The 72,089-nt window shown below is 40.0% G+C and overlaps 2 protein-coding genes and 1 pseudogene across 2 annotated transcripts in view; all 3 read left to right on the top strand.

The window, feature by feature from the left end:
* The first annotated feature begins 18,616 nt into the window (after positions 1-18,616).
* LOC115681833 (uncharacterized) lies at positions 18,617-30,791 on the top strand. Its single transcript, XM_030605911.2, has 12 exons — positions 18,617-18,977; positions 19,321-19,863; positions 20,308-21,510; positions 21,652-21,979; positions 22,163-22,418; positions 22,500-22,716; positions 22,830-23,182; positions 23,334-23,876; positions 24,634-25,825; positions 26,276-26,629; positions 27,076-27,313; positions 27,896-30,791. Exons 1-12 carry the CDS (start codon positions 18,822-18,824, stop codon positions 30,646-30,648), a joined length of 8,136 nt encoding a protein of 2,711 aa, XP_030461771.1. The 5' UTR covers positions 18,617-18,821; the 3' UTR covers positions 30,649-30,791.
* Positions 30,792-34,517: 3,726 nt separating this feature from the next.
* Positions 34,518-35,858, top strand: LOC115681824 (uncharacterized; annotated as a pseudogene).
* A 28,239-nt stretch (positions 35,859-64,097) lies between these two features.
* LOC115681834 (uncharacterized) overlaps positions 64,098-72,089 on the top strand; it is a 14,885-nt gene continuing 6,893 nt past the window's right edge. The window contains exons 1-9 of the mRNA XM_056308595.1: positions 64,098-64,604; positions 64,958-65,500; positions 65,934-67,136; positions 67,278-67,605; positions 67,791-68,043; positions 68,126-68,342; positions 68,451-68,803; positions 68,954-69,487; positions 70,816-72,007. Of these exons, the coding sequence (XP_056164570.1) occupies positions 64,482-64,604; positions 64,958-65,500; positions 65,934-67,136; positions 67,278-67,605; positions 67,791-68,043; positions 68,126-68,342; positions 68,451-68,803; positions 68,954-69,487; positions 70,816-72,007 (4,746 nt within the window). The 5' untranslated portion in view covers positions 64,098-64,481. The remainder of the gene's footprint in view (positions 64,605-64,957; positions 65,501-65,933; positions 67,137-67,277; positions 67,606-67,790; positions 68,044-68,125; positions 68,343-68,450; positions 68,804-68,953; positions 69,488-70,815; positions 72,008-72,089) is intronic.

Here is a 72,089-nt window from a genome sequence, read left to right as displayed (position 1 = left end):
AACTTTACTCGCTACTTGGAAATCTATTCTTGAGGATGTGAGCAAATTAGACTTGAATGCTACATGCGTGATTGTTGATCGATTGACCAAGGCTGCGCACTTTTCGTCATATCAATTTGGCCTTTCACTAAAAGATATGGCAAGGTGATATGTCAATGAGATAGTAAAGCTTCATGGAGTTTTAGCAAGTGTCAATTTTGATAGGGATCCAGATTCGTGTTTAATTCTGGAAGAATTTATAAGAAGCGTTGGGTATTAAACTCAACTTCGGTACAACTTTTCACCCACTGATAAATGGATAGTCAGAAAGATTGATTTAGACGCTAAAGGACAGGTTGAGATCTTGCGTCATTGACTTTGGTGGTTCTTGGGATGAACCTAGAGAAGGTAGATCTTGAGATTTTTGGGCCTTGCAAGAAGGTCATGGTGTCTAAAGATGACACAATTATCCTTGATGGTATTGGTGGCAAGAAGTCCATAGAGAAGACAAGTGAACAAATTAGGTTCACTAGAGATATTGACAAAACTATTTGGTGTTGTGGCTATTTTTGAAGATTGGAAAGGTTCGTGAAGCAAATGTACGCGAGACGAAGGATAGGGTTGCATATGCCTTGAATGCCGCAAAGGCAGCTATAGAAGAGTGTATAGCATCAGGTGGAGGTGTTGCTTTTCTTTATGCATCAAAGAGTTGGACAAATTGCAAACTGCCAACTTTCATAAAAAATGCCAAGACATTATTTGATTCGATGCCAAAGAAGGAAATAGTTTTTGGGAGTGCGATAATATTTGGAGATGCTCAACATGACTATTTCTCGGATACTTTGGAGTTGTTTCAAGAGATGCGGCTTACATGAATGCAACCTGATGAAACCATTTTGGTGAGCGTCGTCTCAGCTTGTACTCACTTGGCTGCCCTTGATCAAGGAAAATGGGTTCATGCGTACATAAGGAAAAATTGTCTCAAAGATAATGTTATTCTGAGTACGACCCTGATAAACATCTAATTGAAGTATAATTGTGTTGAAAATGCATAGAATGTTTTCTAGTTAATGGAGGACAAAGGTGTCTCCATGTGGAAAGCTGTGATTCTTGGGTTGTCAATGAATGGCTTGATAGAGAGGATAGGAAGAAAGCTTGGTAAGCTTTAGCCAGACCATGATGGTTTCCACATGTTATTGTCAAACTTGTATACTTCCAAAGGGAATTGGGAGGTCTTGAGATTAGAGGAATTATGGAGCAACATGGAGTGATGAAAATACCTGGTTGTAGCATGATCGAAGCAAGCGGAGTGATTCATGAATTCCTAGCAGGTGACAAAACGTAATCTCAACAAGAAGAAATTGAGAACATATGTGAAGATCTAATGGCAAAATCACATAGGGAGGCTTCTTGGGAATTTTTTTAGGAGGAGGAAACACGCAAATATCCTTATCTGTTTGTTGATTGAGGTAAGTGCAAATTTCGAGGACGAAATTTCTTTTAAGGAGGGTAGAATGCAATATTTGGATTTAAAAAAAAAGAAGAAAGCAAAGCAAAAAAGGTTGAAAAGTCAATAAAGAAGCTACAGTGGACTTCAGTTTTTAAAAGGGGACCGAGAGCTAGCGGGAGAGAGGAAAAGAAGGAAAGGAAAGAAAGAGGAAAGAAGAGGAAGAAAGGGAAAGAGAAAGAAGAGGGGTTTCGCACGTAGTCGCCACGGGCGCCTCATCAAGCTGATTCAACTTCGATTCGCAATGTTCGGTAAGTGCTCACGCCTCTCGTTTGTCCAATCCGAAAAGTTTTCTAGGTTAAGGCTTATATTTCGGAATTATGTGTTATTCGAGCGGCGAAGTCCGATTTTTGAGTTGTTGAGATATGAATATATATAGAATTGGTAGTTTAGAGTGTTACGGGGCTGTGGGATTTTACGGAACTCGATTTGGACTTACGGTTTGCCGGATACGAATTTTTGAAGTTGCGCGCGCACGGTGAACAGTGCGCGACCAGCGGCTTTTAGGCCGATTTTATTCAGTTTTCAGCTCAGTTTTGGGATGGCCAAGCTTAGGTTCTTGTAGTGCTCTGAATGGGCTTTTTATTGACTATAAGCTCGCTTGAAACGGGGTTCAGTGGAGGAAGTTATGGCGGGATCAAATTTCGTGTTCAATCTCCGTGTTGCGGACGGCTTTGAGTAATCGCTTTGGGTGAGCGATTTGTGAGCGCGTTTGAGTCATTTTGGTTAGTGTCTAAGCTTGGTTTAGTCGAGTCGTTAAGGAAAATCGTGTTGTACTTGGTGTTGACGTCGATTCTCGTTTAATTGATAGGATTACGAGATCGTCGGTGAGTTTAGCCACGTTGTTTGGTTATGGGGCATTTCCAGGTAAGTGGTGCTATCTCTTCTATGAATTTCTAAACTCATATCTTGAAAGCAAAGGAGACTCAATATATAATGAATTGTGAACGAAGAATTTGTTACATAAAAGTATGGATCAAGCATTTACTACTTTTTAGTATTTGAGAATGAATTGAGAATTGTTTTTGGAAATGTATTGTGAAAGGATACATATGTGTATCGTGTTATGAACTAGTTTATGAAATGAGTTCGGAAATGATTCAAGAAATGCTCTACGAAATGTATTTCTGGCGGATGAGCCGTGTTGTGAAATGTATTCTGGATTGGATTTCTGATATTGGATGATGATTGTTTGATGCCCCATTGAGGGGTTTTGGGGTATGCATAACGTGTTTAGGATATCCTTTTGGGCCGAACCACCAGTTTTGTAGGTGGAGACCTTGCCAAGGGGGAATCTTGATAGCCTTGTCACAAAACTTTGTGTCGTGACCATGGTTTGATATTGAACAATAGATTTGTTGATGGAATGGACCATCGATGTGTGATGTGATTTGAAATTAGTCAATGGAATTGACCATTGACGTGGTTTTTAATAGAGATTGATCAATGGACTTGACCGTTGATGTTTATGATGATTTAAATGAGTATTTTCTGGATTGTATAAAGCTTTGATAAAATGAAACAGCTAGTATTTGATTTGATATGTATATTAAAGAGTTGAATTATGAGTTTTCTAGTATAGCTTTATGTATACATGCATAGTGATTGCTCGATCTACTTAGAAGAGATACGCACTGCTTACTGAGCTATGGTTGCTCACCTCTCTCTTTCCCCAATCTTTTCAAGTTCTTTGGTTAGTAGCTAATAAAGCGAGAGCGGTGTCGTGGGGACTTTTGCGTGGTTTGAGGCTGCGTCCTTCGGGTAAAAGGACGGCTGTGTCATTCCCCATCCTAGTAGGTTTCGGGGTGTGACAAGTAGTGTTTCACAACATTTGCAAGGAGCCTTCATTTGCCAAGTTGCATCGAGAATTGAGTGAAGTACCAAATGAATCACCGATTTCGATATGATTTTGGTGAATATGTGATTTCTTCCATCAATGTTGTTCACGTGAGAATTATTATCAGTTGGAAAGTTCAATGAGCTAGCACACTGTTGATATGAGTTGGTAGAAAACTCTCCTTGTTGCATATACGACAATAAAAAGTCTCTGTTTGATGTTGTAGTGTCCTAATCTGGCATCTCGGCTTTATCACTTTGACTGCTAAACATTGACCTGGGCACAAGATGTGAACATATGGTATCATCAAAGACGATGTGTCATGATATATAAACTCGACCAGTTAGAGGATATAAACATCGATATCCCTTATAACGATCACTGTAGCCAAGAAACACACATGGTAATGACCAAGCATCTAGCTTATTCTTTGTGCAGTCCCTAAGATAAGGAAAGCACCTACAACCACAAGCTCGCAAAAAGTTATTATCTAGTTTTCAGAGAAATAAGAGTTTATAAGGTGAATTCAAGCCTAATGGCCTTGTAGGAAGTCGATTCAAGAGAAAAACCGTCGTTTGAAAGCTTTTGACCCAATACCTTTTAGGAATTCCGCTTTGATGAAGCATAGTCAAGCCAAGTTCACAAATGTGCCTATGTTTTCGCTTGGCAACTCCATTCTGTTCTAGAGTATCAGGGCAAGATACTTGATAAACAATGTCAATTTTCTGCAAATGAATTACGAAATCTGTTTCGTTGAACTTTCCACCTCCATCAAATTGAAAGATTTTGATATGCCCTCCAAATTGTCTTTCCAAATATTTCTCAAAATTGAGAAAGCATGCATAAAAGTCAGATTTTTGTCATAATGGAAACATCATAGTATAGCATGTATAATCAACCACAAAGCAAACATAGTACTGAAACCTTTGAACTAAGATTATTGGTGCTTTCCCCTAAAAATCATAATGTATATTTTCAACAGGCTTAGCAGTACTAGAATTGGCTCAATCTCAACTGATGAGGGTTACATTCTTTTTTACATAGTATTGCAGTTCTTAATTGTGAAGATTTTGAGTTATACCTTACTTCGGCAGTCCGAATATAAGTCTATGAAAAGCCACACGAATTACCGACGCATGAGAGGAACAATCAAAATTGGGTCTCGAGGGCAAAAGAAAAGCACCAACAGAAAAAAAAAAAAAGCAGAGGTCTTTTCAATGAAAATTGATGGTGTATTTTTTTACTTTATGAAAATACGTTCACGATGTTGTCTATGTGCTAATCTCTATTTCGCGAGGATTAGCATTTCCATATAACCTGCGGCCAGGTAATATGATCAAATTCCAACCATGTATCTACATCACTCCAAATGTTAGTCGCAATAACTTCATCTTGACATGAAATTTCCACTTGTTTTTTATACTAAGAGATGGACCTTCGACCAAAAGAAAAAAAAAAACTAAGAAGTGGACAATAAGCGCCACTAGACATTCGACCTAGCGGCTGAGGAGTGAAGTTAGATTAAACTATGGCTTCATCTAATTGCTCAAGTTATCAAACAGTTGATAGTGGTATCATAAAATTTTACCAGCGCATGTTTGTAACACGATTTTGTATTTTAGCTATTCTCTCATAATTAATTTCAGCTCACATCATCGTAAGTTATGTGGCATATTCTATGTATTCACTGTTCGGAGTGTACTCATAATCGTTGGGTTCATCATCATAACAAAGGAAATAATGTAAGGCACATTGAGAATGGCATAGGTTCAAATAAGGCCAATCTTTATAAAGTTTCAACTAAAAAACCAATCAGGTGGTTAGTCGAGCGGTTCAAGACTTGATTTGCAAATTGAAGGTCGTAGATTTAATTTCCCATTTTATTTTCGATTTTAGGATAACTTGATTAGTATGCGAACGACAAGCCTGATCTTAGATGTATTGGCAGTTTTGGGCTTCACCACTTGTACCTAGTGGAGTTGCGGTGATGGTCTTGTGAGATTGGTCTTAATCATGTCTAAACCATTTTTCTAGGAAAAGGTAAAAAAAAATGCAGAATATGCAATTGAAGTGACATAATACTAAAGAAAAAAAAGATTTGGCACAATCGATTTGAACAATATTTGGTGGCGAACGCATTACATGTCCTGCAAAACAAGTTTAGTTACTGTTGATACCTGTTGACGATGGGTTATGACTAGGGGTGTCAGAACTGAACCAGAAAATTGAATCGAAACCGAAATCGAACTGAAATTTCGTGCATTTTCGGTTCGGTTCGGTTCAGTTAGGTTTTTAGTTCGAATAATGAAATAATAACCCTTTGCTTTGCCGGTTCGATTTTTTTTTTTTTCAGTTCGGTTTTTTTTAAAATTTTTTTTAAACAAATAAGAAGTAAAAACGGAAAAAGAAAAAAAAATTAAATTTTTTTAAATAAAATAAAATAAAAAAATATAATATTAAAACCGGGTCGGTCACCAGCCTGTCGCGACCAACCTCCGTTTTTTTTATCAACATGCAAAAAAAAGGGAGGTCTCGCCTGGTACACGCTAAGTCTAGGTTCGAGACTTAACGACTTAACTCGGGCTCTCCCGAGCCCATACCATATCGCGACTTAGGGTTTATGTTTTTAACCTGCAAATGGTTTATATCAAGGAATCGTCACTAATCAATTTGGGGTGGGTCGATTAGAAACCCAAATAAGGTGATGGGAGAATCACCCTCTTCCTACGAAGCAGAGATTAAATGAGTTCGGGGACTTGGTTACACTAGTTGGATAACTAATGCCCTTTCGGTACCTTTTTACCCTATTTATATCTGAAAACATTTGTCAGGCAATTTGGACTGATTTTAGGACCTTTCTCCTAACATGATAGTTGATCAAACGAATGCATATTCATAAACAATTAGTAATCAAAATAGATATGCAGCCTAAGGTTCTAGCCCTAACTAAGGCGAACAACATTCAAAACACAACAATTTTTTTTTGCAATTATAGTCTAATTAAAAACATGCATAATGATAACATAACAATAAAAATATCATACAAAATACTACCGTATTACCCTATAGGTTTATCTAATTTAAACATGGCAATTTATGCAATTATTTTAATAAAAAACAACATGCATAATAATACAACAATAATTTAAAACACTTAGGTATATCATATAATTTAGAAAAACATTAAACAATACTATATCTAAATTATATCCTAATTTTTAAAAGAAAAAAGAAAAAGAGAAAAAAATAGAAATTTTTTTTAATTTTTTTTAAAAAATTATATAAAATTATATTTTAATAAAATAATAATATAATATTAAAAACGGGTCCGGTTAGCGGATCCGGGTCGATCGGATCCGACCCGGGTCAACGGATCAGACCCATCGAGTTGACCCGGGTCGGGTCTACGATCCGGATCGGGTCAAAACCGACTCGGTCAATGGACTCGACCAGCTCGTTGACCCGAGTTGGGGTCAACCCGAGTCATTGACCCGGGTCCCGAACCGGGTCTGGGACCGTTCTCACGTGCTTGTGTACGGGAGAACGCCGGCAGGGCGAGATCCGGCGATTAGCTGGTTGTTTCGCCCGGTCACCGACCTCGACTGCCTCGGAATTTGGGGCCGAAGTGGCCTTCCTTTCCAGTCGACCAGGACGACCGATCACGGTGGCCGCCGATGGAGCTTCGGTCAGAGCTCTTCGAGCTCAAATGATGGCCGGAGCTCAACCGGCGGACCCAGATCGGTTTTTGGTCGCCTCTGAACTCCCACCATCGCAATAAAATTTGGTCGCCTCTGAACTCCCACCATCGCCATAAAACTACCTATGAGGACTGTAGCCCACCGGACGTTCACCTGTTCGCCGGCGAAGCCCAGAAACAAATCGGCCTCATTGAGGCATTTCCTCGAACAGTTGGTGTGCACAGATAAAAACAACAGATTTCGACCTGTTTCGAGGTTCCGAACGACTCCGACGGCCACGGCTAGCTCCCGACGGCGACTATGGGTCTAAAGGAGGATCGGTATGGGCCGGGATTCATGCCTAACGGTCGGCACGAATCCCGGCCGACCGGTGCATAAAAATAGAGTAAAAACAGGGCTGAGATTGCTCACCGGTTGGCGGTGCGTCTGGGGGAGGTCTTCGACTTATCTAGGGGCACCGGCAAGACGGGCTGCTTATCCTTTCGTCCCTGCAAATCACCCAATCTCTCTTTCTCTCTCTCGGTTCGTCTCTCTCCTTGTTTTTCTCTCAAAACCGGCCCCCCCTCTCTCTCTCCTCTCGCTGGCCTATATAGCCGACGACGACGATGCCACTCTCTGCTCCATTAAATGCTCTGCACCGGCCTCAGCTCCTACCATGACTTTAGTGGCCAATTTGCGTGGTGGAGCGGGTATTCCGTGCTTCTCCAGTGGCGGTCGAGACAGAGGAGAACAGAAGAGAGAGAGGGGAGGCCAAACCGGGGGACGTGGAGAAGAAGGAGCTAGCCGGGCTAGGCCCAGCTCGCGCAGAAGGGGAAGAAGAAGAAAGAAAAGCGGGCCAAGCCCGCACGGGGGAAAAAGAAAAGGGCTAGGTCGACCCGGCCCCGACTCGGCCCAAACCGAAACTTTAAAATATTAATATTTTTATTTTGAAAAAAAAGAAAAAATTTTGAAATTTTTGTTTAAAAATTATAATTAGTGCAATTACCATTATCATGTTTAATATCTAGATGCAATGCAATTGGATGAATTGTTTTTGTAATTTTTAGGAACTAAAAATTTAATTCCTAATTTTTGTATGATTAACTTTGGGCAATTTAAAAATAGGTGTCAACAGCTGCCCCTCTTTGAAGGTGAGCTCGAAGAGATTGAGCTCGCAGAAGTTACGTTCAAAGATAAAAGACACCTAAATTTGGCCCATGCATGTTCCGTGAATGCTATTTTTTTGCGAGACCGTGAGTCCCATTTTTTATGATACGATAAGATAATGCGTGCTAAAGCAAATAAAAACATACTTGGGGCTACTTACCTTGCTAAAGGGTAGAGTAATTCTAGATAGTTGGTATCATGTGTCGAGGACTCGAACCTGTCTTCGGTCGCCTCGACTGGATTTCATTTGTCTAGGACCCGAACCTTTCTTCGGTCGCCTTGACTGGAAAAATCGCTTGCCTAGGATATGAACTTATCTTCAATCGCCTTGACTGGATTTCGTTTGTCTCGGACCCGAACCTATCTTCGGTCGCTTTGACTGATGGTACCCTTTGAACATTGGACTGACCCCTCTGTTTACCATGTACCTACGATTGTTATGGTACCCTTTGAACATTGGACTGACCCCTCTGTTTACCATGTACCTACGATTGTTATGGTACCCTTTGAACATTGGACTGACCCCTCTGTTTACCAACTGAACATTGGACTGGCCCCTCTGTTCACCATGTACTTACGATTGTTATGGTACCCCTTCTGAGCATAGGATTAACCCCCTCTGTTCACATCAAGTCTTTTCAAGTACCCCTTATAAGATGCTGGTACTATGGCAAAGCAAAATCCAGTCAAGACGACCGAAGAAAGGTAGACAAACGAAATCCAGTCGAGGAGACCGAAGATAAGTTCGGGCCCTAGGCAAGCGATTTCCCCAGTCAAGGCGACCGAAGAAAGGTTCGGGTCCTTGACAAACGAAATCCAGTCGAGGCGACCGAAGAGAGGTTCGGGTCCTATACAAACAATTTCCCTCGTCAAGGCAATCGAAGATAGGTTCGAGTCCTAGACGAATGAAATTCAGTCGAGGCGATCGAAGATAGGTTCGAGTCCTCAACACATGATACCAACTATCAGGAATTACTTTACCCTTCGGCAAGGTAAGCAGCCCCAGGTATATTTTTATTTGCTTTAGCACGCATCATCTTATCGCATCATAAAAATGGGACTCATGGTCTCGCCAAAAATAACATTCATTGAGCATGCATGGGCCAAATTTAGGTGTCATTTTATCTTTGAACGTAATCTCTGCGAGCTCAACATCTGTGAACTCACCTTCAAAGAGGGGCAGCTGTTGACACCTATTTTAATTTGACCAAAATTAACTGCACAAAATTTAGGAGTTAATTTTCTTTAATTTCTAAAAGAAAAAAATATTTCTATTTAAATTCATTGCATATAGAAATTAAGCACATTTGTATTAATAGGGTCTATTAGAACATTTTAAAAAAAATTCAAAATTTTAAAAAAAAATTCCCGAGTTGGGCCGGGTCCACCCGGCCCTTTTCCTTTTTTCTTTTTTTCTCCCTCGCGCTGGCCTAGCCCGCCTTTCTTTTTTTCTTTTTCCCCGCGCGGCCTGGGCCTGGCCCGACCTAGCTCCCTTCTCTTCCTCTCTTCCCCCACGCCGACCTGTCTCTTTCTCTCCCCTGTTCGCCCCTACATCTGGCTGCAGAGCGATGAACGGCGGAGCAGCCTCTCGCTGTCTCCATCAGGTCAGAAGTTCGCCAAGGAAGCACGCCAATGGGACTGGCCATTAAGGCCAGTCCCGTCCTCCTCGAAAACCCGGCCATCTGTCCTCCTTCTTCCTCTGTTCTTCCTCACAGAACCGCCCCCCCTACACAAGCCTAAACGGCTGCGAAAGTCACGGGACAGAATAGGCCGGTGCAGGCCGTCGTCAACATGCGTAATGGAGCAGGGGGGCCCGTCATCGTCGGCTATATAAACCGGAGAGAGAGAGAGAGAGAGGCCGGGTCGGCCATTAGAGAAAAAACAGAGATGGAGAATAGGGAGAGACAGAGAGAGAAAAGAGAGAGAAAGAGTGAGTCTAGAGCGTACAGAGGTCACGCTAGAGCAGGAAGGAGAACCAACAGCGTCGCCGTCGCCCCCCAACCAGCCGGAAGCCCCCCAGACGCGCCGTCGACCGGTGAGCTTCCCCCGGGTCCCGATTGCCTTGTTTTTGTACGCGATTTGGCCGGGACTCGCGACGGCCATTTCGCGCGAATCTCGGCCCATACTGTCGCCCCCCACCGTTCATACGTCGTCGCCGAAGGTAAGCCAGGTCACTGGAGTTGGCCGGAGCGCCGAGAGAAGTCGGAGACTCCTGTTTTTGTCAATGCACTCCAACTGTTCGATGAAATGCCCAATAAGGGCTTGTTTTGTTTGAGTTCCGATTGGCAGTGCCGAGGCTGGCCGGAGAGTTGGTTGACCCTAGGAAAGCTCCGGGATGGCCACTAGAGGCCGAGTGAGGTCAAAGTATGACTTGGGTCTGTCAGCCAAGCTCTGACCGACGTTTGGGCTCAAACGAGCCCCGGTCGGAGCTCGGCTGGCGACTCCCCCTGCCGGCCATCCGTCGACCCGTCGCCCCTAGTCTCTTCGGCCTCGAGGGCGATGAGGCGAGCAAGGCGGGGCGAAACAGCCGACCGGCAAATCGCCGGATTCTGCCGGCCGATGGCCTCCCGATCTTAAAGGCTCGGAATTTAGCCTGAACCGGCCGGCAGCCCAACCGGACCGGTTCGCTCGCCCAGTAGGGCCGGTTCGACCCGATCGAACCGGCCCTATTTCGTCTTTATTCATCGGACCGGATCTTGATCGGGTTCGATCCGGTCCATACCCGGGTCGCCCCTGACTCTGGTCGGATCTGAAGATCCGACCCCAGTCAATGCTATGGGTCGGGTCCGTTGACTCGGGTCGGATCCAATCGACCCGGATCCGCTGACCCGACCCGGTTTTAATATTATATTTTTTATTTTATTTTATTTTTAAAAAAATTTAAATTTTTTTCTTTTTCCGTATTTACTTCTTATTTTTTTTTCTTCTCTAAATTATGTGATATATCTGAGTATTTTAATTTATTGTTGTATTATTATGCATGTTGTTATAATTGCATAAATTGCCATGTTTAAATTAGACAAGTCAATGGGGTTATACGGTAGTACTTTGCATGTTTTCTTACTAATGTTTTATTATTATCATTATGCATGTTTTTAATTAGACTATAATTGCATGAACTGTTGTGTTTTGAATGTTATCCGCTTTAGTTAGGGCTAGAACCTTAGGCTGCATATTTATTTTGATTGCTAATTGTTTATGATTATGCACTCGTTTGATCACCTCACATATTAGGAGAAAGGTCCTAAAATCAATCCAAATTGTCTGACAAATATTTTCATAAATGAACAGGGTAAAAAGGTACCGAAAGGGCATTAGTTATTCAACTAGTGTAACCGAGTCCCCGAACTCATTTCATCTCTGGTTCGTAGGAATAGAGTGATTCTCCCATCACCTTATTTATGTTTCTAATCGACCCACCCCAAATCAATTAGTGGCGACTCCTTGATATAATCCATTTGCAGGTTAAAAACATAAACCCTAAGTCGCGATATGGTATGGGCTTAGGAGTCGCCACTAATCGATTTGGGGTGGATCGATTAGAAACCCAAATAAGGTGATGGGAGAATCACCATCTTCCTACGAAGTGGAGATTAAATGAGTTCGGGGACTTGGTTACACTAGTTGGATAACTAATTCCCTTTCGGTACCTTTTTATCCTGTTCATTTCTGAAAATATTTGTCAGGCAATTTGGATTGATTTTAGGACCTTTCTCCTAACATGAGAGGTGATCAAACGAGTGCATAATCATAAACAATTAGTAATCAAAATAGATATGCAGCCTAAGGTTCTAGCCCTAACTAAAGCGGATAACATTCAAAACACAACAGTTCATGCAATTATAGTCTAATTAAAAACATGCATAATGATAATAATAAAACATTAGTAAGAAAACATGCAAAGTACTATCGCATAACCCCATAGACTTGTCTAATTTAAACATGGCAATTTATGCAATTATAACAACATGCATAATAATATAACAATAAATTAAAATACTCAGATATATCACATAATTTAGAGAAGAAAAAAAATTTTAATTTTTTTTAAAAAAATAAGAAGTAAATACAAAAAAAGAAAAAAAAATTAATTTTTTTTTTAAAAATAAAATAAAATAAAAAATATAATATTAAAACCGAGTCGGGTCAGCGGATCCGGGTCGGTCGGATTCGACCCGTGTCAACGGACCCGACCCATAGCGTTGACCTGGGTCGGATCTCCGGATCCGACCTGAGTCAGGGGCGACCCGGGTATAGACCGGATCGAACCCGGTCGGGATCCGGTCCGGTGAATAAAGACGAAGTAGGGCCGGTTCGACTGGGTTGAACCGGCCCTATTGGGCGAGCGAACCGGTCCGGCTGGGCTGCCGGCCGGTTTATGCCAAAATCCGAGCCTTTAAGCTCTGGAGGCTATCGGCCGGGCAGAAATCCGGCGATTTGCCGACTGTTTCGCCCGGCCTTTGGCCTCAGTCTCATCAGCTCTCGAGGCTGAAGAGACTGGGGGCGACGGGTCGACGGATGGTCGGCCGGGGGAGTCGCCGGCCGAGCTCCGACCGGGGCTCATTTGAGCCCAAACGTCGGTCGGAGCTTGGCCGGCGGACCCGGGTCATACTTTGACCTCACTCGGCCTCTAGTGGCCATCCCGGAGCTTTCCCAGGTTCAACCAACTCTTCGGCCAGCCTCGGCACTGCCGATCGGAGTTCAAACAAAACAAGCCCTTATTGGGCATTTCGTCGAACAAATGGAGTGCATTGACAAAAACAGGAGTCTCCGACCTCTCTCGGGGCTTTGGCCAACTCCAGTGACCTGGCTTACCTTCGGCGACGACGTATGAACGGTGGGGGACGACGGTATGGGCCGGGATTCGCACGAAACGGCCGGTGCGAGTCCCGGCCAAACCGCGTACAAAAACAGAGCAAAACAGGGCAGTCGGGACCCGGGGGAAGCTCACCGGTCGACGGCGCGTCTGGGGGGCTTCCGGCTGGTCGGGGGGCAATGGCAGCGCTGCTAGTTCTCCTTCCTGCTCCGGCATGACCTCGGTACACTCTAGACTCACTCTTTCTCTCTCTTTTCTCTCTCTGTCTCTCCCTGTTCTCCCTCTCTGTTTTTTCTCTAATGGCTGACCCGGCCTCTCTCTCTCTCTCCGGTTTATATAGCCGACGACGACGGGCCCCCCTGCTCCATTACGCATGCTGACGATGGCCTGCACCGGCCTATTCTATCCTGTGACTTTCGCGACCGTTTAGGCCGGTGCAGGGGGTCCGGTTCTGTGAGGAAGAACAGAGGAAGAAGGAGGAGAGATGGCCGGGTTTTCGGGGAGGACGGGACTGGCCTTAATGGCCAGTCCCATTGGCGTGCTTCCTTGGCGAACTTCTGACCTGATGGAGACGGCGGGAGGTTGCTCCGCCGTTCATCGCTCTACGGCCAGATGCAGGGGCGAACAGGGGAGAGAAAGAGACAGGTCGGCGTGGGGGAAGAGAGGAAGAGAAGGGAGCTGGGCCGGGCCAGGCCCAGCCCGCGCGGGGAAAAAGAAATAAAGAAAGGCAGGCTGGGCCCGCGCGGGGGAGAAAAAAAGAAAAAAGGAAAAGGGCCGGGTGGACCCAATCCCGACTTGGCCCAACTCGAAATTTTTTTTTAAAAATTTTTGAAATTTTTTTTAAATGTTCTAATAGACCCTATTAATACAAATGTGCCTAATTTCTATATGCAATGAATTTAAATAGAAATATTTTTTTGTTTTAGGAATTAAAGAAAATTAACTTCTAAATTTTGTGCAGTTAATTTTGGGCAAATTAAAATAGGTGTCAACAAAACCTCAAATCGGTACATCTGTCAATTGTCACATGTAATCAAACTCAGCAATTTGACAGTAAAATTTAACGGAAACTAACGAAGGGTAAAATTGTCATAGATGTAGCAATTTAGGATTTTTGATGGTTAAAAAATTAATTTTTAGTATAATTATCACAGGTGTACCAATTTGGGATTTTTGGTAGCAGTAACCAAAAAAAAAAAAAAGATAACACCTAAGTGGCAACTCACTTTGCTGATAATTCGGCAAAACCAATGAAGAGAAAGCATCTCTAACTATTTATGATTTTAAGTCTCAAGTTTCCAAGTAATCCTTTGAGAAATTTTTGTAATTATATATCGATACAGGCGTCATCAAATTCTACATAGATTTCCAATTAAAATTTGTCCTTTTTTTCGATCTATTTACCATTTCGATATAAACAAAATAGTTTAATTTCTTGATAAGTAACTTTGCTCATGTCATGGTAATATCTTTGCGTGTAGAAAGCTTAGGTTGCAAGAAATCGAGATGTTTGCTTTTCCTTTTCCTACTCCTTTTATTTTGTGACTGTTAGCCTGAATCGGACTTGCTGGGTCGGAAAAGGAGACCTGAATCCCACCGTAATGTGGAATGACGAGTAAAGCTGGAAGCTTTGCATGCATTTGTGCAGTGAAAAAAGCACCATCACGAGGCGGCTCCGTCGTGCGGCGTTTCGTACCGCGGTGCCCGCCCTTGTGAAGCAATCCGGTGCCCCGTTGCGATGCGGGGGGTTCACCATGCGTGATGACGACGGGTCCTGCAAATTACAGATGAATCGAATCTTTTAAAACACGGTATCTATCCATCTATCATCATGTCTATGATGTATTATGAGTGAATAGATTCCGTGAATAGATTCCTAGACCTATTGCATCTCTTTTGCTTTCGGCGCAAAATCAGTTGAATTTTGTGAGACCGCCGATTCGACCTTTGAAAAGCTTTTCGTCTATCGAGCTTTTATTAAAGTGATGTTCCCATCGCATCTTTTTTTCCGTATGGATTTATATTGCGAGGACTTGCGCATCACGCTGATAGAGATAAAAATTTGACGATTTTAAAAATATGTTAGAATATTATATTTTGATGTCATATAAAAACGTATTAACCATGGCCGAATGTTCTAAATGCACTAGCTAGTGTAGACTCTTTAATGCATATTGTCATACGGTCTTATTGCATCTCTTCAGCTTTCGATGCGAAATCGGTTGAATTTTGTAAGACCGCCGATTCGGCCTTTGAAAAGCTTTCAATCTATCGAGCTTTTATTAGAGTGATGTTCCTATCACATCTCTTTTTCCATCCGGATTTATCTGACGAGTACCCGCGCATCACGCTAGATAGCAATAAAAATGTAACGATTTTAAAAGCAATTTGAAATATTATATTATATTTCGACGTTGTATAAAAATGTATTAACCACGGCCTAATGTTCTAAATGCACTAGCTAGTGTAGACTCTGTAATGTATATTGTCATGCAAAACCAATGGCAACATAGTAAATAAGTTGGGATTTTATATGGAACCAATAGACCTATTGCATCTCTTTAGCGCGCGAAATCGGTTGAATTTTGCAAGACAACTGACTCGGCCTTTGAAAAGCTTTCAGTCTATCGAGCTTTTATTAAAGTGATGTTTTATCACATCTCTTTTTCTATTCGGATTTATCTAATGAGTACCCGCACATCACACTGGATAACGATAAAATTTAACGATTTTAAAAATATTTTGAAATATTTTATTTTGACGTGTATAAAAATGTATTAACCATGGCCAAATGTTCTAAATGCACCAGCAAGTGTAGACTCTTTAATGCATATTGTCATATGGAACCAATGGAAACATAGTAAATAAGTTGTGATTTTGCACGGAGCCAATAAACCTATTACATCTCCTTAGCTTTCAGCGCATAATCAGTTGAATTTTGCTTATGAATGAGAGGGTAGAGTACCAAGACATAGGGGTTGCCCAGCGAAGGCGGTTCATGAGACTGCTGACTCGGCCTTTGAAAAGCTTTCGGTCTGTCGAGCTTTTATTAAAGTGATGTTCCTATGATATCTCTTTTTCCATACGGGTTGATCTGACGAGGACTCGGGCATCACGCTGGATAGCAATACAAATTTAACGATTTTAAAAATATTTTTGAAATATCACATTTTGACGTCGTATAAAAATGTATGAACCATGACCGAATGTTTTAAATGCACTAGCAAGTGTAGACTCTTTAATGCATATTGTCATACGGAACCAATGGAAACATAGTAAATAAGTTCTGATTTTATAAATGAATCAAAATAGAACTTAAAACAAAGTGAAAAAACCATACTCAATAGCGTAACACATTGATTACATTTACTTTCCTAAAACTCACTATCAACAGAATTTCGAAAGTCCATAAAATTTATAAAGAGAAAAATAATTTAGAGATGACATGAGTTACCTAATTGATTCTCCTTAAAAATACTCGATGAAAAACATCTCTAATTGTTTAGGTGGCGTTTGGGAGGGCACTCGTTTTGGTAAGAATTCGGCAAAACCAATGAGTAGAAGGTGTCTCTAAGGATGTGTTTGGTAACCATTCTATTCTCAGAAATAATTTCTGCTTAGAAATGATTTTTTTTATTTCATTCCTAGAAACAATTTCAAAGCATTTGAAGGCATTTGGTAACTGCCCAAAATTTCTATTCCTGGAATAGAATAAGAACATAAACGCATTTGATAATTTCATAAAATTTCTTTTTATTAATAATATTTTGAAGTTTTAAATATTTCTTCCTCTTTTTTTTTCTTTTCTTTTTTTCTTCTTCCCCTTCCTTGGCTCATGGCTAGGTTGCCGGCGTCGGCGACCTGCCATAGACCAGGGCTACTTGGGTGAGGGTTGCCCTCGCGGCTTGGGTGAGGGTCGCGACGCCCTAGGCCTCGTCGGCCACAAGCCAGGAGAAATGAAGAAGACCAACCAAGAAGAAGAATAAGAAAAAAAGTTCTTTTCCATTTCTGATTCTTGTTCATAGAATAAAAAATCAACTTTTTTTAATATTTGATTCTATTCCAAAACTGATTCTGGAAATAAATTTGTGCCCGGGAACAAAAAATTGACCAAATGAATTTCTATTCTTTTTTTGTTCCGAGAAACAAAAGGATAGAATCGGGTACTGTTTGGCAAATCACCAAACAGCCCCTCACTATCTACAGTTTCTTGACCAAAAAAAATCTATAATTTTAAGTATCGAGTTTCTATGTCATCTTTTGAAAGAGTTTTTAATAGAGTTAATATCATGAAAAACCACAAACTGGTATACCTGTGACAAATTTATCCCAAACTAATTTTTTGACCACAAAAGATCCAAATTTGTCAAATTTACCTTACGTTAATTTCCGTTAAATCTACCCTCCGTTAATTTGTGTTAAATTTTTGCTATCAAATTGCCGAGTTGAATGGCATGCGACAGTTAACGGGTGCACTACTTTGGGGTTTTACCTTCCGTTTATCATAGGTGTACTAATTTGTGATTTTTCGTGGTATTAATTCAATTTAACGGAAACTAACAGAAGGTAAATTTGTCATAAATGTACTAGTTTAGGGTTTTTTAGGGTAAAAAAATTAGTTTGGGGTATATTTGTCACATGTGTACCAATTTGAGGTTTTTGATGGTCAAAAAATTAATTTAGAGTAAATGTATCACAAATGTACCTGTTTTGAGTTTTTCATGCTATTAACTCTTTTTAATAATATATCAATACAGATGCTAAAAGATAAAAGCGAAGTGGTTGATTAATTTTCATCGTAAGTAGAATGTCTGCATTCATATTTTTTCATCTACTAATTATTTCAATATCAACAAAAGATTTTAATATATTCAAAAAAAACTTCACTCATGAAATAATACATTTCGGACGGGAAAAAACAGTGGAGAGGCCTAGTACGTGTAGAAAGCTTTAGGTTGCAAGAAATGAAAATGTGGAAAAGCGAAGAAAAGCGGGAAGCTTTACACGCATTTGTGAACAAAAGAAAGGGCAAAAAGACACTATAAGTATCATAATTTGTGTACGGAGATCACTTTGGTGTCATAATTTTTTTTCGGATCACTTTAGTGCCAAGTCGGAGGAAAAACGATCACTTAAGTGTCATAAGTTTTTTTTTGGATCACTTCAGTGCTAAAATTTTTGAAAAACGATCACTTAAGTGCTAAATTTTTTTTAAAACGATCATTTAAGTGCTAAAATTTTTGAAAAACGATAACTTAAGTGCCAATCTCCGGCGAGCCACGTCAGCTTCAGAAATTAATAAAAAAATGCCACGTCGGATTTCCGGCGAAAAATTGTGTACGGCACCGGAGTTGGCACTTAAGTGATCATTTTTCAAAAATTTTAGTACTCAAGTGATCGTTTTTCAAAAATTTTAGCACTAAAGTGATCCAAAAAAAATTTATGGCATCAAAGTGAGCGCCGTACATAAGTTATAACACTTATAGTGTTTTTTTGCCCAAAAGAAAGTCATTTGACAGCGTACGGAAGATGGAAGACGGGGTCTACCCCCGTCTTTTCGCCTTCCGTAGACCTCGCATGGGGTTGACGAGGACCTCGGGTGCTTCTTTTGAGCTTTCCATTGACGACCCTTTACCTTCCCCATGTCACTCTTCTTCGTCGTTAAGAATGCTCACTTCGGAGTTCACCACAATGGGACCGATGATGAGCGTACAAGCTTGCCCAGTTTTTGCGTCGGAAGTTTCTTGAAACCTTAAGAGTGATTTTTCCCTGGTGCTTTTGATCGGCAAGAAAAAGAGGAGAAAGAAACAAGCAGAAGGTTTCGGTACGTGGGTTCGGATGGATTTGAGAGGGAGCACGACCAGAGTGTTGGGTGTGGAGATAGCAGAGGGGGGTTTGAGCAGGAGGAGGAGAGACAATACCAATGACCTGACTGATTTTGTCTTCTCTTGGTCTCTTCACGACATCTTCAACCAAAACCTCTACCATAACCAGGTTTCTTATATTCTTTTCTCATCTTTGGTTTTTTGCTTTTGTCATGCCATTCCTTCTGGTTTTATTCTCGTGTAAGTTCAACAACAATGTGGTTTTTACTTGAGAATTTTGCAAATGATGTTAGTTCGTTGCTTTTTTTTGTTTGTTCTTTTAGTAAGCTTGGCCTTATAAGAACCTCGCATTCGACTTGGTGAGATAGAACCCTTTATGCTTTTACTTTGTTTGGCAAACTCATTAGGTGTTTTAGGAGTATATGTTATGATTTACAGAATTTGGTCAAAGTATTTTTTGAATGTTGAGGTTGGTTGGTCATATCTGACATTTGGCCGAGCTGTTTTTGTAGGTGGAGACTATACCTGAGACATTTAAGTCGGTCCGGCAGTATCTCGGATCGTATGTCTACCCTTTACTGGAAGAAACACGGGCAAGTCTATGCTCGAGTTTGGAAAATATTTCTTTTCTGCCTTTCACCAAGGTTACTGGCTTTGTGGAATGCAAGAGAAGTGGGAACTCATATGTTGTTGAGGCTGGTCAGTGGAGCAATGAATCCAACACTCGTGGCAGGGAAACTTACAAAACTTTGCCTGGAGATATCTTGATTCTAACTGATGCTAAGCCGGCAACCGTTCCTGACTTGGAGAGGTCCGGAAGAAGATGGGCGTTTGCATCAGTAAGGATGATTGGAGGAGACGATGAAGAGGATGAGGCAACGTCATCCACAAACTTTAAAATGGAGGCATTATTGGACCGTGCAGTAGATAATTCCTGGAAGCCAAAGTTTGCGATTTTCCTGATAAATATAGCCACTAACAGAAGGATATGGAACGCGTTGCATACGTCTCTGAACTTGGATATTGTGAAGGAAGTTCTCTGCCCAGATTTGGTGGTATGACTTTCCGTTTTGTACCTTTGGTTCATGTAGACTTAACATTGCTTTTTTAATTTCTAAGCTTCAAAACTTCATTTTACTCCTTTAGATTTGTAAGTTTCACCGGAAAATAAGATAAATGACGCCATAAGCCATTCTGTTGCATTAATAGATTAGGATGATTGTTTCTTTTAGTTGGTCCATTTCATGCTATGGAGACGAATGAAGATATGGGAAATTAGTGAAGTTATGTCTTAAATAGGACAAACTAGTTCCTTGGAGGCGACTTCCTCGTTAGTACTAGACCTTAAAATTTTCTATACTATACTTTTCACAGGATTTAAGTTTGTGCTGTGCAATGCTCTTTGTATCATATGAACACCAGTTAAGTTTCAGGTGTCTAGCCTTCCACCATATTTACATGGTCTGGATTATCACAAGAAAAATGTGTTTGGGTTGCAGGCTGATAAAGTTTCCAATCTCTGTATTACAAAAGGTAATGGTTCTGGGAGTGAGAGCCTTGACGAGAGATTGTGCCATGATCTGAATGAATCCCAAAAAAAGGCAGTTGGGGCCTGTCTCAATAAACTTCAATGTGAGAACAAGCCATCTGTCGAACTGATATGGGGTCCTCCTGGAACTGGGAAAACTAAAACCGTCGCTGCACTGCTATTTACTCTCTTAAAAAGGAAACATAGAACCATTGTTTGTGCTCCTACAAATGTTGCGATCAAGGAAGTGGCATCTCGTGTTTTAAAGCTGCTAAAGCAATCAGATAGTGGTATAAGCACTGAAAAGGAAAGTTTGCTCTGTTACTTAGGAGACGTGCTTATTTTTGGGAACAATGAGTGGCTGAAAGTTGATTCCGACATTGAAGACATATACTTGGAACACCGTGTAGATTGTGTTGCGGAGTGCTTTTCTAGAGTCTCCGGTTGGCATTGGCGTCTAACTTCCATGATACATTCCCTTGCCGACTGTGTCCATCAATACCACGTATTTTTGGAAAACGAAATAACAAAAAGAAGGAAACAAGGAAGTGATGATGATGGGAGCGAATGCGGAAGCAGTGAAGTAGATGGTAACTGTGAGCTTAAATCATTTCTTGAGTTTTTCAGGGACCGATTCAAGGCAACTGTCCAGCCCCTGCGGAGATGCCTCTTTATTTTCTGTACTCATATATCCAGAACTAATTTCCAGAATATTACATCCCTCCTTACCTTACTTGATTCTTTTGAAACTTTATTAAGTGGAGAGAAGTTGGATTCAGAGATGATGGAGATAACTCTTTCACGTGATGATCTTAGCCTGTTTCCATTTGAGACGTCCATGGGTCCACTATATAATTTATATATGAAGAGACAGGAATGCCTTTCCATGTTGGTAACTGTTCGGGATTCTCTGAAGGTTCTAGAACTTCCAAACCATACGAATAAGGCCATGATAGCTGACTTCTGTTATCAAAATGCTTCCCTTATTTTTTGCACTGCTTCTAGTTCATATAAGCTGTATTCTGTGGAAATGGAGCCTCTCAATTTGCTGGTGATTGATGAGGCAGCCCAGTTGAAAGAATGTGAGTCAGTAATTCCTCTGCAAATCCCTGGTGTCAAGCATCTGATTTTAGTTGGAGATGAGTGTCAGTTGCCTGCTATGGTCGAAAGCAAGGTAATGTTAAAATGTCTGAAAAGTAACTTTCTATTTGGTCTTGAAATATGTGTAATATCCTTCTCTGCATTTGAACTTAGATGGGGTAAATGTTCTATACCTAACGGGCCCTGAATTTTTTATCATGTTTTATTTCTACAGGTTTCTAGCAGGGCTGGTTTTGGAAGGAGTCTGTTTGAACGATTGAGTTCACTGGGTTATTCAAGGCAACTTCTCAATATACAGTACCGGATGCATCCATCGATAAGTCTGTTTCCAAATTCAAACTTTTATCGAAACCAAATTTTGGACGGGCCAAATGTGAAGAGCAAAAGTTACAGAAAAAGTCATTTGCCATGGCCGATGTTTGGCCCTTACTCATTCATAAATATTCCTGATGGACAAGAACAAATCGGAGATGACGGCTGTAGCCTTAGAAATCCTGTTGAGGTGGAAGTTATCTCGAGGATAGTGAGGAATCTGTACAGAGGTATGTCAAGAGAATTTTATACATTGCTTTGAGCACATGGATTTTACATGTATTACTTAATCATGTAGGTGTAGATTACGATGGCCATTAATAGTTATTTTCCTAGGATATTTCTTTCGAAGTTTTGCACCCCACATAAAATGATATCATTATTGTGATGGTTTTATGTCCTTTTCTTTGCAGGTTGGGATGGGTCAGAAGAAGATCTGACAGTAGGTGTCATATCTCCCTACGCAGCTCAGGTTGCTGCAGTTCAAGCTAAACTTGGAAAAAAGTATGAAAATATCAAGGGCTTTATGGTCAAGGTGAAGTCAGTGGATGGATTCCAAGGGGGTGAAGAAGACATTGTTATAATATCCACCGTAAGATCAAACTCTCGTGGGGCTATTGGGTTCTTGTCCAATACTAAGAGAACCAATGTTGCTCTTACCAGGGCCAGGTACTGTATCCTCTTAACCGTGTTAAATTATATATTTGGAGTGATATAGCCTGTAAATCCCAGATTATTTCCAATCTATAGGTATTGTCTGTGGATTCTGGGAAATGGGAAAACACTGACGAAAAGCAAATCTGTGTGGGAAGCTTTGGTCGACAATGCTAAGAGTCGTGGATGTTTCTTCAATGTTGATGATGACAAGGACTTGGCTAAAGCCATCTTAGATGTGATGAAAGAGAATAATCAGCTTGATGATCTGCTTGACAGAAGCAGTGTACTTTTCAGAAATGCTAGGTGGAAGGTAAAAAACTTTGCTCAACAGTATTCTAAGGCTACGTTTATTTTTCAAAATGAGCATTAAGTTTTAAAGAATTTGTGACAACATATCTTACTGTCACGCTTTGGTCTTTTCAGGTTCTTTTCAGTGACAACTTCCTGAAGTCTTTCAGAAAGCTGACATCACCCAGGACAAAGATGTCCATCATAAACCTTCTGTCAAAACTATCCAGTGGGTGGAGACCAAAGAAGGGGAATGTGGATATAATTTGTGAAAACTCATCTCATATCGTGAGACAATTTAAGGCTGAAGGTCTCTATGTCATATGCACGATTGATGTTGAAAAGGAACAGGGATACATCCAAATCCTGAAGGTATGGGATGTATTGCCTTTAGAGGATGTGACAAAATTGGTCAAACGTTTGGACAACATATTCGTGACCTATAATGATGATTTTATAAGTTGTTGCAATGAGAAATGCATCGAGGGGTAAGTCTGATCATTTCTTTTTTACTTAAGATTGGTAGCACATCACTTGCTAAATTAGAAAGCATCTCTTTTCCAGATAGATTACTAAAATATCTTGAATTGATCTTATCCCCTTATTTTCTTTCATTTCACACGCCTCTTCCTGTTATAGGGATCAGGAAGTTCCGAAGATCTGGGTCTGTCCTTTTGATTTTGTCCGCTATCGAAGTCCTTGTGAAGATCAATTTGGGAGTAGTTCTAATGCTGATGCTTCAGATCGTAGGTTGTATGCAGAGAATGCAAAAGTGAGCGAGAGTTTGCTTCTGATGAAATTCTACCCCTTATCATCAGATGTTCTCAGCCATTTGCTTGATGACAATGATAATAAGGAAGTGAGTCTTCCATTTGAAGTAACAGAGCAAGAACAAGAGATAATTCTTTTCCCCAGAAGCACTTTTATACTTGGGCGATCTGGAACTGGAAAAACTACAGTCCTGACAATGAAGTTGCTTAGGAACGAGAAACTGCATGATGAAGCAACCAAGGGATTTCGGGAAGTGCAAAGTGGTATCAGCAGTAGCAAAGATGCCTACCTGGAAATCAATGCTGAGGAAATCGGTGAAGGAGCAGAGGAGTGTGTATTGCCCCAGCTTTTTGTGACTGTCAGTGCAAAATTGTGTTTTGCGGTCAAACAACATGTATCCAAACTTAGAAGGTGCATAAAATGTTGTGGGAAGATGTTTGAACAATTGAATAAATATTCTGCAATTTTTACAATGAACAAACATATGCAAGGTTAATGGATTGTCTAATCTTTTTATGAATTAGTCCGGGCAAGAAGATAACCCCTTTGGCATGCTACTATTTCGTCCTAGCAGAGAAGCACTACCAAGATACTTCATTTATAGACTTCGATAGCAAATATAACATGTAGCAAGAGTGCATGGGTCAAATCAGTGCTTTGCCATGCTCGGGTGCTACTACTTGGTTTTAGCTGCTAAGAGATAGATTTAATCATTGCATATTGGAGATCAACATCATCTGCTTGCTGGTTTCAAACTAAAGATTAATTTGTGTGGCAATAGTCCTTATTTTGGTCTTTGTGCCATTTCTTTAGTTTGCATTTCCATTTTATTTGAAATTTTTGTATTAATTTTTCTGATTGTAGCATTGTACGTATATAAGGAAAATTGTATTTTAAATGAAATATGCAATTATAAGCAGAATCGCGGAAGGACCATCTTTTCTACAAATCTTGCTGTGGGGGAAGATTTTCATTGCCTGTGGATGTAAATGCTATTCGTGTCTCATAGTATATCATTACAATCTTGGTGCATCAGCGTGTTCTAATTTCCTTTTTGCTGCTAGTTACCTAAAAGTAGAAATTATGAGATTGTGTGTGTAGTGTAGGTATTCCCATAAGTTTGTTGAGTATTTTTCATTTCTAATAGTTAGCTTAATTAATCCTGCAGCTCCAGCATTGGTGCAAAACATGGAGTAAAAAGCTCTCCAGTTGATGAGATTGTTGATGATGCAGCATTATTCAAGGATATCCCGGATTCGTTTGTAGATATATCTCCCAACTCTTATCCCCTTATTATAACTTTTCGTAAGTTTCTGATGATGCTAGATGGAACAGTTGGGGTTTCGTTCTTTGAAAGGTTCCCCGATCTAAGGGAGTTTTGTCATGGCCAATCCTACAATTCTAGACCAGTTGCCTTACAAAGTCTTCTAAGAGCAAAGGAGGTTACTTACGAAAAGTTTTGTGCTGTTTATTGGCCTCACTTCAATGACGAGATAAGGAGGAGGCTTGATCCTTCCAGAGTCTTCACTGAAATAATGTCCCACATAAAGGGTGGTCTTCAACCAGCTGATTGTTGTGATGGCAAACTTGACAGACTAGCTTATGTTTCACTTTCAGAGGGTCGTGTCTCCACTCTGAGTATTCAGAGAAGAGAAGAAATTTATGATGCTTTTGAGGATTATGAACATATGAAAATGAAAAATGGTGAATTTGATTTGGCCGATCTTGTCAATGATCTTCATTGCCGTCTTTTTCGTGAACAGTTTACTGGTAAAGTGGTGGATTTTGTATATATTGATGAAGTGCAGGATCTCACCATGAGGCAAATTTCACTGTTCAAATATATCTGTAGAAATGTTGATGAGGGCTTTGTGTTTTCGGGCGACACTGCACAAACTATTGCAAGGGGGATAGACTTCAGGTTTGAAGACATAAGGTCCCTTTTCTACAAGGAGTTCTTGATAGATTCAATGGATCGTCCTGATATTAGAATGGTAAAGGGATGTCTTTCCAAAACTTTCCATTTGAGCCAGAATTTCCGCACTCATGCTGGTATACTCAAACTGGCGCAGAGCATTGTTAATCTTCTTTACCATTTTTTCCCTTTATCCATTGATGCTTTGGGCCCGGAAACTAGCTTTATATGTGGGGAAGCCCCAATTTTACTTGAATCAGAGAATGGCGAAAGCGCCATACTATCAATTTTTGGTAACAGCAATGTTAGTGGCAATTTCGTTGGCTTCGGAGCAGAGCAGGTTATTTTGGTTCGAGATGATCATTCTCGAAATGAAGTTTTAAACCTTGTGAGAAGGCAAGCCCTAGTTCTGACTATAGTGGAGTGCAAGGGGTTGGAATTTCAGGTAGGTGTGTCAGGTTGGATTGTTTGCCATGTGATTACAATGGTAGCTGCAATAAAGATTTCTTGACCTTTTTATTTATAGGCAATTTTTTTTTTTTTGGATGGGTCGAGATCAATTTTTGCTGGTAGCTGTTAGTTTGTAAAATGCTTGTATTTGCAATTTCATTCTGCTATCCCTGTTGTTTTCTTTGTAGACAATGGCATCTAGATACACATAATGTAGAATTTGTTTGGGCTCATGTCAACATCGTCCTCTAGGTTAATAGACAATATCAAAGATCTTGCAACTTTACGACTGATCTTGATTGGCAGGTGTGTCAAAATGAGTCAAAATATTCTCTTCCTAAATGTTTTGAGATCTCTTCATGTATTCATGAAACTCAAAATCTGTCATTTTGGTCTTTAATCAATTATTTTTACCAGAAACTTTTTTGCCTGTGACATTGTGTAGGACGTCTTATTGTACGACTTTTTTGGCACCTCACCTCTGAAAAGTCAATGGAGGGTCATTTATGGATACATGAAGGAGCAAGCTTTGCTTGATAACAGTTCTGAATGGTCTTCCCCAAGTTTCGATGACGGGAAGCACAATATATTATGCTCTGAATTGAAGCAACTGTATGTGGCAATTACTCGGACAAGGCAAAGATTGTGGATTTGTGAGAATGCCCTGGAGTTCTCCAAACCAATGTTCGACTACTGGAAGAAGAAGTGCCTTGTTCAAGTTAGGTTGGTAGATCATGCCCTTGCAGAAGCAATGCAGGTCAGGAGCACGCCAGAGGAGTGGAAGTCACAGGGTTTTAAGGTTCGCTGTTCTTCTGTTTTTTCCTTTTTTTGTTTGTTTCGTCTTCACGGAACTGTTTTTTTGGCCTCATTTGGAGTCAACGTGATATGTGAATGTTAGGAATTTTGGAATGACAACAGCAACCGTAAAAATATAGCTGATCCTGAAAATTGTGTATAGAATGTGGACATTTTGTGGTACACATGGTGATCGATTTGCCAAATTTATTGGTTTTTTAATAGCTTGTCCGGATACTTCATTTAGACACAATGGATTAATGCATAAGATATGAACTTTCCTTGAAATTTTTTTCTCTCTTGAGCTTATGATCTCACTGGCAGTGCCGTTTTTTGGGTTAAGGGTACATCATTTTTTATTCCTATAAGGGAGGACTGTGTTTTCCATTCTCCTTCTTTTCATCTTCTCTGAAGAATCTATTGATCTCTCTTTTTGTTTAACTTTGCAAGCTCTTACGTGAGGGTAACTACCCAATGGCAATAATGTGCTTTGAACGAGCAAGGTACACATACGGGGAGAAGTTGGCTAAGGCCTCTGCTTTGAAAGCAGATGCAGATCTCAAGCACGTTGTAAGTCCACAGGAGGCTTCTGACCTTCGAAGGCAGGCTGCTGAGATTTATGAAGCAATTGGAGTGGCCGAGTCTGCGGCAGAGTGTTTCTACATGTTGAAGGAATACGAGAGAGCAGGTATCATTTTTTCTTTTTTTCAATTTCTTTGATATCTGTTAAAATAATAGGATATAGAATTTATATGCTTTATGCTATGTCAAAGCTGCCAAAGAAAGAGGAAGTTTGACTTTGATCTCAATTATTCTCTTGTACGTAGTTTTTTGTTGACCCGGTCAATTAATTTTTCTCTTTCAATATTCGGAAAAAAAGAAGTTTGATCTCACTTATTAATATCCAAATGCATTTGGTGAATTTTGAGCAAGCTTCAAGTAATGTCGAATTCACGATTAATGCCTTTGTGTTGAGAAGTTGATTATTTTCTATATGACAACCCCCCTCCCCCTCTGCACTCTTAGCAGTTTGGAAAAATTTGAACTGCGAAGTTCTTAACACTGACCACATCTATAAGTTTAGAAAAAGCTGTGGCTGTCAGTTGCAATACTCCATGTCGACTATGGTTTGTCAACAACTTCTTGGTATTGTGGCAACCTATGGATGGTGGTCCTGTTTTGTATCTTGAGCTGTGCAAGAGCGTTTCTGGCAGCTTCCAAATGTCCCTTTGCTGTTTTATCATCTGACAATTTGTTTATGCTTCAACAGGTAGAATATACATGGAAAAATGTGGAGAATCTGCTTTGGAAAAAGCTGGAGAGTGCTTTTCTCTAGCTGGGAGCTACGGTCTTGCAGCGAAAGCATATGCAAGGGGAAATATTTTCTCAAAGTGCTTGTCCATTTGTGCCAAAGGGAAACTCTTTGAAGTGGGTCTGCAATACATTGAGGATTGGAAAAGTCAGGGAAATGAGAATAGCGGGGTAGTAAAGAAAAGTAAAGAAATAGAGAAATTGGAACAAGACTTTTTAGAGAGTTGTGCCCTTCATTACTATGACCTCAGAGACTACAGGGCCATGATGAAGTATGTGAAGGCTTTTCACTGCATCGATTCAATGCGAAACTTACTCAGGAGGCTGGGATGCCTTGATGAACTTATCAGTCTGGAGGAAGACTATGGTAACTTTTCAGAGGCGGCAAAGATTGCGAGGATGAAAGGTGACATCCTTCGTGAGGTTGATCTACTTGTAAAGAGCAGACAAAACAAAGAAGCGTCGATGAATATCCTGTGGTATGTGTTATTCTATTCCCTTTGGGCTCCTGGAAGCAAAGGGTGGCCCTTGAAGCAGTTTGCACAAAAGGAGGAGCTGGTAGCAAAGGCCAAACATCTCGCGAAGTGCGAGCCTATTCCCTTATATGAATATGTTACTGTAGAATCAAGCATTCTGTTAAATAAACAGAGCAGTTTGGCTGAAATGAAAGAACGTTTGAGTGCTTCCAGGAGAAATGGAAGTGTCAGAGGTGAAATACTATGTGCTCGAAATATTCTGGACTTCCATCTTTGTCAACGTAGCTCAATTTTTTGTTGGAATGATTGGCTTGTCGACCCAATGGAGTATTATGAACAACAGATCTTGAGGAATCAGATATCCGTTGACTCATTGATCTGCTTTTGGAATCTTTGGAGAGAGAAGATCGATAGCATTATAAAATGTGTAGGATGTGCAGAGATGCCAGAGGAAAAGGAAAATAGGCGCTGTTGGAAGTTCTGTTTGAATTACTTTGGTGTCCTGGAGCAACGGAACAACATGCAAGGAACTTATCACCTTCTAAACCCAGATGCTGATTGGGTCAGCAACATAGATAAAAGATTTCTTCAAAGAAATGGACAATTGGTTGCTTTGGAGCTTCGACAATTTGTCTCTGCAGCTCAAAAGTATTGGAATTCTGAGCTTACTTCTGTTGGTATGATCCTCCTCTGCAAACTGGATGAACTTTATGATTTTTCGGCAAGGAGTTCTCTGTCGAACTTCTGTCAAAGCAGATGTCTTGCTCTCTTACATGAGGTTGCAAAGTTCCTTCGAGAACTCAATTGTCTGAATGACTCCTTCCGGGATAGTAGGGCACTGGAGGGTTTCATTGAAACATCCAGCAGGAGGTACTTTAGTCACATATTTCCTCTTGACTGGAGAGTATCATCGACAGAGAATATGATATCTGTAAGAGGCACTAAGGCTGCTTGTCATCTACTGAGAGAAACAATGAACATGATAATTTTGAAGAAGCGTTTTTCACATGGGAAGATGGGTGAGCTTGCGACTTTGGTTCTTGGGTCTGGAATGCTCAATAATGAATTGTACAGAAAAATTGCAGAATCTTTTGATAGAAATACGTCATGGAAGGCATTCATGGAATGCGTGTGTCAGGATGTACCATCAGACCTTCCTCAGGCCAGAGATGATAATAAGCCCGTGGAGTTCCCTTTGGCTTGGAACCTTTATGGAGCTTTGGCAGATACTTACAAGGCCAATTGGAGGATTGAAAGAGACTACATCACTCCGATTTGCTTCTTGTATCTCTTGGAACGACTTTTGATTTTGTCATCTTGCTCCAAAGGGCAGTTTTACGCAACCAAGTCTTCTCTAGTTGAATGGCTTATCTGCCATGAAGGTTTAGCAAAGCCTAGCTTTACTTTCAACCCGGGAAATTTTTTGGAGCCCATCCTTGGGTTTGTTACTAGCACTATTCAGCAGCTGCTTTGCAACAAAGGTGAAACCATAGAATGGATCAAAAGATCGAACCTAAATGTGACGATGTACTACCCGCTATTGGTCTTGAAGTTGGTTCTGTTGGTTTGTTTGCTTCACTTAAATTTTGGCATCAGTCCAGATTTTCCCACTGTTTTGCTGGGTAAGAGTTGGATTTCTGGGCAATTACCTCCAGAATTTCATACTATCCTTTCACATTGGTCAAAGCGGAACTTACAGAGAATTTCAGTCGGTGTTTTTGCTGAAGCATTCGAAAAAGTTGATGATCCCCTCGTTATTACCTATTCTGCTGCAGATTGTTCAAATTGTCCACATGCCATCATTTTAGATGTGAAGTCAAACAAATGCAAGGAAGAGATTATGAAAGTTTTATTCCCCAAAGATGGAAGCGCCAGCTCCCTCAAGTTTAGAGATCTGACTGAAGTTTCCAAGGATTCCTCTTCATCTTCCAACAGTGTTCCAGCACCAGTTGTGCATTTGGATGGTGCAAACACTTCGTCGTTGGAGTATGACTGTGAAGCACGCAGTTCTGCCCCAGTGAACCTTATGTTGCCGGGACAAGAGTTGGGCTTAGAGAATGAGGAAGAGAAGAGCGAATTTGTGGAAGCTCAAAAAACCAGTGAAGTGAAGAAGGATGAGCAGGCTTCATCATCTTCTTTTTCCCAGATCAGTGGTGTGGAAAACAGGAACCAGACCAAGGGCAATTGCAAGTCCAAAGGTAAGAAAAATAAGAAAGGAAAAGGCAAGAAGAGATGAATCCTCACTTCATTGTCCTAGATACAGTGTGAGTGAAAATTGTTTGTTGTTATAATCTACAAGCAATCTATATTCTTGTAATTACATGTGGAACTTTTTAGTAAGATGGTTCTTAGAATGTAGAAAAACAGATCTCTACTCTACATGTCCTGAAGTTCTAGCAGAGAACAGTCATGAAAATCTACTATTCCTTTCTTGGCTGCAGATTAATGTTCCTTCTTTTTTACCTCTCTGAACCTTTAATTCTCTCATGCCTCGCCATAGCGCGTATGCGGTGAAGACTAAGAAAGCAAATGCAACTTTCTGTGCGTATCTTATTTACTTACAGATCATCTTGATAGAGAAGGTTGCCTTGATTGGAGTGAAAACACATTATGAGATCTAGCTGGTGAGAGCATATGTCCATATAGGAGTGAACATAATTAGTCTGTTTGTGTTTGTACCCTCACCGGACGAAGGACGACTCCATCACCGGAAAACTCTCCTATTTACGGTTGGATAAGCACAACAGTGAGCCGAATCTGGCTCTTGATGGAGGAGAAATGATGATATTACTATAAGATTTGAATACTTGAGCAACTCTTGCAATAAGTCGCCTCCTGAACAGCTTTTGTTGTGCTAAGGACTCGTCTCCACGGCTATATGATTTCGGGCCTTGGGATTGTTCGGGTGATGTCTATATTGTAATATAATACAAAAACTATCGGATCTTATAATTAAATCGACGCGTAATCATGAGAGAAATAAACGAGGAATAATGACAAAAACATTCGATCTCCATGGTTCGATCTGAGTGTTGGTATCTACTCCATGGGAAAGTCAGTCGAAAATAATCCACCAATAAATCGGAGAATTAAAGAGTTACAATCGCTCACACACTCGAGCGTTTTTCAGCCTTAAATTACACCAAAATCTAATGTTTACCAACAGAGACGACTCAGTTCGGATGTCAGCACAAAACCACCCATGTGTTCAGAGCTCCCTTTTTGCGCAATTTTTGTTGAGCTCCTCTTACCGTGCGGCAGCAGTAAAGTGCACCACTAGTGCTGCAAATCCAACAAGCTCCTGTGCTGTCAAGCCAAAGAGTTGGGGATCAGAGCTCCCGACCAAATACTTACATGTTGGAGTCTCTTGGCTGTCGAAGTTCAACTAAGGCGTTATCTATTTTTTTTAATAGCTCTAATACCAATTGTTGTAATATAGTGCGAAAATTATCGGATCTTGCAACTAAATCAATTGGTATCATAGCTATTTAAAAAAATGGGTAAGGCCTTGATTGAACTCTAACAGCTATGAGAACTACAGATAAGTATTCAGTCAAGAGTTCCACTCCACATCATCTAATTTAGGTACGTGAATTTGAACTCGAGACATGATTTAACAGTCAATACTCGAAACTATTGACGAGTTTAGTTGTTGTTGCACCGCCGAGGTGTATCCTAAGCAGCGACGCACCTACTTTTATTTGGATGAACTAAGGCGGCATTCTGAGTGCCTTAAAGTTGAATGTTGTTAGGACACGTGATGAACTTGCTCAGGAAAAAACTTGGTCAAATGCAGATAAATTTACCTTTTCTAACACGATTATTAAATATAAGAAAATCAATGGAAGTGCTCTAAATTGGGTTTAATAGTGAAAATGTTGAGAATCATGGGTCAAAAAATAAGAAAGTGAACATTGCTGATATCTGAATTTTGCCAATAAACCAAATCTGCATTTTAAAAGGACAAAAGAAGAAAATAATAATAATAGTGAAAATAGTATAACAAAAAAAATCTTTTTCTAACTAATTTCGCTTTCTTTTAACAACTCATTCACAAACAAAAACACCCTATCAAAAACACATATAGGGTGTGTTTGTTTGAAGAAAAGTATTTTCCGGGAATCCATTTTCCATGCATATTTTCATTCGATTGGTTAGCCGAAAGTGGTAAGTCAACTGAAAACACTTTCCAGTCAAGGAAAACATTAATATATAAAATTGTGAAAGTGAATTCCCTAATCTAAGAAGGTAAAAACACTTTCCGGAATTGCTCATCTTGAATTTGTTAATAATTTTTCTTTTCTTTTCCTTCTTTTTTTTTCTTTTTTTCTTTTCTTTTCTTTTCTTTTTAAGAAGGAAAACATTCATGCATTTTCTTTTCTTAATAAAAATAATTTAAAAAATACAAATTTTTTTGATAATTTTTACCATAAGATTTTCCTCACCAAACAACTGAAAATACTTTCCAAGTATTTTTTAGGTTTTAGCCAAACACTATAAAATGAACTCATTTTCCTTAAAAATGACTTCCTGAAAAGTATTTTCCAAAAATGATACATTTTTAACTAAACAATCGCACCCGTACATTTGAAAAGAATTCCTGGTGATTCGAATACTAGTGAGAGGGGCTTTTTTGTCATTTGCGGAAGAAGATATAAAAGAATCGATTCTCTTCCTTCGTCGCTATCAAAGACGCGCGTTGGTCATCCATCGTTGCGTCTCCACCTGCATCGCAGCTCACCGTCGCTGTGTCACTGCCTCAGCTGCTGCAACATCATCGTCACCGAGCAGCACCGGACCACCTTCTACCGCCACAGACTTCACACGCTCTCTCTTTCAGTTCACAGAAGATGCGAATTCTTCCCATCTGATAACTGAGTTAATAGGTACTGTACATATACTCTGTAGACTTGTTGAATATGCTGAGAGTATGGAGTTTGACATGTGCAGTAGGTATGGGTGAGCATGGTTCTAAGGTAGAACATGGAACCGAAGAACCGAACCGATGGGAATCTATCTGGTTCTAGGTTCTAGGGTACGTATGGTAGGCTCCAGGTTCCAAAAATTGAGGATCCTGTTTCGATGGTATCATACATTTTCTAGTATGAGGATTCCAGAGTAGCTATTGACTTTTATATCTCTCTTGTGCTTGTAAAACACATGAAAGAAGAAGATCATCTATCCTTGACAAAACATGCGATAGACAATTGGATTTTTCAAGCGTCAATAGGATATCTGAAGCATTTCATCGGCTTTCAAACTCTGCTAAAAAGACAGTAATGTTGATAATTGTTATATTGTGCAACCAAATGCTCTTCGAGCATATTTTTCGTCTGTAATTTAGAGAAGCGATCTATTCTTTTATTTCTCTTATAGTTTTCGACCTCAATATTTCCTGTAAGATTCTGATGCTGCTTTTTACATCTTTTATGACATGTGCCTCATGACGTGATAGAGCGGACAAAAGCAAAATGAAAATGGAAACACAAAAGATAATCCAAACTTGAGTTAGATAAGAATTGATCTAAAAGATAAAGATTTAATTGTGGATGTACCTATGAGAAAATCGAGTCGATTAGTTTGAAATTGATGAAATCAATTTACCTCCAAATATCAATCATTCAACAAACATGGGAAAAGTATAAATATATTTGGCAACTAGCAAGGCACGTTATTGTCTCGAAATAGATCTTTAGAGGCAAATTCACATGCCTCAAAATGTGTTTTTGGAGGCAAACACATCTACTTTCATGTTGATGTCTCTCTAATCTTATTATTCTCAAAGCATGTTTCAATAGGTAGTAAAAGATTCCAAAAATTATTACTTTTTTCTCTGTCATTTTTTCCTTCAACTGGAAATTCCATGCTCACGGACAACGAGAACCGAATGACAACAATCAGGCGAATTCGATGCATGGAGAAATTCGGGAATCGACAGGCGGAGGGTTTCGATGCAGTTGCAATTCGTGTGCTGGTTATGTTTTTTATTTGTTATTTTAATATAGCTTCATTCTTAAATGATTTACATCATTTATGTAAAAAGGGTTAAAAGTAATCATGCACGTGTGTAGCGCGTGCGTGGTATCTAGCAGTTGTATGAAGACACATATGCTTTAGAAAAATGATCCAGAGGCACATAACGAGTAGCTAATTGTCATAATTAGAGGCAATAATATTGGGCACTAATTACTTAGATTAGTGGCAGATTTTCATTTGTCTCAAATTTGTCTCTAAAAGGACATTTTAGAATGGCGGTATTTGAGACAATTATTCTATTTGAGGAAAGCAAGAAGGCCGAGTCTGTGGTGAAGAGCGGCTACCAATCGGTTTTGGGTTTTCCTTGTCTAAAAGATGTCTGGGTTGAAAATTGCTCCGGCATAAGATATCTCTTCCCCAATTTTACGGCCACAACTCTAGAGAAACTCAACAGGCTATACATTGGGTATTGCGAAGAGAGGAAGGAAGTGGTTCCCAAGGAAGAAGGTGGTCGAACAAATGCGAAAGTGATGAGTTTTCCTCGAGTAAGTTCACTAAGACTTGACGAGCTCAACAACCTGATTTGTTTCAGCTCAGGAAGTTGTTAGTACTATTTCGCCTCCTTAAGAATTCTAAGAATTTTGCGGTGCCGTAACTTTAGAGCATTTATCTTGAGTCCTACTAGTGCTGAGAGGTCGTTAGGCGAGGCAGCCGAAGAGGATGATTAATCGCCACAATCATTGTTCAATGATATGGTTTGCTCTATTCCTTACTATGATCGTATGTGTTCTAGCAAAAACATGTTTTAGAACAAACATATTTACCGTCCTTCTCACATTATCATCATGCAGGTTACATTTCCCAATATAAGAGGACTAAGAATTAAAGTTGTTCAGTGCAAAGGGCAATGGAACAATTGAATTCCCATTTATTCCTTTTGCAAATTGGAATCCCTTAAATTGAAGCATTGTGACAGTCTCCTACGAATTGCCCCATCCTATATGTGGAAGAGGCTGTAGTGCTATCTCGAAATCCTAGAAGTGAAATCATGTAGTTCAATCAAAATCATACACGAAAGTGACGGAATGGTTAGAAAGAGTGGTGAATTGCAGATGGTGGTTTTGCGTGATTTGGAAAACTTGAGGCACATTTGGCAGTACGATGGTCTGCCTCCGTTACCCAGCTTGAGAGACATAAAGGCTTCGAGGTGCCCACATTTGGAAATGCTTTTCCCACCCATATTCTCATTGAGCGTAGGTCGGGCAAATCAAAGAGCTGGTGGTGGAGTCACGTGAAAATATGCAACTAATTGTTGGCCATGAAGAATGTGAAGAAGCTGCGGAAGTCCCATTCTTGGAAGTCTTCAGAAGAGTAGGCTGTGGAACAGAGCCGGACCAACGCTACCAAAGTGATGGAGAAAGTGAGGGGGAAGGTAATGGGGAAGGCTACCTAAGTGAGGGGATGGCCTAATTCCCTAAAAAACAAAATACGACTTTTATTACACGACCAAGAGCTTGCTCGCTTAACATTCACAGACTCATCGAACTCATCAAACGTCTCAGTGCTCCAAATCTGTCCATCGGATATCCACCGGAAACGCCAGAAGCGTCGGCGAGTTTAGCAGCATCTTCTCCTTCCTTCTCCCCGAAGCAATAGGCAGGGGCTTGCCACTTTGCATCTTCCAAGGCGGCTCCCACTTCAAATGTTATCACGTGAGCTTTCATCCCTTCACACATTAAACATAGCACAACCCGCGTTAACTATATGTTCAATGTCGTGCTCCCGTTAATTTAATAGATGGAAGTGGCAAAGTAGACAACTTTTGTCGTTAAATTGCCGCTAACGACGACACCGGCATCTGACGTGCTCAAAATGAAAACGCCCCCCACCCCCTTAAAATTAAGAAAATGAATAAAAGGAACTCGGGCAGACATCAGCTAGTCAGCAGACCATACCATTACTTTCATCTATGAAATTAACGGCAAGACAATATTGAATGAGAAAATATAAAGATCAGGAACCCGATCATACCAAAACAAGTCCGGACACGATATTGCAAAAATGAAAAAAAAGAAAAAGTTTAGGGACCTTCGGTGCCGTTTATCGCTATTTATAACAAAACAAGGAAAACATTTTCCCTAAGGTTCCGTCCGTTTCGTGAAAAATAAATGATTTGAAAAATATTTTCCCAAAAATGATCGTTTGAAATGATTAGTCGATAGGCCTAATTCTTTAAAAAATCGCAAACTTTATGTCAAGTCTCAAATCTGCCCTGAACGTTTTTTTTTTGTCTCAGAAAAAATCCCAAACTTTAGGTCCAATCCCAGATCTGCCCCGAACTTTTTTTTTTGTCTCAGAAAAAATCTCAAACTTTAAGTCTAGTCCTAAATTTGTTTTGTGTAAAAAAAAAACCAAAATTCAATTTATTTTCAAAAATATATCAACTTGACATGGCATTTTCACATCGATAACAAATCCACATCAACAAAGTAATGGGGCTTTTTTTTAGACAAAGAAAAGTTCGGGGTAAATTTAGGTTGAACCTAAAAATTGGGTTTTCTTTAAATTAAAAAAAGTTTTTTGGAGTGAATTTGTTATCATCCCTAACTTTCATATCCTAGAGTTGTTTTATTTTGGAGAATTTCAACAATTTTTATTGGGTTAGATTTGTTATCGAAGTGGAAATTCGACGTCGATATGTACCTCTGCCTTATTACTTTGTTGATGTGGATTTGTTATCGACGTGGAAGTGCCACGTTAAGTTGGGACTAGATCTCGGAGGTATATTTTTTAAAATCAATTGAAATTTGCTGATTTTTTTTTACACAAAACAAAATTTGGGGCAGATTTGGGACTGAACTTAAATTTTGGGTTTTTTTCTGAGACAAAAAAAAGTTCGGGGTAAATTTGAGATTAGACTTAAAGTTTAGGGTTTTTTAGAGAATTCACCCGAGGGAATACTAAGTTTTGTGGAGTGTAGCCACAAAGTTTGTGACTATTGCAACGAATGGTGTTTGGTAATACAAAATGACGTGTCCTGTAATATGAGAATTTTTCTTTTTTTTTTTACATTCTCCTCTACACTTTCGCCGGAGTTTGTGACTATTTCCTTCACTATTCATTTCTTTGGTTTGTCTCTTGGGCTATAATGATGAGGGAACCGTCAATGGACGATTCATTGGAGGGTTATGTATAAATTCTAATCAAGTGCATTATCCTGATAATATCGGATCACTTAATAAGTTAAAAAAAAATCACTTTCGAGTGATAATAGAAAATATATGCGTTGTTATATTAAGCGTGTTTAAGGAAACCACTAAAGTTCTCCATATTTGGAAGAGCTTTATGTACGCTTAATTTCGGGAAGAATCAAATTTGTATAATGCTCCTTGTCCACGCATGCACGCCCATCCCTCAACCACTAAGTTCTCCGTTATGAATTTGCATTTTGGAGGTAAATAAACTTCTCCTTTAGAACTTCTAAGAGCCCTTAGTTTGCCCCTCCAACATCCCCCTTCAGTACTGGACGATGATGTTGGAAAGGAGCTGTCATTGGTTAATGAATTGTGAACATTTTAAGGCTCAAGTGGATTATCAAGACAAGTTTTATAACTTATACATTAATTTTTTATTTTATTTTAACGGTAAGTGAAACACTATTATACTACCGGCATTATAGCCCGCGCGATGCGCGGGAAAGTCAAAAAATAATTTTCATATGAAAATTTTAGAATTCCTTTGCACGAAAAATTGTAAGATAAAAAGGAGTAAGATTTCATCATTACGCATTCCCATGCTTTCACATTCTACAACTTGTTTGTACTTTACTTTTACATATTTGAATTAATTAATTTTTCAATTGGAGAAATCTACCAGACTGCTTGATGCTGATCTATTGATTTATATTGTCAATAAATTTTTTAACCTTCTATCATTACAAATCTCAATTGATTTATATACCTTGGAAATTCACTACATCAAGTACATAATACTTAATTAATGGAGTTGAGGTGTTCAACTAGAGAACTCTTGATTATTGATTAATGCTGCTCTTTATTCCACACCATCATTCATAGCCTCTTGAATATTTGTCCTTATATGGGACAATAACTATATTTAAGAATAGTTGTTCTATCTATTAGTCTGTCCTTTTATTTGGTTAAGTAATTTTTTTAAACTTCACACTCCTAACAATGAGGCAATTTATTTGTCTCGACAAAAAGTACTCAATAAAAACCTCCTTCATTTTGAACTATTTATCAAGAGAGATACTTTTTCATATAATCAGTCAATAAAAGTTAGTTGCACGGAATTATATATGTGAGAGGGAGCTTTCAAATATTAGTCACCGTCATACAAGTTATGGTGACTGGAGGAGGAGAATTTAATGAACTCGAGTTTTGGGCATATTTAAAGACAAAAGGTATCAGCCAAATCACTTGTCCACATACTCCGGAACAAAATGGGTTTCCAAAAAGCAAATTTGGATGCCCATGCTGATTCATTTTGGCATAGTTGTGCTATTTTTATTTAACATGACAAATTCTTTTTTGACAAAAGATCCCTATCCTTATTGTTTATAATTTTTTTTCTATCGCTTAAATATTTTCAACCTTTCCTCTCTTATTTGGACGTATTTAGCTTCTTAAAAATAGCATGTAACTCTATAGTAGTCAGGTGAGCCAACAATTTTAGTACTAAGGCTGTGTTTGTTTTACTAAAAATTTCATGATAAAGGAAAAAATTTTCCATGGAAATCATTTTCAAGGAAAATGGTTTGTTTTCATTTATTTGGTGATTTAGGGAAAGTGGTTTCCTTCTTATTAGAAAGAGAAGTCATTTTTCCCAAATTTAAACTTGTTCTTTTCAGTCCATGAAAAACACTTTCTGTAGATTGATTAGTTTTCCATTATCAAAATATTGAAAAATCATAAAACAATTTTTCAGAAACAGTTTTCTTTCAAATAAATTGACCCTAAAGCAAATATCAATATTTTCAACATTTCCTTGCAGGCTAGCCGCCAGTTCAGTTATGGTTATTGGTTACCTTGGTTCTTGTGATAATAGACTTAATGTTGTCAACTGGTGAAACACGTTATATGTACCTACATCCATACTCTCTTTTGTATCTATAATATCACATATCGTGCATAATAGAGTCAATTTTATAAGAATTAATAAACATTAATATTTTCTCATTCTCGTAAAATTAATTTAACTATTTATTACTTTAGATTATGATATTTTTAGGTGTGATGTTCATAAATGTACTAATAATTTAAAAAGTTACTATTGAAATTTTCTCATTGATAAAGTAAATTGTACTTCTTGCTATCAAGAAATTATGCTCTAGACTCATTAAATTTGGTTGCACTTAATGAGAAAAAAGCACTTTTATTATCATATATTACCAAGATATTTTTCTACTATTTTTTACTTTTCTCTTGAAAAAGCTCTTCAAATTTTATTTGGGACAGAAAAGAATCATTTTATCCAATATGAATGCGTTCGATGTGTGAAAGTCAATTTTAGTATAATAAGTTGGATTTTTAAGCTCTTTCAAGAATTTCACAGAACATATTTAAAAGAGTTTACTAACTAAAATTACACTATTAATAATATCTTTTAGTTTTTTGTCTCATAAAAAAAATTAAAACAGGTTTCTTCCCTCTTGATCGACAAGGCTAGCAAGACATTAATTTTCTTGATCTGAAAAAGTTGAATCTTTTCCCTCTAAGATAATAACAACTTTATAGCATAAATCTCCATTGGAAAATGCTTAGTGAAGAAGAACTAAATGAACTAGATGATTTATATTTTAATGTCGATGAAAGTTATGTGTCGAAAACTTTGAGCAAATTGCAACACTCACACAATAACATCCCAACTCATGTCATGCTTTAATTAGTAAAGAGTATCTATCTAAATCACAAGTTGCTTTGTCATGCTCATGCTTGTTCAATATACTCCTCATATTTCTCAATTTCAGAAGTTCAAATTACCGGGATTTAACCTAGAATCACTTGAAAATGTAGGTATATAGCCATTGCATTTGTACACTCTTAGAATCGAATGCAACTAATTTACATATTTGATTATGTCGGGAGAGCATCACCAAGAGTGGTGGGTGAACCGATGATTTTGATGCCCCCATGACGTGACGTTTCGAAACCAGCCAAAGGACCGACTTAACCATCTCTGCTCACATGAATAAGATACTGCATCAGGTGCCCTCTCCTTCCCCTGGGATTATGTTGGTTTTCATCCACATAAAGCCCTCCAATTCCGATTGGCTATTCCGTCCACCCTCTTCACGCATTCAATGCTTTGAGGTTCCCAAAAGCTGTCCTCTAAATCTCCCAATTGCTACGCCCAAAGACATCCTATAGCCGTAAACCTGCATAGCATAACTTAACATAATTAGTTACAAGCTTTTTTTTTTTTTTTTTAAATTTCGCGGCACTCGCGTGGGTGTTTGACTGGTATAAGCTATTCAGATAAGAGGTTAATCTGATGACCGATGTAACTAACCTGGCCACACGGATGCCTCTTTTTCCCGGCCTAAGTGTGATGCGGCTGATAAGCCCTGATTGAAGAAATTAAATCAAAGGAATAGACAAAACAATAATCAAACTAACAATTGGAAACATTGAAGAAATTTAATTATAATCAACCTAATAGATGAATCAATGATTAAAGCAGCAATTAATAGTCGAAGAACACAAATATTTTCTTACGAATTAGAGTTATAATGATAGAATATTGGGAAAAAGCCACAAAAAACCCCAAATTATATTCACTGTGACACATTTACCCTAAACTATTTCTTGTGACATAAAAAATTCCAGATATGTACTTGCGCGACACATTTATCCTCCGTTAAGGTTCCGTCAGATGATTTTTTAGACAAAACAGCATCATTTTTATTTCACTTAAGTCACCTAGATACCATGTTGATATTGTTTGCTTTCCGACGTCCATGTATGCGGATTTTTAACGATCCTCATTGGCGAAACTTTGAAAGAGGGTAAATGTGTCACACAGTTACAAGTTTGGGATTTTTTGTGTGACATTCTGAATTTCGACCCACTTTCGGGATCTATGAAATGATATTATCATCAATGCACTTTCTGTTATATCTCACTCGGAATTGGCCATTCTTGAGAATACTAACCGTTAGGGAATGGCTAGTTAGGATTTCGGTACGCACGACCCAAGAACTCGAACCTGGATCGACACTTCGACCATAAGGATTGACGAGGGGATATTTTGGGCCATTATAGGCCGATCCAAGAATGATTATGGAACAATTTAACAAATGTTATACAATTGAGTCACGGGTGATTCCGTTTAATCGTTGTATACATTCTGAACGTTCCAAAATCAATTTCTAACGATCGTGTCGTTCGGAACTAATGATTGACCCTTGTAATTACATGACAACCGAAGTCACCATGGCTCGAGTAAACTTAAACATGGATTGATATCAAATCAACCACGGGTCGACACGCGTAAACCCTAAAAGCCGCCCGTTAGTTTGAGATACACGAAAGTCGCGCGTGATCGATTTTGGCCACGAATTGGAATCCGAACTTGGGTATCAAACTTTCAAGGATATCAAAAATATTATATTGGACAACGCCACATTAAGATCGCTTTAATATCGGTTTGGTCAGAAATTCAAGAAAAAGGGAAATTTGGCTCGGAAATTGAAAAAGACGATTTTGCCCCTATGTGTTCTAGAGTTTATTTGTTGGGTGGAAGGACATGTTGGTATTCCTACCCTAGTGACCGAAAATTCTCTTGGACAACTTTGCCCTTGCCCTTTTTGGTTAATTACAAAAATGCCCTTCTAGAAACCTTTTTGCAAGATTTAATCTTGGCCTTTGGATGGAACTTGGAGAGCAAGGCTTGATCCTAGCCTTTAGATCTTTGCTTGGGCATCAAGAACACATCCCAACCCTTGATCTTGATTGAAGTTTCAGCCCTCTTTCTCTCTCTCCTCACTTTCTCTCTCCTTCTCTCTCTCTCTCTTCATTTTTCTCTCTCATTCTCTCCCCCTCTTGGCCGTGAGCCTCACCACCACCCACCAGCACCTCAGCCCACGTCCCTTGGTCACCGCGGACCACCGTGAGCCGCCCCCAAGCCGCCGTTCACGCCCGGATCAGCCGCCGTTCGCCAGATCGCCGTTTGGCCGCCGCCGTTCGCCGGAAATTCCAGATCTGGCCGTGGCTTGCTGCTGCTGTTTGGGCTTGGTTCTTAGCTTAAATTAGTGGTAAGTAACTGCCTAAACCTTGATTAGGTTAGTAGGTTACCAATGGATAGTGTTTAGGGGTTGTTAGGGTAATTTAGGGGTTAATTTAGGGGTTATGGTAGATGCTGAATTGAGGATTTGTTGTTGGCTGGATTTGATGATTATGTGGCTGATTTGAATGTTAAGATAGGTAGATTATGTGACTTGAGCTTGAACATATGTTTAATGTTGTTAATTGTGCTTAATTTGGCTAATTATGATTGTTTAGTGGTTGTTTTAATTAAATTCGTGGGTTAGTCTTGTGGGTGCAATAATCATGTGGTAGTGGCTGAATTGGATGATTTGGACATTGATCATATGGCCCCCATTGGTTCTAGATTGGTTAAGGTTAATTTTAGGGCTTAATTATCATGATTATGTGCTAATTTTGATCCTACGATTTAGATTAAATTAGGATGTGATAAAATGAAATCATATGGCTTATTAGAGATTTGAAGTTGATCATGTGGCTTTGATTGACAATCGCATGGCTAATTAGTCGATTATGTGCCGATTAAAGGTTTAATGACGATCGTGTGATGGATTGGTTGTTTAATGCCGATCGCATGGTTAGATGGTTTAATCGTATGGTTAATTTATTTAATCATGGCTGAATAGTTGACTGTGACTTGATCGTGTGGTCAGAATGATGATTTCGTGGCCTAGAACGAAGATCGTATGGTTGAAATTGATGTTTCATGGTTGATCTTGCACTTGATGAATAATCGTAAGACTTTGAAAGTGGATCATGTGGTCAATTATGGCTATTGTTGGCTTGGCATGGCATATCGTGATCATATATCGATGTTTGATACGAAAACGAGTGCGATTCATGGCATATTTATTCGTAGTAAATTGCACGTCATAAACACTTGCATTGGCTAATTAAAGAAGATTAAAATTGGCAATGCGTGGTTGTTTACGTGTGTGGCCATGATGAGTTCCATCTAAAACGAGTTCTAGACGATGCCCGGCAGAAGTTCGGATGCTGTCTGGTACCCGACTTGTCGGGGGGGTTCGATCCCAGACATTGCCGATCGCGGTGGAGACCGGATCGATGCTCCTAAATGGAATGTCGTTCGGTACTCGACTTGTCGAGGAGGTTCGATCTCGGACGTTGCCACGCCCAAAGTAGTGGGGTGATGCCTGGCTATGCCGGAAGACCGGCGGGAGTTCGGTGTGACCTATGGTGGGTGGTTAATAATCTGGACAACTTCGAGTGTTTTGTGCATATGGCATGCTTTGCGCTTGATTATGGGATAAAATCGTGAGGCGCGGTATGAGACGGACCGAAGTGATTTCATCTTATAATCGAGACTCGTGTGAATGATTGAGTATGTCTGGATTATTATTATTACTGTTATGCATATTGATAGTATGCCATGGTTGCGATGCAATTCGAGACTTTGCATAGTATGTGGTACCATGGTCCGTTGGATAGGAACTTACCCTATTGGTTAGAATTGCATGATTAGGGTGCCGGAGGTACGTATTGCCCTAAGCGAGGCTTAGGTAGTTGCTTATTGAGAAGTGTTCTCATGGTTGTTTAACCAAACCATTTCAGACCCGCGACCGTGATTGATCCGGAGACGCTGCCAGGAAACTACGGGGATTGAGGATAGGTCGAGTTACCCCGTCTTTTGAGTGCACCTTTTTGTAGAGGAATTAACCTTATCAACCACCCAATCCTTGTTGTTGTGCATTGTTCGTAGATAGTGGTCTCGTAGAAAGCTTGCAAATGTATGTGTTGTAATCGACGTTAAGTTTATAAAATAGTTTGTTGGTTTGTTTAAATTGTCTCTCTCTGTTATTCCGTTTGAATGTTTATTGAATGGAGTGTTTGTTTGGCTTCCGCCTATATTCTCATATTTCGATGGTAACTGGTCGGCAACGAATCCTGGGAGTCGCATTCTTAACGACCACGGTGGGATGTTACGTGTTCGTAGGGTACGGGGCGTGACATCCCCGTTTAAATGGTATCAGAGCAAGGTCAGCTTGATCCATGTTTGGTCGAGACCTGGAGTGATAAGGAGCGATGACTTTGGGGTAGCTAGTTAGAGAGACTTGCCTTGATCACAAGTTTGTGACGCTTTGTGCGTGCTTTGAGAATATGTGCTTGTGATTGGTAGGCTTGATTTTGCATCATACTGTTATCTGCTTATGAGTGATGAGTGGTTTAGTGTTATTACTAACGTTGCAGGCGCTCCAAGGTAAGATCTATAACCTTGCTAAGTGTGTACTTATGATGCTTGTTTGGGGTGATTGCTTGCTTACAACTGCTTGCTGTAGTTCGTTGCCTAGAACTGTTTAAGCCGAGTAGTTGGTTTAAGTCTTTAATTCCATGGTGGAATTATAGCAGGCTTAGGTGTTTGGAGTGATTTCTGTGAGGATGAACACCCGGGGTAGAGGAACCAGAGGTGCATCGAGTTCGCGAGCCAGAATGGCAGAGGATCCTAGAGTTGATGGGGTTTTAAGGGCTCTAGAGGCGATTGGACAGTTGATAGGCTTGCAAACTCAAGAACGAACTGCTGCTGCTGAGGTTGCTGCCGTCGCTGCTCAGAATAATCCGGGGAATGGAAATGGAAATGAGAATCGCCAAATGCACAAGTTGGTAGAGCAGTTCTTGAAACTTAAACCATCAAAGTTCGACGGGAAAGGTGATCCCGAGGCTGCCACTCGATGGGTTGAGGAATTGGAAAAGGCCTTTGCACTTCTGGGGTGCACGGAGGAGGAAAAGGTGACTTTGGCTGTGTATCAACTTCAAGATAATGCTAATGATTGGTGGAAGGCCACCCGAGAAAGAATTTTCCCCATAGGCACGGTGCCGAACTGAACCGGCTTATTCGATGCCTTTAATGGAAAGTACTTTTCTGAGAGTGCTCAAAAACAGAAGATGGCAGAATTCTTACGGCTTCACCAGAATCAGATAACTGTGGATTAGTATGAGGCGGAATTTGCTAGGTTATCGAAGTTCGCACCGAGGATAGTCGAGAATCCTTTGGATAAGGCAAGAAGGTTCCGAGATGGTTTAAAGCCGGAACTTCACAGCCAATTGATACCCCTGAACCTTAGGGATTACAACGAGCTTTATGAACGGGCTCAATTGATTGAGAGAGATATGACCGAGAGGAATGCCGCAACTGGATCGCGGTTTATACCGGCTAGGGATAATCGTAACTTTGGAAAGAAACCTATGAATGGGAATAAGCGGTTTGTCCCTCCTGTTAAAAAGAATATCGTAAAGCCGACCTACTATTCTAGAACTCCGTGTCGATTTTGCGGGAGAAGGCATGGGAATGGCCCTTGCCCTGGCGGGAATGGAACTTGCTTTGGATGTGGCCAGCACGGTCACCAAGTGAAGGATTGCCCGAATCGACAAGTTAGGTCGCCATCTCAGCCGCAACAACCTCGAATGGGGAATCAGGCTGGAACCGCTCCGCAGAATAATCAGAACCGACCCCCAGCACAAGGAAGAGTCTATGCTATGGCTCGCAAAGAGGCGGAGGATGCACCTGGCGTGGTCACAGGTACGGTCTCTTTATGTGATCATGCTGCTTATGCCTTGTTTGATCCGGGAGCATCGCATTCATTTGTATCAGAGCAATTTGTTAGATTGACTGGGATTGAACCGAAACCATTAGAAGTAATGTTGCATGTTACTACTCCTCTAAAGGATAAAGTGCTAATCTCAGTAGGATGTTCGAACTCTAAGATAGTCATTGATGGTAGAAAGGAATTAATTGATTTGGTGGTATTGGCTATGTTTGATTTTGACGTCATTATTGGTATGGATTGGCTAGTAAAACAAAGGGCCGTGATGGACTGTAGAAGTAGGGTGATCCAATTTAATCCTGTTGGTCATCCTCAATATGAATTTGTGGGAAACCGATGAGGAACCTCGATTCCTTGGATTTCGTCGCTTGAGGTGACTAATCTATTGAATGAAGGATGCCAAGGTTACCTAGCGACTGTATTTGACTCATTGGTTGAGAAGCCAAGGCTAGAGGACATAGCCGAGGTGTGTAACTTTCCCGATGTTCCTAAGGAATTGTCGGGATTGCCACCTGAAAGGGAGGTGGAGTTTGTAATTGAGTTAGCCCTTGGGACAGAGCCAATCTCTAGAGTGCCTTACAGAATGGCCTTATCAGAATTGAAGGAATTGAAAGTTCAGAAGCAAGAGCTGCTAGACAAGGGATTCATTCGTCCAAGTGCGTCACCGTGGGGAGCACCAGTGTTGTTCATCAGAAAGAAAGATGGTTCGTTGCGTTTGTGCATCGACTATCGGCAATTGAACCAAGTGACCATCAAGAACAAGTATCCATTACCAAGAATAGATGACTTGTTCGATCAACTGCAAGGAGCTTCGGTATTTTCCAAGATAGACTTAAGAACGGGCTACCATCAGTTGAGGATTAAAAATGAGGATATACCGAAGACGGCATTTCGTACAAGATATGGACATTATGAGTTCACGGTTATGCCGTTTGGATTGACTAATGCCCCAGCTGCTTTTATGGATTTAATGAATAGGGTATTCAAGGAATTCTTGGATTTATTCGTTATAGTATTCATCGACGACATATTGATATACTCGAAAAGTCCCGAGGAGCATGAGCATCATTTAAGAATGGTTCTACGGACCTTAAGAGAACACGCACTCTACGCTAAGTTTAGTAAGTGTAAGTTCTGGCTGAATCGAGTAACATTTCTTGGATATGTGATCTCTGGGGATGGAATCTCAGTGGATCCAACTAAGATTGAGGCAGTTACGAATTGGCCGAGACCTACGACAGTGACAGAAGTTCGGAGTTTCCTAGGACTAGCTAGCTATTATAGAAGATTCGTGGAAAGGTTCTCTGCGATAGCCACTCCTTTGACTCGCTTACTAAAGAAGGAAACAAAGTTCGAATGGACGGATAAGTGCGAGAGAAGTTTTCAAGAGCTTAAGCATAAGCTAACTACCGCACCAGTATTGACAATACCCTCAGGTCCTGGAGGATACGAGGTGTACAGTGATGCGTCGCTAAAGGGATTAGGATGTGTTTTAAGCAGCATGGAAGAGTTGTTGCATACGCATCGCGACAGTTGAGACCTCACGAGTTGAACTACCCGACACATGATTTGGAACTTGCGGCCATTATTTTTGCACTTAAAATTTGGAGGCATTATTTATGTGGAGAAAGGTTTCAAATCTACACGGATCTTCAGAGTTTGAAATATTTGTTTTCTCATAAAGAATTGAATATGAGACAACGTCGATGGATGGAACTTCTAAACGATTACGACTGCGACATCTTATACAACCCGGCAAAGGCTAACAAAGTAGCGGATGCACTTAGTCGGAAATCGAGCATCGTGCAATTAATGATTAAAGAGTGGACTTTACTCGATAGAGTACGAGATTCTGAATTTAAGTTTGAGGTAGGTCACCTTTCAGGCTTGTTAGCCACTTTAACGATTGAGCCAGAGATTCAGGCTAAAATTAAAGGCATTACAGTCTGCAGACCCCGACATTCAAAAGATTCTGCAAATGGACAAAACTAAGAGAAAGGCTGACTTTCAAGTATCCGATGATGGAATCTTGAAGTTTTGTGGACGTTTGTGTGTGCCCAATGACGCAGAGCTTAAAGAGGAAATCTTGGCAGAAGCTCACCATAGCAACTACAGCATTCATCCGGGCAGCACAAAGATGTATCAAAATTTACGTCAGCACTACTGGTGAAACAGAATGAAAATGGATGTAGCCAAGCATGTGGCCAAGTGTTTGATGTGCCAACAAGTGAAGGCACAGCATTGTAAGCCCGGTGGACAGCTGCAACCCTTGGAAATTCCCGAATGGAAATGGGAGCATATCACGATGGACTTTGTTATGGGATTACCGAGGAGCCAGAGCGGTCATGACTCCATTTGGGTTATCGTCGACAGATTGACTAAGTCAGCACATTTTCTGGCAGTGCGAAAGGATTTCGCAATGGATAAGTATGCCGAGCTGTATATGCGACAGATAGTCCATCTTCATGGAGTACCAGTAACTATCACGTCGGACAGAGACCCTAAGTTTACCGCAACCTTTTGGAAAAGTCTTCAAACGGCTATGGGGACGAAGTTACAGTATAGTATGGCATATCATCCGCAGACAGTTGGTCAGTCTGAAAGGACGATTCAGATACTCGAGGACATGTTACGAGCTTGTGTGATAGATTTTAAAGGTAGATAGGAAGAACAGTTACATTTAGTTGAGTTCGCCTACAATAATAGTTATCAGCAAAGCATCAGAATGGCACCATTTGAAGCGTTGTATGGCAGAGCGTGCAGAACACCAGTTTGTTGGGATGAAGTTGGTGAAAGGAGTATTACGGGTCCAAAATTGGTAGAACAGTCAGTTGAGACAATTAAGATCATTCGAGAAAGATTGAAAACTGCTCAAAGTCGTCAGAAAAATTATGCAGATAAACGGCGTAGACCTTTGGAGTTTCAAGAAGGAGATCATGTTTTCCTCAAGGTGTCACCAATGCGATGAACATCTCGGTTTGGTAAGAAAGGGAAGTTAAGCTCGAGATACGTAGGCCCGTTTGAGATAATGGAAAGAATTGGAATTTTAGCTTATCGACTTGCTTTGCCGCCGAATTTATCTCAGATTCATAATGTATTCCACGTGTCCATGCTAAGGAAGTATGAACCAGATCCGACCCACGTGCTGAATTATTAAGAAATAGACGTGGATGACAATGTGTCGTACGTGGAAAAGCCTATTCGGATAGAAGACAGAAAAGAACAAGTTCTACGGAATAAGACAATCATGTTGGTCAAAGTAGTTTGGCAACATCATGGAACGGAAGGAGCCACGTGGGAAAGTGAAGAAGTCATGAGGCGTCAGCACCCCCATTTGTTTGAATAGTTTGGGTTTGATTGTAAATTTCAAGGACGAAATTTCTGTAAGGGGGGAAGAATTGTGACATTCTGAATTTCGACCCACTTTCGGGATCTATGAAATGATATTATCATCAATGCACTTTCTGTTATATCTCACTCGGAATTGGCCATTCTTGAGAATACTAACCGTTAGGGAATGGCTAGTTAGGATTTCGGTACGCACGACCCAAGAACTCGAACCTGGATCGACACTTCGACCAAAAGGATTGACGAGGGGATATTTTGGGCCATTATAGGCCGATCCAAGAATGATTATGGAACAATTTAACAAATGTTATACAATTGAGTCACAGGTGATTCTGTTTAATCGTTGTATGCATTCCGAACGTTCCAAAATCAATTTCTAACGATCGTGTCGTTCGGAACTAATGATTAACCCTCGTAATTACATGACAACCGAAGTCACCATGGCTCGAGTAAACTTAAACGTGGATTGATATCAAATCAACCACATGTCGACACGCGTAAACCCTAAAAACCGCCCGTTAGTTTGAGATGCACGAAATTCGCGCGTGATCGATTTTAGCCACGAATTGGAATCCGAATTTGGGTATCGAACTTTCAAGGATATCAAAATTATTATATTGGACGACGCCGCGTTAAGCTCGCTTTATTATCGGTTTGGTCAGAAATTCGCGAAAAAGGGAAATTTGGCTCGGAAATTGGAAAAGACGATTTTGCCCCTGCGTGTTCTAGAGTTTATTTGTTGAGTGGAAGGACATGTTGGTATTCCTACCCTAGTGACCGAAAATTCTCTTGGACAACTTTGCCCTTGCCCTTTTTGGTTAAATACAAAAATGCCCTTCTAGAAACCGTTTTGCAAGATTTAATCTTGGCCTTTTGATGGAACTTGGAGAGCAAGGCTTGATCCTAGCCTTTAGATCTTTGCTTGGGCATCAAGAATACATCTCAACCCTTGATCTTGATTAAAGTTTCAGCCCTCTTTCTCTCTCTCCTCACTTTCTCTCTCGTTCTCTCTCTCTCTTCATTTTTCTCTCTCATTCTCTCATCCTCTTGGCCGTGAGCCTCACCACCACCCACTAGCACCTCAGCCCACGTCCCTTGGTCACCGTGGACCACCATGAGCCGCCCCCAAGCCGCCGTTCACTCCCGGATCAGCCGCCGTTCGCCGGATCGCCGTTTGGCCGCCGCCGTTCACCGGAAATTCCAGATATGGCCGTGGCTTGCTGCTACTGTTTGGGCTTGGTTCTTAGCTTAAATTAGTGGTAAGTAACTCCCTAAACCTTGATTAGGTTAGTAGGTTATCAATGGATAGTGTTTATGGGTTGTTAGGGTAATTTAGGGGTTATGGTAGATACTGAATTGAGGATTTGTTGTTGGCTGGATTTGATGATTATGTGGCTGATTTGAATGTTAAGATAGGTAGATTATGTGACTTGAGCTTAAGCATATGTTTAATGTTGTTAATTGTGCTTAATTTGGCTAATTATGATTGTTTAGTGGTTGTTTTAATTAAATTCGTGGGTTAGTCTTATGGGTGCAATAATCATGTGGTAGTGGTTGAATTGGATGATTTGGACATTGATCATATGGCCCCCATTGGTTCTAGATTGGTTGAGGTTAATTTTAGGGCTTAATTATCATGATTATGTGCTAATTTTGATCCTACGATTTAGATTAAATTAGGATGTGATATGTGACTTGAGCTTAAGCATATGTTTAATGTTGTTAATTGTGCTTAATTTGGCTAATTATGATTGTTTAGTGGTTGTTTTAATTAAATTCGTGGGTTAGTCTTATGGGTGCAATAATCATGTGGTAGTGGTTGAATTGGATGATTTGGACATTGATCATATGGCCCCCATTGGTTCTAGATTGGTTAAGGTTAATTTTAGGGCTTAATTATCATGATTATGTGCTAATTTTGATCCTACGGTTTAGATTAAATTAGGATGTGATAAAATGAAATCATATGGCTTATTAGAGATTTGAAGTTGATCATGTGGCTTTGATTGACAATCGCATGGCTAATTAGTCGATTATGTGTCGATTAAAGGTTTAATGACGATCGTGTGATGGATTGGTTGTTTAATGCCGATCGCATGGTTAGATGGTTTAATCGTATGGTTAATTTATTTAATCATGGCTGAATAGTTGACTGTGACTTGATCGTGTGGTCAGAACGATGATTTCGTGGCCTAGAACGAAGATCGTATGGTTGAAATTGATGTTTCATGGTTGATCTTGCACTTGATGAATAATCGTAAGACTTTGAAAGTGGATCATGTGGTCAATTATGACTATTGTTAGCTTGGCATGGCATATCGTGATCATATATCAATGTTTGATACGAAAACGAGTGCGATTCATGGCATATTTATTCGTAGTAAATTGCACGTCATTAACACTTGCATTGGCTAATTAAGGAAGATTAAAATTGACAATGCGTGGTTGTTTACGTGTGTGGCCATGATGAGTTCCGTCTAAGACGAGTTCTAGATGATGCCCGGCAGAAGTTCGGATGCTGTATGGTACCCGACTTGTCGGGGGGGTTCGATCCCAGACATTGCTGATCGCGGTGGAGGCCGGATCGATGCTCCTAAATGGAATGTCGTCCGGTACCCGACTTGTCGAGGGGGTTCGATCCTAGACGTTGCCACGCCCAAAGTAGTGGGGTGATGCCTGGCTATGCCGGAAGACCGGCGGGAGTTCGGTGTGACCTATGGTGGGTGGTTAATAATCTGAACAACTTCGAGTGTTTTGTGCATATGGCATGCTTTGCGCTTGATTATGGGATAAAATCGTGAGGCACGGTATGCGACGGGCCGAAGTGATTTCATCTTATAATTGAAACTCGTGTGAATGATTGAGTATGTCTGGATTATTATTATTGCTGTTATGCGTATTGATAGTATGCCATGGTTGCGATGCAATTCGAGACTTTGCATAATATGTGGTACCATGGTCCGTTGGATAGGAACTTACCCTATTGGTTAGAATTGCATGATTAGGGTGCCGGAGGTACGTATTGCCCTAAGCGAGGCTTAGGTAGTTGCTTATTGAGAAGTGTTCTCATGGTTGTTTAACCAAACCATTTCAGACCCGCGACCGTGATTGATCCGGAGACGCTGCCAAGAAACTACGGGGATTGAGGATAGGTCGAGTTACCCCGTCTTTTGAGTGCACCTTTTTGTAGAGGAATTAACCTTATCAACCACCCAATCCTTGTTGTTGTGCATTGTTCGTAGATAGTGGTCTCGTAGAAAGCTTGCAAATGTATGTGTTGTAATCGACGTTAAGTTTATAAAATAGTTTGTTGGTTTGTTTAAATTGTCTCTCTCTGTTATTCCGTTTGGATGTTTATTGAATGGAGTGTTCGTTTGGCTTCCGCGTATATTCTCTTATTTCGATGGTAACGGGTCGGCGACGAATTCTGGGAATCGCATTCTTAACGACCGCGGCGGGATGTTACGTGTTCGTAGGTTACGGGGCGTGACATTTTGTGTCACAGAACAAGGTTTAGGATAAATAAGTTACAGTGGACATAGTTTAGGGTTTTTGGTGGCTTTTGCCCAATATTATACTAACAAAAGGATATCAAAAAGGAACAAATAAAGATGAGATACAGAACATTGGATGAAGACATCACAAAGAGTTCAGAAAAAAAAGCAATATGTTGTGGGCCCGCGAAACTCGTCACGTAAGGGAATAAGGAACTCATTTTACTTTTCCCTCTCTTTCCTCCCACTTTTAAAAGGCAAACATTTTGTGGGCCCGAGGGAATAAGGAACTCAATTTGTTCGCACTCATTCTGCCCCAACAAAGGTTACTCTCCTTTTCATCCAATTCCTAAGACGCCTTTTATTCTTTTGAGATGAACCGATCCGATTTTTATATGGGCGGTGCTCTCAAAACAAAAATCAAAGGTGGTGTATATTTGGAGGGGCTCTTTATCCATAAATAACACCTTCCATTTGATGTTAAATTTGAGATGTATAAATTCCCCTACAAATATTGATGTCCCCGTCAATAACGATGGGCATTAGTAGATGTTATTCCATTTGAGGTTTTGGAACTAGTGTTTGTCATTAAAGTACTTAATTCATTATTATTATTGATCTTATTATTATTATTATTATTATTATTATTATATAAAAGTGGGTGCTGTGCATCAATGATGTGTGAGGTTTTGCAATTAGTGTTTGTCATTAAAGCATTTCTTTATTATTAATGTTGTTGTTGTTACTATAAAAGCGGATTATTGTGCATTAACGATGTGCATTTGATTAATATTTAATTATTAGATAACTGTGTTAATAACGGAATAGTTGTTTATTACGAGCGTTGCTTGGTCTCTTGACATACCAATGTCTTTTTGTCATTTTGCAAACTCCGTATATCTCAATATCTTAACGAAAAATATATATGAAAAGCGTCTCTCTTTCTTGACTCAAATTATGTTTTACTCTCGGCATCATAGCATCGTCGTTCGCTCAAGCCCATGATAACTATAACCAGAATGAAGAAGAAGAGATGAGCTGTAGACGGTTTGCACTAAGAAAACAAAGTGGATGAACAAGACAACGTCTTAATCCTCTGCAATGGTTTAGAGGAACGCGCTGCATTGGAGATTTATAAATGCCGACACGATCATCTTAATTTTTTGGGGAGGTGTTTTGGCCTTTTTTTTTTTTTAAATCAAAATCAACGACACACCCTCTTCCTCAGTCTAGAGTTCGATGTGATTTATGCCCCCGCTGCTAGAAGCCCAGAGGCCAAGCATCATCAAATGCAGGCATATATGCATACTTAACTTTCATCTCTCCACCAAAAAGAGAAAGGAAAGAAAACCAAAGGATAGAAGTCAAAATGGCTTCGATTGGTTGTGTATGTGACGACATGATATTCTCCGACAGCTACGCTTGCAACTTAAGGAGGAAGCTGTGAAGCTAGTGTTAGGAATGCGAATCATTGAAGAGAAAAAATAAAGAAGAAGATAGTGGAAAACCCTTTTAAAATCAGAATGGGAAAAATCACGGTGCCGCACTAGGCAATCTCTTCACTATCAGTATCGATTTTCTAAAGTTACAAATTTTAGGTTTACAATTACAAAAGACATTACCCCAATATATCGTAGGAGTTTAGGGTAAACATAGTTATGATGGAAATTGCGTGTATGTCATTGTAGCAGTACTCTCTTTTCTACTTTAACATGAAAACTACATGTATACCATTAACAGTAAAGTCCACAAAGCCCCAAATTTGTGCTATAACTCTAAATATTACTCCGATTAGATGAACGAAGGGTTTGAATCCTTACCTGGCATTGCAATACGTAATAAATCTGGCTTAGCGAGGCTCCCATGACGAGAACGTGTGAAACCCCTATTCTCTTCTTCCTTCTTCCTTCTTCCTTCTTCCTCTTCTTCTTTCTTTCCTTTTTCCTCCTATCCATTTCTTTCTCTGTTTCCGGTCGAGGGAGCTCTCAGTCTCCTTTTAAAGCTGAGCGTGTCCATTGTTGCTTCCTTGTTGACTTTTCAACTTTTCCCTTTTTTTTAAAGAAAAACCCATATTTTACACTAGATGGAACAATTGGGATTTCATTCTTTGAAAGGTTCCCCGATCTAAGGGAGTTTTCTCACGGCCAATCCTCCAATTCTAGACCAGTCGCCTTACAAAGTCTTGTAAGAGCAAAGGCGGTTACTTACGAAAATTTTTGTGCAATTTATTGGCCTCAATTCAATGACAAGCTAAGGAGGAGACTTGATCCTTCCAGAGTCTTCACCAAAATTGTTAAAATATATCTCGAATTTGAGCCCGAAAAGAAAAGTTTCATAATTCAAGTAAGTTTCCTATTTTGAATAAGTTTTTTAGTTGAATGGTTTCCTGGTTAGAGAAGGTTTCCTAAAAAGAGATTTTTTTATTTTGGAACGAATCCTTGCCTATATATAATAAGTAGATGTTGTTTGCGAAGAGTATCAAAGAGGCTTCTTCGTGAGTTACACCCTAAGAGCTATTAGCGTTTAAGCCAATTAAATCTTGTGATAAGATTTGTGTAATTCCTTTGTGAGACTGAGAGATTATTTCTTAAGAAATTGTATAGCATAACACTGTGGGAGTTTTTGGGTGTAATTGGGGCTTGAAAAACACTGAGAGTGTTTGAGTGACTCGAGTGTGGTTATAATCTCCACCGTATCACTTGATCTATAGTAGAATTCTTTGTTGCTCTCCCCGTGGACATAGGTCACTTGACTGGACTATGTAATTCTGGTGTCCGCTTTAGTTTCTTGGTCTGTATATTTTATTGTTCGATTATTGTTTTCGCAACAATTGCTATCAAAGCTAGATTTGGCTGAGTTGAAGCAAATTGATGGCGACAAAAGAAGGAAAAGTGAAAATCGACAGATTTGATGGGAAGGATTTTGGTTTCTGGAAGATTCAGACTGAGGATTATCTATGCTAGAGGAATTTGCACTTACCCGTATTTGGGAAGAAGCCAGAGTCAATGAAGCGAGCTGAATAGGAATTGATGGATACACAAGCGTTTGGTGTTATTCAACTAACGTTGGCTGGTAACGTCGCGTTTAACATCATGAAAGAGAAGACCACTACGCATTTGATGAAAGCCTTGTCGGACATGAACAAGAAGCCCTTTGCAATCAACAAGGTCTACTTGATGCGACGTCTGTTTAACTTGAAGATGAGCGAAAGTGCATCAGTTGCTAATCATATCAATGAATTCAATGTGGTCATTAATCAGTTGAGTTTAATTGAGATTGACTTTAAAGATGAGGTACGTACTTTGATTCTATTATCCTCATTGCCTGATAGTTAGAATACTACTATTACTGTTGTTAGTAATTCGTCAGGGTCAACAAGTATGACGTTTGATAGGGTTCGAGATTTAATTATGAGTGAGGACATCCATAAAAGAGAATCTGGTGAACATGTATCTACTGTTTTAGTAGGTGAAAATAGAGAAAGAACCAGTACTCGTGTTAGCAGAAATAGTATAAACCTGAACATACATAGTCAGTCTAGAATTGGTGGTGCTGTCTGTTGGAACAGTGGCAAAAGGAGGCATCTTATAAGGGATTGTTTTAAGCTGAAGAATGAGAAGGGTAAGGGAATTAGAGTTGAGTCTGCAAATGATGTTGCAGTTATAATTGATAGTAATTCGGATAGTGCTGATTATGTCTTATCTCTCACTGATGATTCATTGTTCGGTGGATGGATTATAGATTCTGATTATTCGTTTCATGCTACACCAAACAAGGATTGGTTTACTACTTATCAATGCACGGAGAGTAGTAAAGTGCAGTTGGGGAACAACACTGAGTGCGATGTTGTAGATGTTGAAGATGTTAAAATCAGAATGCATGATGGTATTATGAGGATATTAACTAGATTGAGGCACATTCTAGAGTTGAAAAAGAACATGATTTCCTTGAGTGCCACGGATTCAAATGGGTGTCGATATTCCTCTGAATATGGAGTTTTGAAGGTTCTTCGAGGTGCCATGGTGATAATAAAAGGAATCAAACATAGTGACTTGTATGAGTTTCAAGGTGAGATAGTGATGAATTTCGCCGCGGAAACGTCAGATGCATACATTCGAGAGTTTGAATTGTGGCACATGCGTTTGGGGCACATTAGTTAGAGAAGCTTGAGAGTTCTAAGTGAAAGGAATTTGTTGTGTGGTTACATTGCTAATGAAATGAATGTATTCAGGTGTTGTGACTTAGATCAACGGCTGAAAGTGCAGTTCGGTACAGCTATAAGATAAACCACAGAGGTTGCAAAGTTTATTTACTTACCTATTTGCCGATTGTCATGGTTTCCTTCAAGGAACAATGCGAAATTTATGCCAACAGTTGTGGATGACTACTCAACAAAAACCTGGATATTTGTGCTGAGACACAAGTTTTATGTTGTTGTCAAGATCAGGCAGTTGAGAGCTTTGATCGAAAAGAAGACTGATAAAACGATAAAGCGGGTGCAGACTGACAATAGGTATGTACAACAACATATTACAAATAGAGCTAATGATTCGAAAATATGGAGATAAGAAGTCTCCATATAGTAGCCAATACAACATTTGATTAGGAATGTCTAATGTTTTAATAGAGCGAGGCTCTACCTCTTACATTTTTATGCACCCTGGCCAAAATGATATGAATGTCAGTAGACTTGTTTTGAAACCGTCTTCGATTGCGTTCCATCCAAATGCAATAGATGGTTGCTAGAAAGGACACCTTGATGAGTCTTGCTGCCAAGTCTTTACCCTTTGTTGCTCTAATCATCCATTGAAGTTCCTCATTCCATCCTCCTAAAGGACGCCTAACTCCTTGTTGTGCAAGGATACTGTGCCATATGCTACCTGTCTACTCACACCGGAAAAATAAATGTGTTATGTCTTTTGTACCGGCCCTACAGAAATTACATTAGATATCAATTGTAGACATCCATTGGGCGACGATCTCTATTGCCAGTAGTCTGTTTCTGCAAACCAGCCAACCAATAAAATTGTGTTTGCTAATGTCGTTGGACCAAATTAGGTTATACCACTCCATAACTGGTCCGACATGCCTGAGTTCGTCATATACATCGCGGCAACAGTAACTTGAGTTAGGGATAATCAGGGTTAGAACGGGTCGCAATTTCAGGAGGTAGCGCCAACTCCATGCTATACTGCCTCTAATGTCGACCTGCATAATTGAAGTGCCTCTGCATTTGGTGTTGTGAACCCATATACTCCAAAGTAAAGAGGACGGACGATTGATGAGATAGGTATGTAGTTTTGCTTGAAGCTGTTAAACGAATTTTATATGAAGGAAGGCATAGTGAGATATTGCACTAGTACTAGTGAATCACAATATGTTGTAGAGTTGACGAGCAGAACATTACTAGAGACAGCCTATAAAATGTTCTTTAGTGCTAGTATGGCTAGTAGATTCCTAGCGGATGTGCTTAGTACGGCGAGTTACCTGGTGAACAGATCCCCATCAACTGCGATTGGATGTCGAACTCCCGAAAAAGTGTGGTCAGGTAACGTTGCTGATTACTCTGTTATTATAATATTTGGTTACCTATGCTATGTTCGAGTGAGTGATGGTAAACTCGATAGAAGGGCAAGAAAGTTTATGTTCCTAGGTTATGCACAAGGTAAGCGAGGCTATATAAGTTGTGGTGCCCGGAATTAAATTCACATATTTTCAGCAGAGAAGTTACATTTGATGATCTCCAATACTTCAGACTAGGAGTTATAGCAGTGTTTATATGGATTTGGACGGTGTTCAGCTCGAGGTGGAGTTGTAACCAGAAACTCTTGAGGTAGTGGGTACTAGTAGAGTAATCGATACAGATGGTGCTTGTAGCAAGATAGAGCCCGCAAAGCCAACAATTGCTGTAACTGTTGAGTTTAACAAGGTACGTATTCGATCTCCTGACGGATATGGATGTAACAATAATTTTGCTTTATCTGTGGTAGAGGAAGTTGTGTCGTAAAATCCTTGTGGAATAGCTAAAGGTGCAAGTGGAGTTGGTGTTCTAATGAGATCCACGGTTATTGCGAAGTTCAAGCGAGACTTGGACTTGAAAGACGTCTATGGCGGTTGAGCCCATGTGGGGCTGTGGGAGAGTAGAAGTGAAGTTCAATTCTGGCAAAGCGTTTTTGACTTGGTTCAAACATCGAGCCTAAGTGAAGATTATCAAAATATGTCTCGAGTTTGAGCTTGAAAAAGAAAGTTTCCTAATTCAAGTAGATTTCCTATTTTGAATATATTTCCTAATTGGAGAAGGTTTCCTAAAAAGAGGTTTATTATTTTGGAACCAATTCTTGCATATATATAAGAAGTGGATCTTCTTTGTGAAGAGTCTTACCTGAGAGTTTTAGTGTTGAGCCAATTAAGAAGACTAAGCTTTTCCTTATAACTTGCGGCCAGTTAATATGATCAAATTCCAACTATGTATCTACATCACTCCAAATGTGAGTCGCAATAGCTTCATCTTGACATGAAATTTTCACTTTTTTAACTAAGAAGTGGACAATAAGTGCCACTAGACATTCGACCTAGCAGTTGAGGAGTGAGGTTAGATCAAACCATATCTTCATTTAATAGCTCAAGTTATTATACCATTGATAGTGGTATAATAAAATTTTATAATTGCATGTTTGTAACATGATTTTGTACTTTAGCTATTCACTCATAATTTCTGCTCACACTATCGCAAGGTACGCGGCATATACGCGGCATATCCTATGTATTCATTGTTTAGAGTGTACTCATTATCGCAGGGTACATCATGATAAAAAAAAAAGGGAAATAATGTAAGGCACATAGAGAATAGCATAGGTTCAAAGACGGCCAATCTTCATAAAGTTTCAACTAAAAAACCAATCATGTGGCTGGTCAAGTAGTTCAAGACTTAATTTGCAAATCGAAGGTCGCAGATTTAATTTGCCATTTTACTTTCGGTTTGAGGATAACTTGGTTAGTATGCGAACGACAGGCTTGATCTTAGATGTATCGACAGTTTTGGGCTTCCCCGCTTGTACATGCTGGAGCTATGGTGATGGTCTTGTGAGATTGGTCTCAATCCCGTCTAAATCCTTTTTCTAGGAAAGGGAAAACAAAAATATAATGCACAATATGCAATTGCAGTGACATAATATTAAAGAAAAAAAATAGTTTGGCACAATCGATTTGAACAATATTTGATGGCGAACAAATTACACGTCCAACAAAAACAGTTTAGTCACTGTTGATGCTTGTCGATGACGGGTTATGACTCTAATGTCTTATTTTGGTCGGAAAATAATCTAAACAGTACTAAACTTAATGTAATCCTAAAACTTTTGATGATTTTCAGTACGGTCTATCTGATCAATTTATGCCGGGAAATTCCGGTTGTCCTACGTGGCACGGTTGGACGTTTTGCTTATTTTTATCTTTTTTTTCCTTTTGTTTCTTCTTTTCTTTTTACTGTTCATACTCTTCTCCCTGCATATCATCTTCAACCTCTGGCGTTGAAAGAACTGCAGGCCACGCTTGCAATGCCCTCGAAAATGTCCTCGTAACATCTATTGTCCCCAAGGCACAACACGATGTAGAGTGGAAACAACTTTCTCCAAAACTAAGGGCCCGTTTGGCAACGTATCAAATAGTGAAAATTTCTATTCTTTTGTTCCCAGAATCAGTTTGGGAACAGAAATCCGTTTGTTAAAATTTTTATGCCAAGGCACAATTTTGCAAAAAATTGATCCCAAAATCAGTTTTGGAACAGAATCAAGAAGCAAAAACAAGTAGCTCAGGGCTGGCGAGGTCGGCCCTCGCCGCCCCCGGCGACGGCGAGGTCGGCCCTCGCTGCCCCCGGCGACGGCAAGGTCGACCCTCGCCCGGCCAAGGCGAGGCCAGCGGCGAGGTCGACCTCGCCAGATCTGGGTGAGGTCGAGCCTCGCCCGGCCATGGCGAGGCCGACCTTGCCGTCACGACCGGCGAGGACCACGACGCCCTCGCCGGCCCTGGCCTGTCGCCGGTCGTCGGTGCCGACGACCGGCCATGGCCAAGGAAAAAAAAGAAAAAAAAGGAAAAAAAAAAAGAAGAAAGAAATATTTAAAAATTCAAAATATTATTAATAAAAAGAAATTTTGTGTAATTACTAAACGCATTTTTGTTCTTTTTCTATTCTAAGAATAGAAATTTTGAGCAGTTACCAAACGCCTTCAAATGCTTAGAAATTGTTTTCAGGTACAGAATAAAAAAAATCATTTCTGACCAGAATCTGTTCCCAGACACAGAATGGTTGCCATGTGCAGCCTAAGCCCTTCGCCAATCCCTGCATATTTGCCAGGAACAAAGGAGACTGAAAAGCACAGGAGAAGGAGAGAGAACCGCGATTCGTAGCAGCGCACGAAACTCAGTCTAGGTTGTCCGGGACCATAAAAGTTGTGATTGTGAATAATCACCGGAGATCCGCTACGGCACCCGAGCTGGCGGCAATCTTCGGCAAGAAGCTCCGGCGAGGGCTCCAATCACGCTTGATTTATCAAATCTAGATAAGACAAGAGAACATTTGAGCAAATTTGATCATTTTATTCTCTCTATATCATTTCCCTTCAATGTACATCCAAACAACGAGATCTGACGCAGATCCACGCTCGCAAGGCAAGACCTGACGCAGGCCTGGCGATTGGGAATCATCTGCAAACCCCGGCAAGGCCTCACGCAGATCCACGCCTGCGCTCTTTGCTCCAACCTCCACGACCAACCCATGGTCCTCGCCAAGATCTTCCGCTTCGTGGCGGCCTCGTTAACCCACTTAAGGCAATAAAGAGTGAGTGAGTGAGTGAGTGACTCAGGAGCAAGCGACTTGCGGTACGCGCACCGCCCGTTCGACCAATTTCCTCAACCAAACACGTTCTCCCACAACCTCCTCATTCGCAGGTACTCCAGTAGCTCGCAGCCTTGTGTCTCCGCCGAGCTTGACGGCAAACAGTGCGAGGAGGAGGGGACGTACGGTGACGATGACGATGGTGGAAGTCACGCCTGAATCGGAGCTACCCGGTCAACGGAGAACTTCATTTGATGAACAGTGTCATGGAAAAGAACGAAAGAAAAAATTAAAAAAGTTTCGCTCAGAACCGTGTCGCTTTGAATAAATTTGTTTATGTCAGCATCGACGGTACGACATAGGACAGCCGGCTCTGCCTTAGATGTCTATGTCAGAATTTCTTAACCTAAATCGGCCCATCGTGTTATATTGGAAAACCGTTAAAAAATTTAAAATTACATTAGTTAAATTGAAAAATTTAGGACTGAATTGACATATGTATAATAGATATAGGATTGATCGAGTAATTTTGCCTTGAAAACCGGGTTTAGTATTCCAAAAGACAAAATTGCAATCCATGTGAAAGTGCAACGGTCTTAAGCGGTTTTATTGTAAATGTTTCCCACCACACTAACATTATGAAATATATGTAACTGTTGAATAAAAAAGGATATCTAAATATTGGGATAGGGCCAAACTGGGCCCGGTAAAAAATGCAGATTCTGATTATTTTAATCAAATAACAATAGCTTAGAGCTTAAACAAGACATTACTTTTCCAGAAACGATCGACCGTCCATGTTGGATCTTTGCCATCGCCCCAGCTAACGTGCGTTTTAAGTTAAAAAAAAATCATTTTTTTTTCAAAATTCAAAAGATCGGTTCACACACGCAAGAATGACGGGAAAATTTTCCAAAAAATCATAAATATATTATACTTTTGCCAATTCAGTCCTAAACTTTTTAATTTTATCAATTAAGTCCGGATATTTTCGCTAATTGAGTCCATTTAGCTAATTTTAATCGGAAATCATTGATGTGGATGACTGCCGGCGCCGACGTAGAAATTTTTTAATACTATTTTTAAAAAAATCGAATTTTTTTTCCTATTTTTTCCTCTTTTCTTCTTCCTCCACCCAGCTGCCGAGCGTGGGCAATGGCTGGTGACCAGCCAAAGGAAATAACTGGCTGGGGCCGCCTTAAAAAGAAATAAAAAAGTAAAACAAATTAATAAAAATTTCGAAAAAATATTAAAATATTATTAAAATCATCCATGTCAACGCCAGTTGATCTACTGATTGTGCTATGTAGGATGGCCAGTGTTTACGTTAGCAGTTTCTGATCAAAATTGGTTAGTTGGACTTAATTGACAAAAGGTGAAAAATTTTATGACTCAATTAGCAAAAGTAAAAAGCTTATGACTTAATTTGTAAAAATATAATAAATTTATGATTTTTTGGATAATTTTCTCAAGAACCACGTAATGAAGGCAATTTGACGAAAACAGCACAACTTATGAAAATGGGTTTATTTTCTTTCATTGCTGGTCGAAGGAGCTTCTTCGAGAAGGGATAGCTAGGTGGGTCTCGCATTTTGTGGGCGGTGGGGCCTAAAGGGCATTTTAGCACAAAGAAATGGTGGAGTGGACTCAATTGTATTTTCTTTTATTTTGTCGAACAATTGTTTTTAATCAGTGGAGTATACTGTATACTAGTAGCACAATCCGAGCATGCGCACAAGTGAAAATTCTACCTAGTGAACGCTAAGTTGATCTCATATTATTTGTAAATGAATATGAAATAAATAGATCATGTTCTATATTAGATAAAACGTCCACCGTATCGCTTAATATATCAATTGTGTAAATGGCCGTCAATAAACCTAGTATTTACTCCGAGGACAATAAGGTACCTACTCAATCGCATGTAAAAAAGTTCATATTCTTCGTTGATTTTCAGGTTAAAATTCGTCCATTTACCATTTCAATATCAAGTTATTAACAGATAGTTTTAATTTCTCAAAAAGTAACTTCGCTCACGTCCTGATTCTTTTCGGACGGTGGACAGGCCCAGTACGAGTAGAAAGCTTAGGGTGCAAGAAATCAAAATGATTGCTTTTCTTCTTTCTTCTTCTTCTCGTTTTTCTTATCCCTTTCTTTCGTAATTTTTTGCCTGAATCCGACTGGCTGGGTCCTGAACAAGAGACCTGTATTCACCGAAATGAGATATATAACCAGAAAAGCTGAAAGCATCAGATGAATCCGTGCAATAATAAAGTCATCAGACACTGCATGGAAGGCGAAAACACGACCCACCCCGTCTTTTGACGTTTCAAAGGACATCGAGTGCTGCTTTTGAGCTTGCAACCACGATCCCTTTCCCTTTCCGAAGTCAATCTTCGTCTTCGCCGTGAAGAATGTTCACTTCGGAGTTCAAAATGGGACTGATGATGAGTGTAGCTTGCCCCTTTTTTTGTCTCGCAAGTTTCTTGAGACCTGGAGAGTGATTTTTCCCTGGTGTTTTGGTACGTGGGTTCAGGTGGGGCTTGAGAGTGAGCACAAACAGAGTGTTGCGTATGGAGAAAGCAGAGGGTGGTTTGAGCAGCAAGAGAACAAGGGACAATCCCAGTGACCTGACTGCTACTGTCTTCTCTTGGTCTCTTCACGACATTTTCAACGAAAACCTCTACCATGACCAGGTTTCTTTTTATTCGTTTCTCATCTTTGCTTTTTCCCTTTTCGCACGCCCTGTTGGTTTTATTTTCGTGTAAGTTCAATGACAATGTGGTTTTTACTTGGGAATTTTCCAAATGATGTTAGTTCGTTGCCCCATTCTTTTTTTTTTTTTTGGCTTCCAGTTAGCCTAGCCTTATAAAAACCTTGCATTTGACTTAGTGTGATAGAACTTCCTTTTATGCTTTTACTTTGTTTGGAAAAATCATTAGGTATTTCAGGACTCTGTTTAATGTTTTACGGGAATTGGTCAGAGTAATTTTTTTGAATCTCGAGGTTGGTTGGTCATATTTGGGATTCGGCCGAGCTGTTTTTGTAGGTGGAGACTATACCGGAGACATTTAAGTCGGTCCGGCAGTATCTTGGATCGTATGTCTACCCTTTACTGGAAGAAACACGGGCGAGTCTGTGCTCGAGGTTGGAAGATATTTCTGTGCTGCCTTTCGCCAAGGTTACTGACTTTGTGGAATGCAAGAGAAGTAAAAACTCATATGCTGTCAAGGCCGGTCAGTGGAACAATGAATCCAACACTCGTGGCAATGAAACTTACAAAACTTTTCCTGGAGATATCTTGATTTTAACTGATGCTAAGCTGGAAACTGTTCCTGACTTGGAGAGGTTCGGAAGAAGATGGGTGTTCGCATCGGTAATGATGATTGGAGAAGATGACAAAGAGGATGAGGCAACGTCATCCAAAAACTTTAAAGTGAAGGCATTATTGGACCATGAAGTAGATAATTCCTGGAAGCCAATGTATGTGATTTTCCTGATAAATATAGTCACTAACAGTAGGATATGGAACGCGTTGCATATGGTTCCGAACTTAGATATTGTGAAGGAAGTTCTCTGCACGGATTTGGGGGTATGACTTTTTTTGTCCCCTTAGCCTTATAATTGTTATTGTATTTCTCTAAGCTTTAAAACTTCATGTTTACTCCTGTTGATTTGTAAGTTTTAACACAGAAAAAGATAAAGGTCCCTTTAGGCCATTCTGTTTTATTACTGGATTAGGATGCTTGTTTCCTTTAGTTGGTCCATTTCATGATATGGAGATGAATGAAGATGTGGCCAATTAGTGAAGTTATTTCTTAAATAGGGCAAATTAATTCTTTGGAGGCGACTTCCTTGTCAGTACTAGACCTTAAAATTTTCTATACTATACTTTTCACGGGATTTAAGTTTGTGCTGCGCAATGCTCTTTATATCATATGAACACCAATTAAGTTTCAGGGTCTCTAACATTCTACCATATGTACACTGTCTAAATTATCACAAGAAATGTGTTTTTGTTGCAGGCTGATAAAGTTTCCAATCTCTGTATTAAAAAAGGTGATGGTTCTGGGAGTGAGAGCCTTGACAAGAGATTGTGCCATGATCTGAATGAATCCCAAATAAAAGCAGTTGGCGCCTGTCTCAATAAACTCCAATACAAGAACAAGCCATCTGTCGAACTGATATGGGGTCCTCCTGGAGCTGGGAAAACTAAAACTGTCGCTACACTGCTATTTACTCTCTTAAAAAGGAAACATAGAACCATTGTTTGTGCTCCTACAGATGTTGCCATCAAGGAAGTGGCATCTCGTGTTTTAAAGCTGCTAAAGGAATCAGATAGTGGTATAAGCACCGAAACGGAAAGTTTGCTCTGTTACTTTGGAGACATGCTTATTTTTGGGAACAAGGAGCAGCTGAAAGTTGATTCCGACATTGAAGAAATATACTTGGAACACCGTGTAGATTGTGTTGCTGAGTGCTTTTCTAAAGACACTAGTTGGCATCAGTGTCTAACTTCCATGATAGATACTCTTGCCGACTGTGTCCGTAAGTACCACATATTTTTGGAAAACAAACACACAAAAAGATGGAAACCAGGAAGTGATGATGATGGGAGCAAATGCGGAAGCAGTGAAGAAGATGGTAACTGTGAGCTTAAATCATTTCTTGAGTTTTTCAGGGACCGGTTCAAGGCAATTCTCCAGCCCCTGCGGAGATGCCTCTTTATTTTCTGTACTCATATATCCAGAACTAATTTCCAGAATATTACATCCCTCCTTACCTTACTTGATTCTTTTGAAACTTTATTATGTGGAGAGAAGTTGGATTCAGAGAAGATGGAGATAACTCTTTCACGTGATGAACTTAGCCTGTTTTCATTTGAGATGTCTATGGGTCCACTATATAATTTATATATGAAGAGACAGGAATGCCTTTCCATGTTGCTAACTGTTCGTGATTCTCTGAAGGATCTAAAACTTCCAAACTTTATGAGTAAGGCCATGATAGCTGACTTCTGTTATCGACATGCTTCCCTGATTTTTTGCACTGCTTCTAGTTCATATAAGCTGTACTCAGTGGAAATGGAGCCTCTCAATTTACTGGTAATCGATGAGGCAGCCCAGTTGAAAGAATGCGAGTCAGTAATTCCTCTGCAACTCCCTGGTGTCAAGCATCTGATTTTAGTTGGAGACGAGTGTCAGTTGTCTGCTATGGTCGAAAGCAAGGTAATGTTTAAATGTCTGAAAAGTAACTTTCAATTGGTCTTGAAAGATGCGTAATGTCCTTACTCTCCGTTGGAGCTTAGATGGGCTAAATGTTCTATACCTAACGGCCCTTGAATTTTTTATCATATTTTATATCTACAGGTTTCTAGCAGGGCTGGCTTTGGAAGGAGTCTGTTTGAACGATTGAGTTCACTGGGTTATTCAAAGCAACTTCTCAATATACAGTACCGGATGCATCCATCAATAAGTCTGTTTCCGACTTCAAACTTTTATCAAAACCAAATTTTGGACGGGCCAAATGTGAAGAGCAAAAGTTACAGGAAAAGTCATTTGGCATGGCCGATGTTTGGCCCTTACTCGTTCATAAATATTCCTGATGGACGAGAACAAATTGGTGATGGTGGCTGTAGCCTTAGAAACCCTGTTGAGGTGGAAGTTATCTCGACGATATTGAGGAATCTGTACAGAGGTATGTCAAGAGAATTTTATACATGTTGCTTCGAGCGCATGGATTTTGCATGTATTACTTAATTATATTGGTGTAGAATATGATGGCCATTAATGGTTCTTGTCGTAGGATATTTCTTTCGAAGTTTTGCACCCCTCATAAAATGATATCATTGTTGTGATGGTTTTTTGTCCTTTTCTTTGCAGCTTGGGATGGGTCAGAAGATCTGACAGTAGGTGTCATATCTCCCTTCACAGCTCAGGTTGCTGCAATTCAAGCTAAACTTGGAAAAAAGTACGAAAATATCAAGGGCTTTACAGTCAAGGTGAAGTCAGTGGATGGATTCCAAGGGGGTGAAGAAGGCATTGTTATAATATCCACCGTAAGATCAAACTCGCACGGGACTATTGGGTTCTTGTCCAATACTAAGAGAACCAATGTTGCTCTTACCAGGGCCAGGTACTCTATCCTCTTAACTGTGTCAAATTACATTTTTAGAGTGATATAGCCTATAAATCCCAGAGTTATTTCCTGTCTATAGGTATTGTCTGTGGATTGTGGGAAATGGGAAAACACTGACAAAAAGCAAATCTGTGTGGGAAGCTTTGGTGGACGATGCTAAGAGTCGTGGATGTTTCTTCAATGTTGATGATGACACGGACTTGGTTAAAGCCATCTTAGATGCGAAGAAAGAGAATAATCAGCTTGATGATCTGCTTGACAGAAGCAGTGTACTTTTCAGAAATGCTAGGTGGAAGGTAAAAAACTTTGCTCATTTCTACGGCTACAGTTACTTTTCAAAATAAGCATTAAGTTTTAAAGAATTTGTGACAACATATCCTATTGTCATGCTTTGGTCTTTTCAGGTTCTTTTCTGTGACAACTTCCTGAAGTCTTTCAGAAATCTGACATCGCCCAGGACAAAGATGTCAATCATCAACCTTCTGTCAAAACTATCCAGTGGCTGGAGACCAAAGAAGGGGAATGTGGAGATAACTTGTGAACGCTCATCTCATATCGTAAGAAAATTTAAGGCTGAAGGTGTCTATGTCTTATGCACGATTGATATTGTAAAGGAACTGAGATACATCCAAATCCTGAAGATATGGGATGTATTGCCTTTAGAGGATGTGGCAAAATTGGTCAAACGTTTGGACAGCATATTCGAGACATATAGTGATGATTTTATTAGTCGTTGCAATGAGAAATTCATTGAGGGGTAAGTCTGATAATTTCTTCTTACTTAACATAGGTAGCACATCACTTGATAAATTATAAAGCTTCTCTTTTCCAGATAGATGACTAAAATATGTTGAATTGATCTTATACCCCTATTTTCTTTCATTTCACATGCCTCTTACTGTTATAGGGCTCAGGAAGTTCCGAAGACCTGGCCTTTTGATGTTGTCCGCTATCGAAGTCCTAGTGAAGATCAATTTGGTAGTAGTTCTGATGCTGATGCTTCAGATCATAGGTTGTATGCAGAGAATGCGAGAGTGACCAAGAGTTTGTTTCTGATGAAATTCTACCCCTTATCAACTGATGTCAGCCATTTGCACAATGATGGTGATAGCAACGAAGCGATTCTTCCATTTGAAGTAACAGAGCAAGAACAAGAGATAATTCTTTTCCCCAGAAGTACTTTTATACTTGGGCGATCTGGAACTGGAAAAACTACGGTCCTGACAATGAAGTTGTTTAGAAACGAGAAACTGCATGATGAAGCAACCAAGGGATTTCAGGAAATCCAAAGTGGTATCAGCCTCAGCAAAGATGCCTACCCAGAAATCAATGTTGAGGAAATCGGTGAAGGAGCAGAGGATTGTGTATTGCGCCAGCTTTTTGTGACTGTCAGTGCAAAATTATGTTTTGCGATCAGACAACATATATCTCAACTTAGAAGGTACATAAATTGTCATGGGAAGATGTTTGAACAATTGAATTGATATTCTTCAAGTTTTACAATGATCGAACACATGCAAGGTTAATGGATTGTCAAATCTTTTTGTGAATTAGTCCGGACAAGAAGATAACCCCTTTGGCATGCTACTATTTTCCTTCTGGCGGAGAAGCACAACCAAGATACTTCATATTTAGACTTCGATAGGAAATATAACATGTAGCTAGAGTGCATGGGTCAAATCAATGCTTTGCCATGCTCGGGTGCTATTACTTGGTTTTAGCTGCTAGAAAACAGATTTAATCATTGCATATTAAAGATCGACATCATCTGCTTGCCGATTTCAAACTAAGGATTAATATGTGCGGCAATAGTCCTTACTTTGGTCTTTGTGCTACTTCTTTAGTTTGCATTTCCATTTTATTGGAAACTTTCGTATTAAGTTTTGTGATTGTAGCATTGTACGTATAAAAAGAAAATTGTATTTTAAATGAAAATATGCAATTATAAGCAGAATCGAGAAAGGACCGTCTGTTCTACAAATCTTGCTGTAGGGGAAGATTTTCATTGCCAGCTAATGTAAATGCTATGCCGGATAGGTGAGCGTGGTCCGGGTGGGCGATTCCCAACATGGAATTGGGAACCGTCCACTAAGGACCGGTTCCGAGAAATTGGAACCGGGAACCGCCCGTTGATTCCATTGATCCACCCGGGAACAGGACTGCCGGTCCAGACCGGCGGTCCGGTTCCCGGGTGGATCCATGGAACTGGTCCCACTAAGTTTCATGCAAATGGAGGTGACCGAGAGTGAGAGAGGAAGGTGATAAATGGCTAAAGGCGCGGCCGTGAGTTAATGGGAGTTGAGAGTCGAGTTTTAGATTAAGGATTTTATGGTTTTCATTTTTCTAAAAATGTTTTCTTTTTTTTTTGGGTTGAAATTTTTCTAAAAAATTATATATATGTATATATATTACTTGTCCGGTCCGGGTGGGGCGGTTCCACACCTAGAACCGGGAACCGGACCGGTAATCACCAGTTTTAGTAAATTAGAACCGGGAACCGGACTGGTCCTCACGAGAACTGCCGATTTTGGGCCGGTCCGGTCCGGTTCCTGGCGGTCCGGGCGGTTCCCGGTTCCTTTGCACACCCCTAGCTATCCGTGTCTCGTAGTATATCATTACAATCTTGGTGCATCAGCGTGTTCTAATTCCCTTTTCGCTGTTAGTTACCTAAACGTAGAAATTATGAGATTGCATGTGTAGTGTAGGTATTCTCGTAAGTTTGTTAAGTATAAATTTTCATTTCTAATTGCCAGCTTAATTGTCCTGCAGCTCCAGCATTGGTGCAAAACATAGAGTAGAAAGCTCCTCAGTTGATGAGATTGTTGATGATGCAGCACTATTCAAGGATATCCCGGATTCATTCGAAGATATATCTCCCAACTCTTATCCCCTTATTATAACTTTTCGTAAGTTTCTGATGATGCTAGATGGAACAGTTGGGGTTTCGTTCTTTGAAAGGTTCCCCGATCTAAGGGAGTTTTGTCATGGCCAATCCTACAATTCTAGACCAGTTGCCTTACAAAGTCTTCTAAGAGCAAAGGAGGTTACTTATGAAAAGTTTTGTGCAGTTTATTGGCCTCACTTCAATGACAAGATAAGGAGGCGGCTTGATCCTTCCAGAGTCTTCACTGAAATAATGTCCCACATAAAGGGTGGTCTTCAACCAGCAGATTGTTGTGATGGCAAACTTGACAGATTAGCTTATGTTTCACTTTCAGGGGGTCGTGTCTCGACTCTGAGTATTCAGAGAAGAGAAGAAATTTATGATGCTTTTGAGGATTATGAAAAGGTGAAAATGAAAAATGATGAATTTGATTTGGCCGATCTTGTCAATGATCTTCATCGCCGTCTTTTTCGTGAACAGTTTACTGGTAAAGTGGTGGATTTTGTATATATTGATGAAGTGCAGGATCTCACCATGAGGCAAATTTCACTGTTCAAATATATCTGTAGAAATGTTAATGAAGGCTTTGTGTTTTCGGGCGACACTGCACAGACTATTTCTAGGGGAATAGACTTCAGGTTTGAAGACATAAGGTCCCTTTTCTACAAAGAGTTCTTGATAGATTCAAAGGATGGACCTGATATCAGAATGGAAAAGGGATGTCTTTCCAAAACTTTCCATTTGAGCCAGAACTTCCGCACTCATGCTGGTATCCTCAAACTGGCTCAGAGCGTTGTTGACCTTCTTTACCATTTTTTCCCTTTATCCGTTGATGCTTTGAGCCCCGAAACTAGCTCTTTATGTGGGGAAGCCCCAATTTTACTTGAATCGGAGAATGATGGAAGTGCCATACTGTCAATTTTTGGTTACAGTAATGTTGGTGGTAATTTCGTTGGCTTTGGAGCAGAGCAGGTTATTTTGGTTCGAGATGATCAATCTCGAAATGAAGTTTCAAACCTTGTGGGAGGGCAAGCCCTAGTTCTGACTATATCGGAGTGCAAGGGGTTGGAATTTCAGGTAGGTGTGTGTCAGGTTGGATTGTTTGCCATGTGATTATTAATGGTAGCAGCAGTAAAGATTTCATGACCATTTTTTTATG

Source organism: Syzygium oleosum, unplaced genomic scaffold (genome assembly GCF_021117445.2).
Source record: "Syzygium oleosum isolate NSW1041296 unplaced genomic scaffold, Sole_v2.1 Sole_v2.02, whole genome shotgun sequence".
NCBI classification, from domain to species: Eukaryota; Viridiplantae; Streptophyta; class Magnoliopsida; order Myrtales; family Myrtaceae; genus Syzygium; species Syzygium oleosum.
This window is presented reverse-complemented; position numbering and strand designations above follow the sequence as displayed.

Excerpts from the sequence above, each read along its gene's own strand:
- LOC115681833 (XM_030605911.2), top strand. The coding sequence starts at position 18,822 with ATGGATTTGAGAGGGAGCACGACCAGAGTGTTGGGTGTGGAGATAGCA. Across the intron at positions 23,877-24,633 it reads CATGTATCCAAACTTAGAAG|CTCCAGCATTGGTGCAAAAC; the intron begins GTGCATAAAATG and ends TTAATCCTGCAG. Across the intron at positions 25,826-26,275 it reads GCAAGGGGTTGGAATTTCAG|GACGTCTTATTGTACGACTT; the intron begins GTAGGTGTGTCA and ends GACATTGTGTAG.